Source organism: Miscanthus floridulus, chromosome 5 (assembly GCF_019320115.1).
Source record: "Miscanthus floridulus cultivar M001 chromosome 5, ASM1932011v1, whole genome shotgun sequence".
Taxonomy (NCBI): Eukaryota; Viridiplantae; Streptophyta; class Magnoliopsida; order Poales; family Poaceae; genus Miscanthus; species Miscanthus floridulus.
Window position 1 is genome coordinate 10,950,774 of NC_089584.1, and position 72,089 is coordinate 11,022,862.

General features: G+C 42.9%; 2 protein-coding genes and 1 pseudogene across 2 annotated transcripts; all 3 read right to left on the bottom strand.

Annotated features, from left to right (window-relative positions):
• Positions 1–21,949: 21,949 nt before the first annotated feature.
• On the bottom strand, positions 21,950–43,526 carry LOC136449495 (protein SUBSTANDARD STARCH GRAIN 4, chloroplastic-like). The gene is given in 24 exon segments (XM_066449541.1): positions 21,950–22,393; positions 22,503–22,775; positions 23,438–23,629; positions 23,738–23,976; positions 24,214–24,446; positions 25,223–25,503; positions 25,716–26,537; positions 26,801–26,932; positions 27,059–27,124; positions 27,235–27,510; positions 29,161–29,283; positions 30,095–30,154; positions 30,271–30,441; positions 31,190–31,715; positions 31,779–31,936; positions 32,493–32,576; positions 32,666–32,893; positions 39,801–39,863; positions 39,966–40,106; positions 40,224–40,328; positions 40,544–40,604; positions 40,700–40,924; positions 41,597–42,837; positions 42,839–43,526. Coding segments are annotated over 24 exon segments (6,393 nt in total). The 5' UTR covers positions 43,385–43,526; the 3' UTR covers positions 21,950–22,246.
• A 2,660-nt stretch (positions 43,527–46,186) lies between these two features.
• LOC136451509 (uncharacterized) lies at positions 46,187–48,587 on the bottom strand. The gene is made up of 3 exons (XM_066452206.1): positions 48,121–48,587; positions 46,866–47,115; positions 46,187–46,758 (listed from the first exon to the last, which is right to left on the bottom strand). Exons 1-3 carry the CDS (start codon positions 48,478–48,480, stop codon positions 46,394–46,396), a joined length of 975 nt encoding a protein of 324 aa, XP_066308303.1. The 5' UTR covers positions 48,481–48,587; the 3' UTR covers positions 46,187–46,393.
• Positions 48,588–49,849: 1,262 nt separating this feature from the next.
• Positions 49,850–56,373, bottom strand: LOC136449496 (syntaxin-32-like; annotated as a pseudogene).
• Positions 56,374–72,089: the final 15,716 nt, after the last annotated feature.

Here is a 72,089-nt window from a genome sequence, read left to right on the forward strand (position 1 = left end):
CGATCGCAACGTTCAAACACATCACTCTCTCAATCAGCTCAAAGGCACAGTCCATAGTCAAACAACACAAACACTCAAAGAACCAACAACCCAACAGCACGACATGGAGTAGCACATATCTATAGCATAAGAGATAGACACCATAGCATAAGAGATAGATCGGCACGAAGGCATGGCACATGCATGGATAGATAGATCATGTATATGGCCAAGTATGAATGAGATGTATGAACAAGTATAGGTGATGATAAAAAGGGGTTTTATCGATGTCAGGTATGGCATTATCAAAGGTTGGAGTAGTTTGACCTTGTTGTGAAGACTAGGATGGGCACAGGTGAGCTGTGGGCTGGCTGCTGCCACTCTCGGCTTGCTGATGGCCGGCTATAGCTTGCTGTGACTGGCTGGTGGTGGCGACAGAGCTCCGGTGATGGCACATTAGGTCTGCAACATCCCGACAATGGAGAGGAGCTATTCTAATGAGGCGCTGCTGTCCAGCAAGGATGAGGAGGTGGCATTAGCAAGGGCGAGGGCATGGTGTCTTAGTCGTGGTATAGCTCGGTGAAGAGCTTAGGGTAGAAAAAAGGCAAAGGTGGGCTCCCAGCGGTGATGGGCACAGGTAGACAAGGAGGAGGTGCTCCTAGGTGTCGGTGCCACAGAAGTGTGGCTCGGCCTAGCGAGTAGCACCGCAAAGGTGATGGAGATGGCACCACAGCACTGGCATTCATCTGTGGTGCCACGAGGTGGATGCGGATGAAGCAAAGCTGGCTGATGTTGAGGTAGGTGATGGCGAGGACGGGGTAGAGCATGGCGTCATGGCTCCGCACTTGGCGAAAGGGGCTCAGGGTGGTGCGGCTTGGTATAGGCATGAGTCGAGGACACCATGGTGATGATGGCTCGACGGCGTAGATGGCATGGAGGTGCATGGTGATGGCTTAGAGGTAGAGGAGATCATAGGTCAACGGAGAGCTTGGCGCGGCGAGGAGCAGAGCAGACCGGTGTCGAGGTTGCCAGGCTTGGTCCGGTGGAGATGCTTGGCGAGGTGGAGCATGACATCATAGAGGAGGGCACGCCATCGGGGTTGGCAAGGCAGAGGTGGACTCGAAGGCACAGCCATGGTGGACGTAGGTCATGGCCACCGAGCGAGCTATGTGTCTGGCTACGATGTCATGGTCGTGGCCATGGTGGAAGAGGCATGGCACAACTCTGATGGCGGCCAGCCTATGGTGTGGCAAGGCATGGCCATGGCTGATTACTGTGGCTAGGCAGGGATGCACTACGCCAGGCAGTGAAGCGGTAGGAGCGGTGTGGCTGACGAAGATGATGATAAGAGAGTGGCGGTGGTGCTAGGGAAACAAAGAAGAGAGCGGTGGCTATAGCTTTTATGCGCAAGTGCGGCTAGGGTTCGGATGGCGCCGTGCACTGTGGGTGGTGATCCTTCACATCTGTACCACGGTAGGATGCATGGTGCACATCAGGAGGCAGAGAAGGTGAGGGTGCGGGCAGAGTCATGGCGCTGGGGCATGATCACGGTGGCGGTGCCTAGGAGCGTCTGCACCTGCTCCTAGGGTTTGGAGAGGCAGGGCGATGGGCCTATAGGGGCTTGGCGCTGTGGGCTACTAGGCTGCATGTGCGGGGGCCTGCTATGACTCTAAGTTGTGCCTGCAGCGTGGAGTGGGCCGAAGGTGGGGACTGGTGATGGCGCTGGGCCTGCGGATGGAGAGGGTGAGGCGAGCGAGCCTTGCGCCTGGTGTTGGTCCAGAAGGCCAGCTGGGTCACGTGAAGGGAAAAAAGAGAGGTGGGCTGGTTTTGAAAGGAAAAGGAAAAGGAAAACTGATTTTTTCCTTTTAGGAATTTTGACTTAGGGAATTTGGGGCAAATTCAAAAGGGATTTGGGAGGGAATCAAATGGGGATTCGAGATAGATTTAAGAGAGACTTGAGAGGAATTCAAGGAGATGAGGAGAAAGGATTTTTCTCCAATTCGTTGCTAGGGAAAGATAGGAGGTTTTCCCATTTATGGTTCAAGGAATTTAAGGGATATTCAAAAGAGATTTGAAGGGAATTCAAATGAGATTGAGAGGAACTTTGCTATGGATTTGTGCACTCCAGACTTAAAGCAAGACTCAACTCAAAACCAACTCAAGAACGCAGGCACACTCTTACAATCAAATCTATATGGATGCACTAATTTATTAGTAAGCTCTTCCTAAGTTGACTCAAGTTTGACCTAGCGACTACAAGATTCACACATTGTAGGAAAAAAATTAAAAGTTTGTATTTTTGGTTGCACGAAAACCTAGGTTGTTACAGGTAATAATTATAATAATTTCAATAATCAACCACCCTTGAGAGAATTAATTTCTAGCTAGGCTAAAATTATGGAGGGCTTATCTAGAAAATTAGTTTCCAAAGATAAAATCTTAGTAAATATAAATAATTGAATGATAGTTTCTCCTCTACTATTAAAAACCAGCATAACTTTAATAAAATGATAGAATCACAAATAGCTTAGTTGGCAGTGGCTATTCCTCTGATCGACAAAGGTAAGATTCTGAGACAACCAGAAGATCTTGAAACTACAAGTCTTATCGATATTCACAATGCAGGATACTACTACATAGAGCCATCGATAGGGGCTTGGAAAGATGAGTCTCTGCCTGTCAAGAAAGGTGATACAAGAAGACGTGCCATCCCCATAGCTATTAGACCTCACATATTCCAAGAAGCTGTCTGTGACTTTGGAGCAAGTGTTAACATTATGCCAAAGGTAATTTATGATAAAATTAATAGAGATACTTTGTTGTACACAAACATGCATTTGCAGCTTGCAAATTAGTCACTCTGCTACCCCAAGGGAATTCTTGAAGACATATGTATACGAGTTAGACAATCGTATGTACTCATAGACTTTGTGGTTTTGGAAACAGGTGGAGATGTAAGGGCATCCATTATATTGGACTGACCTTTCCTAAGTATCGCAAAAGTCATCATCTATGCGTATAGTGCTAAGATCTGTTTCACAATCAAGGATAGAAAGGAGAAGTTCACTTTCAAGAATCATATACATCACTCTCCTAGTCATCCATAGATGGCATACCTGCCCATAGAAACAACAGTGACCAAGAAGAAGAAGAACTAGAGAGAAAGAAGAACAGGGTCAGGCAACCACAAGAAGAATCAGTCAAGATGATCAATACACTCTGATCCGAGTACGATCACCTCCTTGCTTCACCATTCCTTACTAAGAAGGAAGGCCCTAGAGTACCAACGATTGAGTGTATGATTGGACAAAGAATCTTACACAACACCTTCTACGACATCGGATCGGGTGTCAACATAATGTCCAAGGTAACATATGACTACTTATTCGGTGATGAACCTTTGTTCCCTACATATATGCAATTATAGATGATGGACCAATTAATCTAATTTCTGAAGGGAATAGCGAAAGATATCATGTTAAGAATACAAGATCACTATGTCCCCACCGACTTCATGGTTCTTGATATGAGAGAAGAAGAAGAAGACGTACCCATCATCCTTGGAAGATCATTCCTCAACACTACCAATGCACTCATCTACGTCGGATCTAGACAAGTCCACTTCTAATTTTTAGGAGAAAAGGTACGATATTATTTTAATAGTTATACCACTTATCAACAGCAAAAGAAGACCCGCTCCAAGAGGAGACGCCAAGCATCCCGACACCGGAAGAATCAACTACCTAAGAATGAAGAAGATGAAGAACATGTGAAGGATGAACCTACTCCACCAAAATCAAGTCCACAGACCAAGCAGATATGGAAGAAAAAGGTGGTGTCATCACCAGAGTCACCGTCATAAGAGGTGCAACCATCAAGGTCTCCATCTCTGGGACCGACTGATACACCCAAAGAATGAACAAGACTGGAGAAGAGTCCTGTTCAGAGGACTTAAAAATCCAAACCCTCATCGGGAGGTAAATCAGTAGTTATCTATATTTACTTCATAGCATTGCATAAACCATTTTTACTTTAGCATATTTACTCTTTCTATATTCTCATTGCATTTAGAAAATAAAATAAAAATTTTATTGTTGCATTATGAAATCCTAAGCCCCATGTGAATAATTCTACGGTGTGTAAACCCCCCCCCCAAGAATATTGACTGTGGCAGTGTAAAAATAAAAACACCATGCATGCATTATACCATAAAATCCAAAAATATATATCATAAAGACATCCAGCTAAAATTGTGCCAAATCAAAAATCTTTCTAAGTCCAAGAATGACTAACCCCTGGACGGTTGACCGTTAACCCTTTTATTCTAATCCGTTCCACGAGTTTGTTGTTCTTGTTGAAGTTTTTGTAGGATGGTCATGAGCAAGTTCACCGAGTTGTTTTCATCTCATTCCACCAAGAGTACATCCTCAATGAGGAACTCAATCTCCTGATGGATGAGAAGGACATCCACTGGTGAAACCGCTCTGAGAAAAACCACGACAACAACTAGCTTGGGAGAAGGGCATCCCCCATGTATCTAGATAATTATTTCTTTCCCTTTTAGTCTTATTTCTAAGTTTGCTTTATAACAAAATGCATAACTAAAAAAACAAAATAAAATTTGTCTTTGTCTTAGATATATATTAGTAAAGAGTGATCTTAAAAATAAAAACAAAATAAAAAGTGTGTGCCTAGTTTTCTTTAAGTTTGATTTTTAAGAGCTGAATAAATAAAATAGACTCTGAAGGTAATCTCTTAAAATAAAAATGATGAATAGTTGCTCTGTTGTAATTCCTTTCAAGTACCTAGTTTTCATCCTTGAATTCTCCCGAGTTTTGGATAAGATTGTTTTGATATAGGAATTTACTCTGAACTTGAAACTCGTGGGTAGCATATGCTTGATCTAAGTCTAGGTAATTAACGAATATGATATGAGAAGGTTTGAGCTACTATTTATCTTGTTCCAAGTAATACTAAAATTCTATAGATTTATCTTTTGAAAACATGAAAATACTACATGATGAGTTCCTTATGACAAAGCTTGAATTCTTGCTAGAGCCATACATGTTATGTAGGCTAGGAAAATTTTCACTCATATATGCTGCTTGTTTTGCATTGAATTTAGTCAAGCTTTGTTGACCCTTATAAGAGGTTTGTCATGCTCTTAAAATCAAGATCACATACACACCACCCACATATGCACTACTCTTACACTGGGGGTAGGCGCAAAAACATGCTTTCCATTTAGATCCACCCAAAAATATTTTACTCTTACATTGGGAGTAAACACCAAAAACATGTCTGATATATTTTACCATCCATCAAATAAATGTTGAGACTTTTCCCTGTGTGCCATTATAAAAGATCGTAATCCCCTGTGTGCCTCTGAAAAAATTCAGCGGTCTTCAGTGCCACTACTTCAACTTTTTCGTGTCCTCCATGCCACTTCCGTCAGTTTGGATGCTAACGCCGTCAAACTGCAGGTGTGAAAAGATGAAAATGCCCTTAAGTTCAAATATGTTATTAATTTTTTTTGAGCATCTTAACGACTTCAAATTAAAAAACTCAAAACTAGAAAGTTGTAGATCTCGTCGAGATCTATAATTTTTATATAAAAATTATTTTCATTTAATTCCGCAAAAAAAATATGATTTGATATGATTAATATATCTTAGAAAAATCATATTATTTTTTTGCGAAATTAAATGAAAAAAAAATTATATGAAAATTATAGATCTCGACGAGATCTACAACTTTCTAGTTTTGAGTTTTTTCATTTGAAGTCGTTAAGATGCTCAAAAAAAATTAATAACATATTTGAACTTAAGGGCATTTTCGTCTTTTCACACCTGCAGTTTGACGGCGTTATAGCCCGAACTGACGGAAGTGGCATGGATGACACGAAAAAGTTGAAGTAGTGGCGTTGAAGACCGCTGAATTTTTTCAGGGGCACACAGGGGATTACGATCTTTTATAATGGCACACAGGGAAAAGTCTCATAAATGTTCCAAGTTCTTGTTGTTATCTCTCAAAAGTTTTATTACATAAAAGAAGCATGGGGCTATGCAAAATTTATTCATGAAAAAAAAGAAAAGAAGAGAGAACAAATGGATAAGTGTCCGAGAGATATCTAAAACAATGGGTACTCAGATACCCGCCTGAAAAAAGAGATGAATAAGATAGCCCATGTTTTCTTGCAAAAGTATTTTCAAGTTTCAAAAGAGAGATATGTTTTCCAGAAGCAAAGTAGAATTATGTTAGCCACCATATATATCTATAAACATGCACATCTTGATTTGATTGTATGACTCAACTCTCTTTAGATCCAAAGTTTGACTTTACAATATATGTATTGCAAGTATACTTTTCCATGCTTTTTTTCACTCCTATGAGCTCCACATAAGCCTTAGTTGTAGGAAGAAAAAATGCATAACATCACTATTTCCTTAGTGAGGATCCACAAATACCACATATGTTGAGATACTTAAGAGTGTCATACAATGGAAGCTCTGAATTTTATTTTGAAAACCTACAAAAACTCCGGAATAATAGTTGAGCAAAGAACTTGAGATATGGTGCTTAACTTAACATTCTATCTTTCAATTGCTCAAAACCCAAGTGAAGGCTGAGAAGCCCCATGGTTGAAGGTAATATAGGTAAGTTTTAAAGTTAGAATAGTTTATTCTAATCCAGGGGGGAAATTTTGGTTAAACACATGTGTACTTTTCAGGAGTGAAACCATTGATGCAACTACTATTCCAATGCTGAGTTTAGCTTTGCTCAGGGATGAGCAAAGGTTAAGCTTGGGGGAGTTTGTTGATGGTAGTTAACAACCATTATAAACCATCAATACAATGCATGAAAGTAATCACCAACATAGGTTTAGGGGTTTAAACTAACAAATTCCATAAGTTTTTGTGAGTCTATATTTTCAGCAGGGTTTATTTAGAAAACCGTCAAGGTGGACCTATATGTCAGAATTAATCATGCTTATCCACAACAAGACTGACACCAGAAGGATCTAGAAGACATTAGAGGACACCACGCCAAGGTAGAGAGGAGGTTAGCCCCACCTATAGGCCGGCCGGCCCCAAGGGCCCACCAGTCAGTTCCCCGTTGTAATGTCGGTTCTCTATCGCCTTAGGGTTTGCATCTACGCTATTCCTTTAGGTCGGTTTGATCCGAGGGCTCAGAATTGATGCTACGGCCTATATATACCAAACCCTACCCCCTCCCTCAGGCAGAATTGCATTCAGTCAAGAAGTCAGAAACCCTAATCATCCTTAGAGCTCCACCAAATTTTAGGGCATAGCTAGCTAGACTAGATCTAGAGGGAGGTAAGCTTCACTTAGATCCTTGATCTTGTCAAGAGCATGGCTTGGTATAGCCCCTTGTATCCTCTTTTGTATCCTACATATTTCATATGTTTGCTATAATTGATTCGACATTGTTCTTAATATTATTCATGTTCCTAGTTATCATGTTCATCATCTACTTTGATTATATCTTAGTATAGTTAGATTATCTTTATGTTCAAGCATAAGTTCGTATAGCGCTCGCTCTAAAGTACATGGGGTGAGTGGTCGACATTATGTAAGAGTGGTGCTTATACGTTGTTTACCTGTGGATGCACCCTATATTCTGGGCCATGTGGTAGATCATTGATGTGACACTCCCATTGAGTCATTTGTAGTCCACTCCCCAAATATAGGACAAGTAGGATCTAGTTACAAAGGAAGACAAGCTTTGTTCTTAATCTTCCTTAGTAATATCCCTTATGTGTTGATCTTAGCCATGACTACTAAGTGTAATTGCACTAATCATAATATGTTTTGACTTGTAATTAAGAATGACTTAGGAATTATTTCTCTAATATCTACTTAGTCATGCTAATGCCATAGAAAGGAGTACTCTGAGTGATCATTTATCATTTATCATTACTTATCATATTTATCTCTTGACTTACCCTTGTTGTGAGTAGAAGTTAGGTTATGGTTTACTTCCCCATCATGTGTATAAGTTATCAATATATTCCAACTGCCCGTCCTTCCCTGTGGTAAAAATATAAATAACGATACCTAGAATACTCTCGGGTGAAATGCTATAATGGTATATTATCTGTACACTTGCAGATCCCTTTATATACATATTTATATTCTTTCTAGTCATAATGAAATACTAAAGTACTTCTTAGTATTATTCTAGTGATGACGCTAGGAAGTATCAACAAGCATTTCTGGCATCATAGCTAGGGATGACAACTTAGCAAAAGTGATGTTACGAAAGGTCAACAATATTAGGTGGCTACTTAAACAAGTGACAAGTTAATAAATACCAACAATGACATGTGGGTTTTGCTGGTTGTCGATGATAGTTGGCGCAAAGTAGCTGTTAGGCCAACCTCACGATTGGACCGCCATGTGTGGTGGTTGGATCGCTAGGTCCTACTAGCCATGGGCAAAAAAGGAAAATGACTAGTCTTGTGTTGAGGCCTGTTTACACCAAAATTTGGTAAGCTTATCCTATAAAGGAAGAGATCGACCGATGATGTCAAAAGCAAGAAAGTTTTCTAATTAAGGGATATTTATGAGCTGGCCAGGAAATATTATTTAATGAATTTGAGAGAGACATGACGTCCAGGTGCATATCAGGATGAAAGAAACAAGGACACGAATCAAAACAAGGAAGCTTTATCAGCAAGGATTCTGCATAAGGGAAATCAGAGTCCACGTATCTTGATATTTCTTTTTGTTATCTAGTCGTGTTCATTTAGGACTCTTATCAGCCCAGGGTATAAATATAAACCCCCGGCTATTATAACAAGGACCACACATCAATCAAAATCAGTCTTTACTTTTTTGGTTTCACGCCAACCCTTAGGAGTAGGAGTAATGTAGATCTTGGCGAGTTCTTCAACAAGCAGGGATGCATCGATCCGGTCGACCTCTGCCTTGTCTGTAAGTACCGTCATGGCTTATACTTCTGTTTGTAAGGCTGCATCAGTTAAGTTCAACCTCCACTATGAACTATAGTATAAGTTAGTTATCAACTCTTATCTAATTTAAGTACGGCTGCATCGGTTAAGTTCTACCTCCACTGCTCGAATTAGATTAAGGTCAACTTATCCGCTCTACCTAAGGGTGGCGTCCGTCGGGTAGATTCATTAAGTTACCGATCTTGCTGATATTCTTATTGTCATTAGTTTCAGCAATATCAACCTACTCGATCGAGATCGATCTAGATCGGCCTCACATTCTTTTTAGTCCATCGTTTATTTTGCTACATTGCGATGGTTCTTACTTTAAATGACCGATTATGTTTCACTGGCTATTCTACTTTGATCTTGATCATGCATAGTACGTAGTTAAGGCATGTTTGATCTTGAGAAGGTTTACTAGCTAGTTGAATTTGGTTTATAGCTCCTTATTATGGATGTATCGATCCGGTTGACCCCCACTGTTAGTACTTTAGATCGGAGGATACTAGCTGGTAGATTTGCTTTCGACTAGGCATGACCCTAGCTGTTTGCTATGCCCGCATCGGCTAAATAGCCGATCACCTACGCTTTACCGCCTACAGTGTGTCTCCATGATTCTATTAAACGTGAATAGATCTGTTTACTTTAAGGGGTTGATTTGTTGTCTTTATCATGGCTGCCATCGATCCGGTCGAACCCTACTATTAAAGACAATAGGTTAGGTCTGATGAGTTTATAGATCTGTCCACGTTAAATAGTCGATTGTTCACATGTTGTAGTCCCTTTTCTACCTGAATCGGCTATTTTAGTTGATTTCGCTTGTGCTTTCACGTATATAGCATGTCTTTTAGAAAACATATCAATGTATAGATGGTTTTATGGATTCTTCGGTTTTAGTTTGTTATTATCATCATAGCTGCCATCGATCCGGTCGAACCTCACTGTTGATAGTAATATATTAGACTCAGAGCATTTGTAGATCCATTCGTACTAGATAGTCGATTTGTTTGCATGTTATATCCTTTCTCGTTAGATTCATCGGCTCAATGCTTTATACTATTAATATCCACCTAGCTGATGATTTTATTTATGTCTGCGTGCATTGTACTTATCATCATAAAATCAATTGCAACACATGAGCTTTACAGTCCTTAATAGCTGATTTTTTCGCGTATTGGTTGTTTAGTCGATTTTCCCATCTGGCTGCTCTCGAAGCGGCACACTTGGAACTGTCTGGGTAAAAACCTGGCATGTTAAACCTTAAATTATTGATAAACTTTCTCTCTTTGTCAATTGCAGGTCAAATTGATTGGCATGCCTTCGGGAATTCACAGGATCGGATATCCGTGTGTTGAAGCTAAGTGGATCTCTAGCCTTACTCCATCAAGCAGATCCTTCCGTCTTACTTTGTGCTAGGCAGCATCGACACGTTTTTGCGCCGACACATGTTTTGGCACGCCCGGTGGGACCACAATTGTTTGATTAGAAGTCAGCCAAAATTGATCATTATGCTGAATCTTCAGGACTATTCTAAGAACATCATCCATATTGCCAAGATTTACCACCGCACGAGGCTTGCAAGCCAATCCTTCTGTACATGTCATCTACATGGGGCCAGTTGTGACATGTGGCAACACATTGACACTCCAAGTGATAAATTAAGAAAGATCAAAAGCTACTGCTCCTGTACTCCACTGCTCAAAGAACTATTTGGCTAGAGCACATATAGAGATATTCACTCGGCCTGGTCAGACTACTAGCTTAAAGAAGACTTATATCATACATTGATTTGGATCAGAGAAGATGGAAAGGGACTATATTGGTCATATATATCAAATCAGATATGGTGTGCTCAAGCACATGTTGGAGAAACTCCTAGATGGAATTTTTCATTGGGCAAGCAGTATAAAAGTGATATTTATGGAAGCTTGCCGATGGAGATCGACTGTCTGAAAGTGGAATCGGCTAGGGTCCAAAGTCTTGCTCGCTAAAGCTGATGCAGCCTCGAAGAGCCGATTTCCATATTGCAATAAATTTCTTGGCGAATGACTTCAAGTTGCTTTATCAGCTTGATAAGGATCCTAGGGCAGGTCTAGAGATTAGATTAATGATTATTATAATTTTTGTACAAGGAATCGGCTGTTCAGGAGAAGAATCAGCTATTGGCTTAATTTAGCAGAAACTAGCAAGGGATTTAGATTTTAGAAGTAGTATTGGCCCGAGCACCGGTGACCACATGAGTATATCATCACCGAAACACACCTCAAAGAACAAGCTAGAGGGTCTCACTATGTAGCAGGCACTGGACGGCAAAAAGCCATCCTGGGCCTCATTCAAAAGTATCGGCTGAGTAGAGAGCGTGTTAGTCGATATAGTGGAGTAATCGGATTCTTCTTAAAAGCCTGAAGAGGGATATCAGGCTTGGAGAATATCGGCAGTACAAGTCCACAATAGTCATCTGGGCAGCCGATACTTCTACAAAGGTGGTCTAAAGAGGTGCCAGCTAATATCAGCACATCGGCTATTTATAGTTTGGCGTATGCACAACCAATTTGATCAATCATTAACCAATGTCTTCTAGAAATATATTGCCAGGGCTGCTATTAATAGAATTCCTAGCAGTAGAAGTTGCAAGATTCTATTTTTGGAAAATTGGTGGTAGTACTTTGAGAAGTCATCATGAGATGACCTTATCGGCTATGAGCATTTATAATTTAAAGTCGGTAGCCCTCAATGAACATCAATGCAGCTTCTGGTTACATCTTGAATTCTTTCATCGGCTATTGTTTCTTGATACGATAAATAGCCGATGGAGGTAATAACAAAGGATAGTCGATGGATGGATTTTTGCTCTGGTTAAGCATATTCTATCGGCTTATTACCTAAGCTTGTTCACGGTGGAATCACAATCATTTGAGAAGTCAGGGATCAGCTCCAATATTGAAAAGTATTCGGCACTATTCTGAGGCAAGCTGGAATTCACGTACGAAGGAAGTTGAAGAAAAATTGACTTTGCCTACCAGTTATGTAGTTGCATGTGAGATTATTTAAAAAGTACAAGAGATAAAGTTAGATGCCACACATGTGCACATGGCCACTGTTGATGCTTGGAGTCTGAAGCTTGGTGCTTGACAGCAGTATCCGATTGAAGCACAGAGCAGAGGCAGGACCTACCTATATTCAAAGGCGTAACATATTGGCTATTTGATCAAGCTGCAGATGTTGTCATCAGCTCAGGAAACAGTTAATTAACCAAAAATCAAGTATTCAGGCCAATGGTGCTAACAAAAGGTGATCAGCAAGGATTGTTCAAAGACTGATGGAATCCAGACAATCATCATTGGAAGTTAGTATATACAATGCTATCTTATGCGTGTGGAAGACGGCTTGCAAGCGTCTTGGAATCTAGTTGGAGATGTATGATAGAAACAAGGAAGCCAAGTCCGTTAAGCGTATACATGTGTGTCATGTATGGGGATGCCAAGAAGGATATGGGTACGTCTGTAGTTGATCGGCTAGATGGAGCCGATAAAGTCCAGTCAATCATTTATGAACCCCTAGTGATCAAATCCATCTTGGGTTCGATACTCCAATTTTATTGGTACTTTTGCATGTCTTGCTAGCCTGGTTGTTTACGAGAGAAAAAACAAAAGGGAAATATTTATATATCATATATGCAAGATAGTCACCAGCCTGAACGGCAAAGCCAGATCATGAAGTCGATAAAAACTGAGAGCCGATGACAATTGTTGACTCAGTTGGAACCAATCAACGAGTATGTGAAGATAGCCGATATCGATGGTTGGAAGTATATTGAAATACTTTATTGCATCAAGTTGATCAGCAAGTCAATTGGACATTGCCTTTTAGAAATATTAATGCATCGGTTATTTTTTATTCAAAGATTGTTGCCTCCAGGTTGCTTATCGGCTTGCATATGTATAGCTCATCAGCTGTAAAAACTAAATAGCCAATGGAGCATGGTCATGTAATGAAGAACAAGTTCAAAAGGAAGACGATGTGGACCCCGAGCAGATCATTAGTTGTGCTAGACGAGCAAGAGTGCCGAGAAAAAGATCCATGCGCTGATCGACAACTATGCCGACTACGACTTTTGCTCTCTAGGCATATTGTACCAATAGGTCCCTAAGAAAAGGAAAGCACTGACAAACCATGGTAGTTCATTGGCCTCTTGTCACTGTTCAATCCACTGTGACACAACAAAATGGAGATCATTCAGTGCACGTTCCCCTAGGTGAGAATGTGAAGGTAATCACCGGTGACTAGCTGGATATCGGCAAGGGGACAGTGCAACGCCTTAGCATGGGCAGCAACATGTACCCGTCCTCTAGTGATGGACGGTCTGATCGACAAGGTGGATGGATCCACCGAGATGTTCCTAAGTACGAGATCATGAATTGGCTAGACACATCTATGGCATGTCGGCGATGGCGTGAACAACACGTCGGCACTAACTAAGATAGACATCGACATCGCGGTGGACGATGCGATGAATATGGCCCTGAGTGCATCGAACATCATATGAAGAATTTGGGTTGAGCATGATCTTGAGTACCATGTTCGCCAACTATGGCGAGGGTGAACGGGAAGCATTGGCGTGGTGCAGAGGATGTTGCACAGCCTCAACTAGGCTACCGCCAATCTCAACTTCTTTGGTGATGACAACCAAGGCTGCTACAAACTGTTAGAGCTCACTAAGAAGGTCACAAAGTACGTCGAGGTAGTTAGGTCTAGGGAGCTGCACACATTCAAGGGGCACATCAAATCCATCGTCAAGCTAAAAACTTCAACTTATGACAACTGCTGGCACACATGTCAGTAAAAGCCGATGAGGGCTCTTTTACTATGAGTAGCCAAGAATCAAGAGTCCAGGTGCATCACGTTGAAATTTATCAGGATATTCACCTCTATTGGCTGCACACCCCCATCGGCTCCAAGTATAGATATACAAAGATCAGCTAGGAGGCTAGTATTGGCTCAAGTTCCACTTTAGCTAATACGTCAGGTGATGGAGCCATCTGGCCTGGTAGATGCAACAAGGTCGGCTCTACCGTAGCAAAGGTACCTCGATAGTAGACAAACCGATAGCGATGTAGGAGAGCCGATAGTTCAAAATCAGTAGTTGACAAATCAGGAAGAGGGACCAAAAAGGCGGGTTAAGCATAAAGCCGATGAGATCAGCCTATCGCTCCTATTAATATGGTTGTCTTTTCCTACATCATACAAAGCTCAATCTGAAGATGGAAGCGATAAGCTCGAAAGGCTTGTTCTAAATGGAGGGCAATATAGTAATATATTCTTCAATAAGAGAAAAAAAACCATCATGAGAGGTTGCGTCAGAAACACAAAAGCTGGCAACCTGACAGCCGATAGGGGACCATCGGCTGAATAATTTTGAAGCAGTAAATATTCTCGGTTCTCAAATTTATGGCGAAGAGGGATTTATCTTGAGCCTAGGAATTATTATTAAATAAGATGAAAGAGTGAACACCTCATATTTGCTACGTGCCTCTGTTGAGCGCTATTCTATGTGTGGCACTATATATTGCTGAGAGAAGATCAAAAGAGTTGTCCACTTGGTTGTTGCAAGCTGCTGGAAGTCAGCCAAGGATGACTTATATTGCCGCATGCCAGAAAGAAAGGCCGAAGGCCTGGCACGGTGGAGAAAAGATCCAGCAACATGAAAAGGGTGTACACAGGAAGCAACCAGGAACCATCATGTATGCAATCGAGGAAAAAGTTAATGTTCATGCTTCCAAATATAGCCAATAGTCCAAGTCATCAAAGATATCGGCTCTGAGTATTGAAGTGTAGTGGAGCTTTTGAGACATCGGCTTCGGATGCAAAAAGAGCCAATGATGAACCTTGTGTATGCAACTCCAGGCCACGTGTTGCTATTATGGCAGTGTAAGACTAATGATAGCCACAACAAGCTATCGTGGGGCAAGGTCAGGGAACTCGTGGCCAACGGCGATGATAAGAAAGTGATGCTAGCAAACAAGGCTTGTGGACCTCCTCCTCTACATCGACTATATTCTCTCATGGAGGCATAGCAATGGATGAGCAAAGAACATGGAAGAGTCTAGGCCATAACACAATAAATGTTGCTCATTGTTGTCCACACGGAGTCTCGTTGATATGGCAAGTGACCTCAGCTACGCCGTGTTCAATGCATCCACATCCTTTTTGGAGCAGTGCAGTAGCGTCGACACTAGCAGACTGTTCGAGCCGACCGCCACAGTGGCCAAGCTCATCGGCCAATCCTCAGCATTTATCGCCATGCCCTTTAGACAGCTTAGCATGAAGCCCCACGCCAACATGATCGACCGCTGCTCCATTGGCGACAAGATAGGAGCCAGCGGAAAATAGGGTCTCTAAGCTCGTGCTTGGCGAGGACATATCCAACAACAACAAAAGCATCTGCCCTACCATGATGCACCTATAGCACGCTCAGCAGCCAACACAGGAAGCCTCTTGGCCAGCCCTAACCTTTGTTATAGTTTGTGGCTTTGGCAAGTGATTTTTTCATAGTGCTCTCTCTCTCTGTTCTCAACTTTATCTGATTGCGGGACTTCTGAAACTGGCAATCACCTTATTAAATTCAGAAGCAGTAAATGAAAGATTGCTTGCAATTGACTCAGAATTAGAAGATCAAGGCATCAAGCCAATAGAGCCCTTTATGTAGTGCATGCAAGTCAGATTTCCATGCATATATACATGATGTACGTAGGCACAAAAAGGATGAATCAGATCTTGGAAGTATGTGCGGTCATGCCATATCATATGTTTGATTGGGAACACAGAGATCATAAGGCTGACGAAGTCTAGCTGATATATGCATACTAGGAGAAAGTCTGAGCAAAGGCATTCATCGGTTCAAAGCGGAGGTACACATATTCTTTATTTCCTACCTTTCTTGTCACTTGTGAACAATCTGTCATAGGGAAAGCATGCTATATAAGTAGTTGATGAATGAGATATGGTATGATGAAAGAAACCTTGCTTCTTTTTGTAAAGTACTTGAGAAATTTTCTTACAAAAATTCAAAATCAATAGCTTGTCTCCTCAATGATGTTGAATTTTCTACCAGAGCCATATATTAGTCTTATTAAAAACATTTCACATAAGTTGCTTGCTCTTTGTTGAGTTTTATCAAGTCTTGTTGACCCTTGTTGAGAGATTTATCATGCTCCCAAGATCAAAATCACGTACACGCCACATATATGTGTTGCTTCTATGCTGGAAGTACGCAAAAATATATTTTTCATCCACCTCAAAATGTTCTGCTCCTACACTAGGAGAAGACAAAAATATGTTTGCTAGGTTTTATTAGAATAAATGCTCCAAGTTCTTGATAATATTTCTCTCAAAAGTTGTTGTAAAAAGAGACATGGGTTATGCAAAATATAAAAGATGGACACAAAAGAGGTCCAAAGTAAAAAGGAGAAAAAGAAAAAGAAATGAGAATAAAGATAACCCATGTTCTCGCAAAAAATATTACACAAGAGAGAAATATATTTCAGAGAGCATGGTAGAATTAGGTTAGCCACTAAATATTCCACACACATGCACATCTTGATCTGAGAGTATGACACTTCTCTCCTTGGATCCAGGGTTTGACTTTACGATATGCAAGGTAAGTATGCTACATACTTTGTCCCTACCCGAACTCCAAATAAACTTTTTAGAAGTAGGGTAAATAGAGGCGAAACAATGGCTTGGTGACAAACTATGCATATTGAGTGATCTAAGAGAATCATTTGGGGAGCAAAGCTATGTTTTAATTTAAAAATCTTTCAAAAAACCCAAGTTTTCTGAGCAGGAGAAGTGAGGATAGCTAGATTCTAATCCGTTCCATTCTTCAACCACCCAAGATGGCGTGATAGACACTTCAAAGTTCACATGTATAAGTGAAGCTTGGAATAAGGTAATATTGCTACCAGTGAATTTTTCAGCTCCTTACCAGTGATTTGATAGCCGATTATAGCTATAAACTCGAGGGTCAGCTCTTAATCGGCTAAAGCAGATGAACAAACACCCCAAGTCATTAAAGCCAAGTATTGCAATCAGATGTCGTTGGCTCAGGAAAGGAGATTATTGGATCAAAATAGTTCGAAGCATGAAAACTCATACTTTGAACTAGGGGGCTGTGTTTACACCAAAAATTGGTAAGCTTATCCTGGAAAGGAAGAGATCGGCCGATGATGTCAAAAGCAAGAAAGTTTCCTAATTAAGGGATATTTATGAGTCGGCTAGGAAATATTATTTAATGAATTTGAGAGAGACATGACGTCTAGGTGCATATGAGGATGAAAGAAACAAGGACACGTATCAAACAAGTAAGCTTCATCAGCAAGGATTCTTCATAGGGGAAATTAGAGTCCATGTATCTTGATATTTCTTTTTGTTATCTAGTCATGTTCATTTAGGACTCTTATCAGCCCAGGGTATAAATATAAACCCCCGGTGTAACAGGGACCACACATCAATCAAAATCAATCTTTACTTTTTCGGCTTCACGTCAACACTTAGGAGTAGGAGTAATGTAGATCTCGGCGAGTTCTTCAACAAGCAGGGTTGCATCAATCCGGACGACCTCTGGCTTATCTGTAAGTACCGTCATGGCTTATACTTCTGTTTGTAAGGCTGCATCGGTTAAGTTTGACCTTCACTGCAAACTCTAGTATAAGCTAGTTATCGACTCTTATCTAGTTCAAATACGGCTGCATCGGTTAAGTTTGACCTCCACTGCTCGAATTAGATTAAGGTCAAGTTATTGGCTCTACCTAAGGATGGTGTCCTTTAGATAGATTCATTAAGTTACCGATCTTGCTGATGTTCTTATTGTCATTAGTTTCAGCAATATCAACCTGCTCGATCAAGATCGATCTAGATCGGCCTCACATCCTTTTTAGTCCATCGTTTATTTTGCTACATTACGACGGTTCTTACTTTAAACGATGGATTATGTTTTACTGGTTGTTCTACTTCGATATTGATTGTGCATATTACGTAGTTAAGGCATGTCTGATCTTGAGAAGGTTTACTAGCTAGTTGAATCTGGTTTATAGCTCGCTATTATGGATGTATCGATCCGATTGACCCCCACTGTTAGTACTTTAGATCGGAGGATACTAGCTGGTAGATTTGCTTTCGACAAGGCATGACCCTGGCTGTTTGCTATGCCTGCATCGGCTAAATAGCCGATCGCCTACGCTTTAACGCCTACAGTGTGTCTCTGTGATTCTGTTAAACGTGAATAGATATGCTTACTTTAAGGGGTTGGTTTGTTGTCTTTATCATGGCTGCCATCGATCTGGTCGAACCCTACTATTAAAGATAATAGGTTAGGTCTGATGAGTTCATAGATCTGTCCACGTTAAATAGTCGATTGTTCACATATTGTAGTCCCTTTTCTACCTGAATCGGCTATTTTAGTTGATTTTGCTTGTGCTTTCACGTATATAGCATGTCTTTCAGAAAACCTGTTAATGTATAGACGGTTTTATGGATTCTTCGGTTTTAGTTTGTTATTATCATCATAGCTGCCATCGATCTGGTCGAACCTCACTGTTGATAGTAATATATTAGACTCAGAGCATTTGTAGATCCATTTGTACTGGATAGTCGATTTGTTTGCATGTTATATCCTTTCTCGTTAGATTCATCGGCTCAATGCTTTACACTGATAATATCCACCTAGCTGATGATTTTATTTATATTTGCGTGCATTGTACTTGTCATCATAAAGTCAATCGCAACCCACGAGCTTTACAGTCCTTAATAGCCGGGTTTTTTTTGCGTATCGGCTGTTTAGTCGATTTTCTTGTCTGGCTGCTCCCGAAGCGGCACACTTGGAACTATCTGGGTAAAAACTGGCATGTTCCACCTTAAATTACTGATAAACTTTCTCTCCTTATCAATTGCAGATCAAATTGACTGGCATGCCTTCAGAAATTTGGAGGATCGAAAAGCCCTACGTTGAAGCCAAGCGGATTTCCAGCCTTGCTCCATCAAGCAGATTCTTCCGGCTTATTGTGTACCAGGCGTGTCGACACATTTTTGCGCCGACAAGGCCTATATGTACCTTCCCAAACCTGCCATTTGGTGTAGGTAGGAGTTGGAAAACATATCTAGGAAGTTGAGTCTCCATTTTAGTGCTCTTGCTATCCATAGTGCTCAAGGTTTCACTTGGCGATTAGTGTGAAGTGCTTAGGCTAGTTAGACCACCACTAAAAGTGCATGCTTTAGGTTTAGACCTAGTGTTAGTGAGGTTTGCATACCTCTTACTTACTCGGTGTTTGCGGGCACCATTGCTGTACATCGGAGAGGCTTGCAGTCTTATAGGACCACACCAATTGTGCTTGTGGTGTGGTTGCCATAGTGTACCAGAGAGAACAAGGCTTAAGATGTTTCGATTGGAAGCTTGACAATGAAGATGGTCAGGAGCAATGCCGGAGAGATCGTCTTAGAGGCCCACTTACGCGGGAGAAGACCTAGGCGCTATCCCTCGAGTTACCCGACCGGGAGCTTGGGCCTCACATGTTTGACCATAGTTTAGAGTAGAATTTTAGTAAAAACTTGGTTGCACATCTAGATATATTATTTTTTTCATAAGTTTTGATAAGTGGAAACTAGAGGCCATAGTTTACAGTAGAATTTTAGAATGCCTAATTCAACCCTCTCTCCCCTCTTAGGCGTCACGGTCTTTTCAGTGTAGCCATAGACCATCCCAGTCATAGCAATGCAATGCAAAAGGTGAGAAGGGATGGTGGCGGAGAAGCTATTTGATATATTCATTTCAACATGCATGCTTTACTTTTGTTATAATTGCCCATGCTCTATGGGTGATTTATTTGATAGGTGTGCTATGCATGTTCTATGATGTTTTATTTGATAGATGTGTTGAACTATGTTGTGTGATAATGCCCTTAAATTCAAACCAAAATTTTATTTTAATTAAAATTCATATTTACATTCATAAAATTAAACATGGTTCTTAATGTGAAATTGTAAATAATTTATTACATATTGTTTTGTTATCAAATACACATGCATAGTGTGTGTGAATAAATGGTGAAAATGAGTAGGAGTCCTATTTTGCGAGCTACCATTGAAGTACATCCAAGAAACAGGACCCTTAAAAATTGAAAGAACCTTCAAATAAAAAAGAGTAAAATTTACTACCAGTCCTCAAAGTTGTCTGGAAGTATCATCTAGGTCTCAAAAGTCCCAAAATGCAATTTTGCCTTTCTAAAGTTGTACCAGGTCTCGTTCAGGTCCCAACGGGCATTTACCCGACTCGCTATCCTATGTGGCATGGATCTGACAAATGGGATCCACATGTCAGCGAGATATACAACTTTTTAGTTTTGTTTTTATTAGAGAACATTAAGATGCTAAAAAATAATATAAAGTTTCATCAATATATTAATCAAGCTCGAGGTTTGTTGCCCTCGAAGAATCATATCTTTCTTGGATGGTGTCGGATAAAGATATTTGTTTATAAAAATTATAGCTCTCGGCGAGATTTATAACTTTTTAATTTTGATTTTTTGTCATTTGATGTTGTTAAGATGTACAAAAAAAATAATATAAACTTTCATCATCATATTAATCGCGTAACATAGCTTGTCGCTTTAGAAAAAAATCGTATCTTTTTCTTTGGTATTGGATAAATATACTTTGTATATTAAATTTGTATTTTCAAAGAGATATACAACTTTTTACTTTTGCGTTTTGTCATTTGAGGTCGGAGATTTGAAAAGGATATTAAAAGGAAACAATTGCTTAATTCTAATTATAGTATGGATTTCGGAGTTTGTATATTTTGTGGGATGCTCAAAAATAATATAAAGTTCCAACAGCATATTAATCATGTACTAGGGGCTTGTCATCTTAGAAAAGCCATATCTTTCTTGTATAGTGTCGGATAAAGATACTTTGTATAAGAAATTGTAGCTCTCATAGAGATATACAACTTTGCATTTTTGTTTTGTTATTTGTGGTCGTTAAGACGCTTAAAAAATAATATAAAGTTTAGCAGCATATTTTTTTTACCAAAGTGTATCATCTTAAAAAATAATATTTTTTTATGGTGTCGAAGAAAGATACTTTGTAAATAGAAATTTGTAGTTCTTGATGATATCTATAAAATACTAGTTTTGTGTTTTGTTATTTGATGACGTTAAGATGCTCAAAAGTATAATATAAAGTTTAAGAAACCTATTAGTCGCGTTTTGTATCAAATTTTTAAGAAAAATCTAAACAACTTTAAATAAAAAAAACTCAAAACTAAAATGTTGTAGATCTCATCGAGTGCTACAACTTTCAATACAAAGTATCTCTATTCAACACCATACAAGAAATGCTTGATTTTTTCTCAGACGACAAGCTATGATACGTGATTAATATGCTGCTGCTAAAATTTTAGATTAATTTTTAGAGCATCTTAACAACATCAAATGACAAAACACAAAATGAAAATTTGTAGATTTAATCGAGAGCTATAATTTTCATATATAAAGTATCTTTACCCAACACCATACAGAAAAGAGATGATTTTTTTTTAAAGCGAAGAGCCCTGGTACACGATTAGTATGCTATTGAAACTTTATATTATTATTTTAGCATCTTAACAGTCTCAAATAAAAAAAAAACACTCAAAACTAAAAAGTTGTAAAAATCATCTTCATCCACGATTGTATGAAAAAAAAATTACGATTTTTCTAAGGTGAAGTCTTATCACTGACATATGGTCCCATCTATCAGAACCATGCTACTAAAACCATGCCACTTAGGTAGCAGGTCAGCTAAACGTCTGTTGGAACCTAAATGAGACCTATTACAATTTCAGAAAATATATTTTGATACCTTGAGGAACTAGATGACACGTGGAGACAATTGTAAGGACCGTTGGTAAATTTTACTCGATAAAATATAGGGATCCTGATTTAAAGGCTCTTGGTGAAGTTGCTCTAACTGGCTCCATAACAAAAGCCAATACCACATGAACAGCAACGCAATATAGCGGAAACGTTCATTCATTTATACATTTCTCTCTACACCCGACGCTAAGATCGCTACCTATTATTTACAGGCTCAGAAACTTCGTTTCCGAGAAAGAATGCATCTACAACTGAGCGAATGTACACGTACAACTCCTTTTCAAAACTTGCATATCTACAAAACCAATTCATCAGGCCACCTAATCTTTGTATAACACAGCTGCTACGCCCAGTTCTTGCTGTGTGCGATAACAAAAACGAATCAATCCTGCGATGTTGCTGAGTACTCGAAGAGAAGCCTATTGGATGGGGTAGACTGGAAGAGAACACGGAGCCTACTAGTTAGCTGATATATCAGCGTCCACTGCATCGCCATTTCTGAATCTTTCATTTGCCTGACGACAGAGGCCTGCACATTGACGACAGCAATTTAGGTCAATTTCTATTCAGTACAACACATTGCACCTTATCAGGCTGAAAGGTTTAACTTGTTTCCTTTTTGGAAAAAGAGTATATACCTGAAGGCGTTTTCCGAGCTGCACTTCAACCTCCGTGGCAAAAGAGATATTGTTTGCCAGAGATTTTAGTGGATCAACTGTTGGATCCACAGAGAGTAAACTTGGGATCTGCGGAGCATAAACCAGTCGCCACCGTGCCTGTCCAAACTCGCCCTTGCCTTCAATCCTTGGCATCAAAGTTTCCAGCGTTGAAGTTGCAAGCTTCTTGAATGCAAGCTGTCCGTCACCTTCTAATAATGATTCTGCAAGCTGTGATTCGAAAACCTTTGCAGCCTAAAAGACAAGGAAAGCAGGTCTAAGAACTACATATTAATATATGATAGAAAAAGAATGCAGCAAACCAATTCTTTAATGATTCAAAACTTCGTGCACTGTTGGAAATAATCCTTTGTGCCTACGTGCATAAGAGTGTCCAGGTTCCTAGCCTACTTTAGCTAAATTTCAGCATGGAGTAATAGGCTGATTAGTTTGGTAATATTCTGCATTAATTAGGAGGCTATCACAGCCACAATTGTAGCTCTCAGCACTGTATAAAGCTAGAAGGAAAATCAGAATAAGTCATTCCAGACAGAAAACCAATGTGTTCGTGTATTGTGCGAGTTCCTGGTGATCTGTAAGAGGCTATTTGCCTGTCATGCGCTTGTCTAAAATGGATAGAGCAAACACCCAGCAAGAGGTACATAAATGGCAGACCGACTGCCGGAGGCTCCCACATGAGTGGGGTCTGGGGAAGGGAAAAACCGAGGCAAGCCTTCCCCCCGCAAAATCTGCGGAGAGGCTACTTCGAACCCGCGACCTGGTGACTCAGCAAGAGGTACATAAAACGTAAGAAAATTCACCTGATTATATAATAGTTGAAGATTTGAAACTAAAGCAAGGTGTTATCGATCCTACAGTAAAGTGACTCGGTTTATAACTCACTGCAGTAGTCTTACCTCACTAGGTGACAGAACATCCTGGTCCACAGAACGTGTTGAGGTTACCACCAGATTGTCTTGCCACATGCTTGCTCGACTTTGGATTTTGAATTGCCATTCAGATCCAACAAGAACGAGATCAAGAACAGGATCCAAACCAAGATCAGGTTCAAATTTTGCTGCATTTAAATGATCATTTTTAAGTCTAACCTGCAATTGAGTACAGAGAGTAAGAACCATCATAACCATATCAACTTGAATGTATACTTTGATAAAATGAAGATATTCTAAGCAAGGGCTTAGGGAAGTAAGGCTTACTTGTGTTGCTACCAGGTTGACCTCACCATTTTCAAATTTTAAGATGCCCTTAGGTCTTATATACTTTGGATGAACCATCCCATTAAGCTCTAGGTCACCACTAACGGCAAAATTCAGAATTAAAGGATAAACAATCCTTAGTTCTGGTCCCAAGGTGAGCTTCAGATCATTTAGCCGTGCATCAATGTTTGGCTTAAAACTTCCATGCTCAAGAGTCTTTTCTGTGTCTGATTGATCTCCTAGTATATAGAGATGGAAAGCTTTAGTTGGCTCATTAAGGAAACAGCAGAAGTGCTGGAGAAAAATGGCATATAAAAAGTAAAGAATATGCCACTTATTTCATGCCAAAACTGGATTTTTCTGGCTCGGCATACTGATGTGCAAGTGCAACAACATAAGTAGTTAAGCAAAACATGTTGGCCAAGAGTATTTGGTGGAAAAATATGAGTGAAGCTCAAATTTAACTGAATACATACTGTCTGCAGATGTTGACAGTGACCCCAGAATTCGTGAGACATCCTGCGAAGTGGTTGATTGGTCAAAACCAGAAAGAAGATAACTCGACTTGTTTGAAGTCAATCTAGTGACAGCAGCACCATTGCCTTTATCATGAGGCAAATATGCTTCACCATGACTCAACCGGATCATTCCAGAAAGATCTGGTCGCAACATTGAGCCTGTAACTTGCAGCTGGCTGTCTACTTGGCCACTGCATAAGTCAGCACAAAAACAACAAAACAGATGTTAAGGCTCATAACACCACAGCGTTGCGTGTTACATATTACTCCATCTAGTCACAAATGTTAAGGGCATATTCTACAGTCGGCATTGATTGACCTATCAATTTATGAGATGCATGTAAGGTCAGCAGATTATTGTAAATGCATTAAATTAATCTTGAAGGCAGTACCAATTACACTATTACAATGCCCAACCCAGGATTCTGAAAACCTCATAGGCTAAAAAGCTCCAATATGGAAATAAGTAACTAGTAATGTATACCCCTCTTTAATGCCACTGCCAGTAAGCAATATGTAGGAGCATTCAGAGGAAACACTTACCCTAAAATGATGCTATGTTAATCTTCTTGGATATTCTCTAAACTAAAATCATCCTAGTACTCCTAGGTACTTTTTTTAATTCTATTTTCTTCCTTCATTGCCCTTGCTTGCTTCTGTTGGGTTTCAACTCTAGCCTACCCCAACTTGTTTGGGACTTAAAGGCTTTGTTGTTGTTGTTGTTATTGCCCTTGCTTAACAAATGGCACCACTCTCCTAATAAATAAGCCACGTTTTCCAATTAGTACAAATGAACGGCAAAAAGACTATTGGACCTACTTTCTTAATCCTTGTGCACAGGTCTAAAATGATCTAAATTTTGCAATCAGAGGGAGTATCTATTTTAGACTTGAGCATATACCCTATAACTTAGAAACAATGCAATTATTTATTTTGATAAACAAAAGGATAAAGAAACAACAATGACCTCAAAATATTTTTTGCGAGTATGTCCAGAACTTCACATTTCAAATCAATCTTATCGTTGGCAGATGGCTCACTATTTTTAAGAGGTAGGGTCCCTTTCATTGACAGTCTCCCTTTCCTCCCAACCCTGCTTTCCATTGAACTGATGCATAGCCTATTGGATATAACTTGAATTGTACCCGCAAAATTCGTCAATGGTGTCCGAAGAAAGGGAGAATTCACAATTGCTCGGTTAAACGTTGCTGACCCATCAACAACAGGCTGATCCACAGTGCCTTTAACCTTGGTAAATAAAAGACAAGGGCAAAATATCAACAACACAGTTTCATGTTAGATCCATGGGGGGGAAATTTTCTAAAGATTTCACAAGGACAACAAAAGAACCCGTATATAACCACAATACAATAGTTTGAGTTCACACTATATTACTGAAAAGGATTTGGCCAACTAGTCTAGATGTCACTAATAGAACAATAGGAATTAAAAAAGAATACCTGGAGGAGAACATCAGCATAGCCTTGAAGCCAGTTTGCATAAGGACTCAATGCAGTTATCAACATCATACCCCCATCCTTTATATCTGCATCTATCCTCACTTCACCTGGTTCTAGCATGTTATAACTTAAACCTTTAAGTTTTTCAGCTAATTGAAATTCCCAGCCCTCGTCCGTCTTGTCTCTCACAATTCTTGCTTCACTGATCTCATTCGATGATCCTCTGTCTCTTGCCCAAACAGGGATTCTTATGATACCTTGTTTCCCATCTGCCTCTTCTGGACTTTCCTCTATCGAGCTGTTGTCTACATAAGTGACTGGGATACTACCTTGAATGTTTACATGTCCACTTTGTATTATCGGCTCGAAATTTGCATCAAATACAAAACGGCTCGTATGGGTAACAGAAGCTAATACTTCTGCTCTTCCAAGATCGATGCCTCCAATAGTGCCATCAAGCAGCCTTATTTGAACATCACATTCTGGTTTTGCCAGAGTACCTCTCAAGTCTCCCTCCATGTGCAAAATACCTTTGATGGGAGTCAACCATTGCCTCAGAAAATGAATTGAGTCTGTGGTTGATGATTCTATAGCCTGAACTAAAGCTGGTATAAGGCCAACTGGGAAGTTAAGAACAGCAAAGTGAAGATTTGTAAGCGGCCCAAGAATCGACCCATCAGCATGAAGGGTGGCATTATCTTTCTGAATAAATAATTTATCTAGTCGCAGACCATCATTATTGCTGAATGAACCAGATGCGAGAACACGCTGTGTCTTGTAAGTTCCCCATTCCCAATCTTCACCATTGAAATCAAAATCTGCCTGTGGTACATAAGTGTGTTATGATCATGCATATGTACATGCAGAACATAGTCAACCATAACAGTAGGATAATTATCTTGTTGAAGGGATAAAAAAGAATGTAAAGGAAGCAAGTCACACGCAGATAAAAACAAATACGGAAAGAAACAAATGGAAAATAAAATTGAACAACAAAACACATGTTCACTCGTGCTTCTTCTCAATTGTTTTAGAAATCCTAAGTAAAAGCCAACTACAAAGGACCAGTTTCAGAACATGCTCACCATGGTATCCCCATTACCACCTCCACTAGCATCAAGAGAGCCACGCCAATAGCCTCTTAGTTCAGCTAAGCCAGGAAGTGTTATATCTTCCATTGTGTCATCATCCAACCAATCATGATACATTTCTAATGCCTGGAGCAAGTAACAAGGTAAAGTTTAATATAAAGAATCATTTCATCATGAGACCATAAACCATAGCATTAGACAACCCTATGCCAGTGGATCTACTTGACTACAACACTAGCTTTAGTACAATACCTTCAGCTGATCATGAAGACTTTCAGCATTGAACCCAACAGAATGCAGACATTGCATAAAAAGTTCCTGAAAACAAAAGGAGGGTTATATGGTGCTCTGCCCTCTAATAGACATAAATACCAATAAGTATTTTATCCAACCATAGAAAAAGCAGATTTGAAGGACCAAATGTGTACCTTTGATCTCGAACGAATAACTGGGTCTGTACTCCGTGAAAGAAGCCTTGCTAAAGGAAGCATTTCAGCTACTTCAGCACCAGGAACCTCTAGTCGCATCCTCCACCTGCCCATCGAGGACATTATGCTACCAAGATGCCCTCCCATTGCTTTCTCTATGAACCCATTGCTCTGACTTTCCACAGGAAATCTATCACGTGTTCCAGGAAAAACATACTCCCCTTGAACCTCATACTTGCTATTAGCTTGCTCCAGGATAGATTTTTCCATAGTAATCTGTGTTTGAATATATTAAAGAACAAGGCTAGTGAGAGAGAAAGAGAGGGTTCCAAAATAGTAACTAAAAGTAAGACACAAACCTTGCTAGAAATGGACAAATAATGACAGGAAAAAACTATGGATGCATGATGCATTCACACAATACACCAATTAGTCTGTGCTAACAACTGCAGATTACTATCACTCCTAGAGATCAAAAGCAGAGTAAAACTGATGATTGCTGAGGGTATATACGTCTAAAGATGAGTATGGTCAGAGATTGAGAGCATTAATAAGTGACTTGTTTCTACAGTGTCAGCGTGTCCTTGATTCTTTGGCTCAGTGAAGGTGATGCCAACACAGAACTCTTCCATCTACATGTCAAACACCGAAGAAGAAAGAACTTCATAACCAAGCTCATCACTGAGGGAGAGGTGTTCACAAGCCATGAAGATAAGAAAAAAATCGTTCTTGATTTTTATAGTCAGCTGCTTGGGGAAAGTGTTGATTGAGATGTCATGGAAGACTACCGGTCTCTTGCCGGCAAACAAAGCACCAGGACTGACGGTTTTACAGGGAAATTTCTATCAATGCTGTTGGCCAATCATTAAAGACAATGTGATGGCAGTGGTTTCAGCTATATGGAGCAGAAAGTTTATGAACTTTGAGCAGCTTAAGTCGGCATATATCACCCTCTTGATGAAAAAGGATGAGGCTACAAGCATCAGGGATTTCAGACCTGTAAGTTTGGTGCATTCCTTCATTAAAATCGGAATCGCTGTGTGCCTGTGTGTTTGATGGTGTTCCCCCAAAAATGGTGGGTGCCTTACTGCTTGCAGAAAACGAGACGCAGCTTTGGGGCATGGATGCGAGGGCTCTCCATGTTCCATGCCCTTGCACCTAGTGATTAGGTCATGTCGTGGTCAGTTTATCTTTTTTCATGGGCACCAATGTATATTGAGAACCAAAATGGTGTGAGTGTTTGAACTTTGGGGTTTCTATCCTTCTCTCTTCATACAACGATATGAGCTCTCCTACGTGTTCCAGAAAATTTGTTTCTACAGTGTGCATATCAGTATACAGTTTTCCAAGGATGTGTTACTAATTATTAGTTATTTTGTATTCCAGAATTCAACTGTACAGATCAGTCTGAGTTCCTAGCAGAAACATCATCGCTTACTATAAAACGGCATGCCTCAAAAGAGATGATTTGGGGGGAGCGCGTGGCCTGCGCACGCTAGGTCTAGGTCACGGTGTTGGGCTAGGATAGATTACATTGGTTTAATTGGTTGGTGTTCTTTGTGGTCAGGTCTCACCTCTTTCTCAGTTCTTTTAGTTTAAGTGATTCGATGTAAAGAAACAACCCCTCACAGCCCGGCCAGGAGTGAGGTGGTGGTGCTTGTAAGGGGCCGATCCTTCTCTCTATAATGCAATGATACGCAGATCTCCTGCGTATTCGAGAAAAAATAAAAAAGAGATGATTTGCCAATCCTGGTTTCAGAACTGAAAAAAAGAACCTATCCCGCATGGCCTCATTCTATATACGTGTGAAGACTCAGGGCAGCAACAGGCGGCTGAGATGGGTCCGCGACGAGCGGACAAGGCAGATGGGCCCACGGGACCAAGGTGGCTCAGGAAACAAGGAAAATTTTGAAAAGAAAAACTTACAACATCACCGCTCCATCGAGCAGCTATATCAAGTGCTTCACCAAGCACGCCACTAAATTTGGGGCGGATTATTGACAGCAAACCATGACCTCTTCTTTTCTGAAAATTAAGCTGAAGTTCTGCCTGCAATAAAAAAAAATGTCGCGTCATACAATAGGGGATTACTCCACTAACAAAAGTTAGTGATTTTGAATCTTCCGGATTCAACCTGTATGGCCACAAGATCCCAATAAAAGTAAAAGTAAGGAAAAAAACTAGAACAATAGGCAAAAGTAACAAAAAAATGCTATGGTAGTAGAAGACAAAACATTGCAAAAGTAATAAAACAAATACATACACGGTGAACAATAGACAACCTAAAATAGCAGTAAACCAGAAAGTTACATCACTACAAATAATCATGCCACATTTTCAACTCAACATGTAAATTTGAACTTTGTTCACATGGTCATAGTATAACATTATTAGTGTACTGCAACATGTAAATTTAAAATTTGTTGACATAATCATAGTATAACATTATTAGTCTACTGCATATTGTTGATGATTTGTGTGGCTCTCTAGCCTGTCTACAACAGCTTGCTTGGGATTAAAAGCACTGTTGTCGTCATCGTTGCATATTGTCAATGGCTACACTAATATAACATATCCTTTTTTTTTCGAAAACACAGGAGAGCTGCGCTTCTTTATATTAGAATATAACATATCCTAAGAGGCTAAGACAATATCTCTTAGAAAATTTAAAATGTGGCAATCTCAAGAGAAGATATATCCAAACTTAGATAGGTGAGTAATTTAGTTATAGGTATATTGCACAGCAGCGCAACCAAAGAGATCTAATAAACAGATAAAACTCATATACACAACCTGCCCATTGTCCTACACCAAACAGAAAAAAAAAATGTCACATTATTATTATCTAAACTATCATTACCTTCTGAACAAATCCGCGCAATGAAGCAAACTCCAGCTCATCGAGTGTCAAATTCCGAACCTTTAAAACCAGGAAACAAGGCTCAAGAACATGTAGTATTAAAAGTTTGAATAGACTCCTAAAATCTATAGTGATCCATAATAACCACTGGCAAATAAAATACAACAGTGGTGTACCTCTAGACTGGTCAAATTCTGAGGATGATAACAGATATTAGATCTCAGCTGGCCCTTTTGGAGAAAAATTGACAGAAGCCTTACATCTTGAATATCCTCGTTTGAAGTGAAAAGCAATGGTCCATTCACTTCTATGGAAAAATTTTCATCAGGCCTGCCAGTAGCATTCAACTGCTTGACCAGGGAATAGAGATTGTAAGAGGAGAATGAACAGGAACTGCAGTGAAGTCCATACTGATACAATACTAAAATCAACATAGAACAAACATATTGCACACTCTATCCATCTTTTTAGAGCAAAACTCATGTGGAACAAATCATATGCATTCAAGAAAACAAGTTTATTTTTTGTGTAGAACCAATGGGTGCACATGGAAATAAAGATCCTTTAAAATCTCAAAATTATGATATGCTGTTATTTCAATGAAGCCACTTTTGCAAAGTTTCTGCAGTACCATGTTAAGATTACTATTTTCTGAAATGTAATCTGTTAAAGTAGTATAAATACAGTATAATTATCAGAAAGAGAAGTGTATTAACTTGGGAAAAAATGAACTTGAATGCATATGGACCCCGAAAGTTTGATAAAATAAACAAATGGAGGACATGTTTTATTCAGAACTTCTATCCTTGTATTTGAAATTTGCCTTTGATTTGTATTGCAAAGTAAATAGGAGATATGTCGCATTTGAAAAGGTCAAATATAGGAAGTAATTAAACATTAGTTAAGATTATGGCGGATCTATTTGTGCACATAATACCATCATTGCTTTCAGCCATGGCTTCAAGTACACAAAACTAATACACGTGCAAACAGAAAAGGAAAAAAACTGAATTGACTATAGTAAATAATCTAGAATCAAAAGAAGCTGGATATGGGGGATGACCACAAGAAACAAACAATTTGATAAGAAATTACCATCATAGAATCCCGTGATATGGAAAGGAAACCAGTAGATTGTGGCGCTAGCATGAGCTGGTTGAGTTTAATTCCAGAAAGAGATATGTCGCCTACAAGCTTTGAAACATTGGTCTCAAGCTTATTTTGGTCAATGTTACTTTGAAGAACACCATTGATATTGCCATCAGCTATATTGCTAGATTTCATGATTTTTCCTTGCAATTTGACCCTTCCAGATGCTTTCAAATGTAATGGTCGTGGTGAATCCAAAGGTATAGAGGAGGCTATATGAGCAAACTCAAAGCCTCTCATACGTAAATCCAAATCAACACCCTCCACAATTAGTGGCATGATTTTTTTCATTTGATAAGTCTCCTTGTTCAACAAGTAGTCATCAATATATGATGTTTGAACTCGAGTATTTAAATCGAAGGAGACTGATGAAGAGTTGACCATAATGTAATCATGTGCAATAACAATATTGCCACGTGCATCTGAAAAAGAATCTTCAGCATTTGGTGCAGCCCATTTGATATCAAACTTCCTGTAAGAGATTTGTTGTTAAAAGATTAACAAAAACTAGGACAGTTGACATTAAATTACTCACGGTCTAATAAGGGAACCAGAAAGTCTAGTCTCTCCATTGAGCTCTCCAATCTTGAGTGGAATCAGCTGGATTCCTCCAGGAATGTAACGATGCAATACTTTATCAAGTAGAATGGTCCCAGACAAATTAATATCCATAGCAGAATCATCACCTTCCCCCTGTAAAGATTGAAATCTATAACTATATTTTAAATAATGTGACTACTTGTACTGATGAGAAACTGTAGGTTAATTATAATGGATTAAAGTAGCAATACTGCAAATTTATGCTTGCCTTCTTAGGAGCACACTGCTGTTATTTTACTTGTTATTAGGAACTTCAACAGCAAGAAATATAGGCTGTTTGTAGTTGTTTGCTACGCTCTCAACAATGAACATTCACTGCAACCCCAGGGAAATGAGCAATAGAATGACTTTGATGACCAGCAAATATATTTTTTATAGCAAGTCAGAAATTGTGGAAACCTATGGTCCTATGAATGCCCTTTGAGAATTGTACTGAATTAAATCATTCCATACAAATTTTCATTTTTGAGTTGTTATTATATCTCATCTATTCATCATAATTCAAAATCTTTCACTTAGTCCTCATTAGAAATGGCCATTTGGCGCAAACTGAAGCCACTATAGTAGAAGTAGAAAGAAGTTAGTCTGACTCAATCAAGCACAGAGGGGTGACTGAATGGAAGTGTAAGACACTACATAACAACAATACCTCTGGGCAAATCCATGCATTACCAGCCCCTCGAATTTCTCCGCCATCCAATAGGCATGCTCTAATACCATATAAATCAGCAACCTGCATACAGGGATGAGAACTAAGAGAGAAATAGTTGCTAAACTCTAAACTTCCGAAGTAGAAGAATTATGACTTATATTTGTACTCACGGAGTTGTCAAGGTTGAACGTGAAATTGGCCGATACATGAGAGAATGGAATATGGTCAAATGCAGCAACTGCACCAGCCTCTTTGTTTTGCATCACAGCTTCAGAAGCTGCAGATGGAAGCATACCAGATACTGAAAAAGACTTCCTTGAGACAATCCCACTTCCAACAAAAACAGGAGCATCAAGGGGTCCTTGACAGTTAAATACAGCAGTAACAGAACCGGCCAACTGAACAGATAAGTTGTGGTATCAGAGGTCAAGTCATAAAAGGGCGAACAGAAGCATGGGGCATAGAGGTGTTGAAACACATTACATCATAACTAGGGCCATTCCAAATCATCGTGTACAGAAAAAGAAGAAGCAAGATCCATAACCCACAATGATAATTTAAACTATCATTTTGCTTCATCCAAAGGCTAATTGTTTTCATGCTAAGAACCAAAGCAATATGCTGCCCCCCCCCCCCCCCCCCCCCCCCTCCTCCTCACTCTCTTTTTGAGGTGGAGAATAGCAACTGTAGCCGTACAAATAAGTGAATTCAACCATCAATATCAACCCAAATGGGTTAGCCAGTTAACTATTTGTCCATAGGATGATGACCATACAAATAGAGAATATATCAACATCTTATCTTTACTCGCTCTACTAGACATGTTGGGTGTTCAATTTAGCTAACTGCACATATGACTTTTTAAAAAGTAAATTGTCACACTGAATAAGGTAGTGCAAACTAATTCGCAATATGATATTCCTTACTTACAAAACTAATCAACAATATCCTTGCCTTTTGTTTCTTAATTGAAACTAATGTATTCAAATTTTATTTCTACCATACTATAGTTGAACCATCTATGACATTTCCATATATTAACAAGAAATTGAGTCAAAAGAGATCAATCCAGATGCATGCAGAACTGGAATATGATATTACTCCTTTCGTTTTACTATGTTCGTCCATAGCATTTGAGAGAAAATATTCCTTATTGTATGTCATAGAAGATATCATTATTAGAATACTTCCACATGGTTTATCTATGGTATGGTGTGCTATGGACAGATATAGTGAACATAGGGAGTCCCAGAGATAGAGGGAGTACCAGAGGGCACTCGCAATGGTATAAGCCAGTTACTAGCTCTAAGCCAACCTCTCTAATAGTGCTAACTTTTAGCAATGGCTCATAGTATGATTAGGCCCACATGACACTCTCACATGATCTTGGAATGTGTATACGAGTCTAGCTCTTGATCAAGAACTAGCTTTTCTCATCTTAGTTAAACTTGTCATTAGTGATATGGTCTTAAACGTAATTAGTGTGTACGCCCCCAAGTAGGCTATGATGAGAGTGCTAAGCGGCTTTTCTGGGAAGACTTAGATCGCTTGGTTAGAGTTGTCCCTAGTAGCGAGAAGCTCTTTATAGGAGGTGATCTTAATGGCCATGTAGGTACATCAAGTGCAGGTTTCGAGGCGGTTTATGGGGGTTTCGGATATGGTAGTAGGAACCAAGAGAGAGAGGAAGTCTTAGACTTCGCCATAGCTTTTGATCTGATGATAGCTACACGTTCTTCCGTAAGAGACAGTCCCATTTAGTGACCTTTAGTAGCGGCCAGTACTCTAGTCAAATCGACTTTGTCCTTACAAGGAGGGATAAACGAACATGCGTGGACTGTAAGGTGATACCTGGAGAATGTGTGGTCGCTCAACACAAGCTGGTGGTGGCTAATTTCCGCTTTCTGGTGCAAGCTCATGGGAACAAACAAGCTAGGGTTGCTAAAACGAAGTGGTGGAAATTAGAAGGGGAGGCCTCAAAGGTCTTTAAGGAAAAGGTCATTGAAGAGGGCCCTTGAAATGATAAAGACGATGCAAACAGCATGTGGGAGAAGATGGCAACATGTGTTCGGAAGGTTGCTTCAAAGATCCTTGGAGTGACCAAAGGAAGCGAATGCGACTCGAAAGATACTTGGTGGTGGAATGAAGATGTGCAAAAGGCTATTAAGGAAAAGGAGTGCTATAAGCGCTTATATCATGACAGGTGTGCAAACAACATAGAGAAGTAAAAGGTGGCAAAGAAGACCGTAAAACGAGCGGTGAGTGAGGCAAAGGGGCGGGCCTATGAGAACCTTTACCGACGTTTGAGTACGAAGGAAGTAGAGAAGGACATTTATAGGATGACTAGGGCTTGCGATAGGAAGACAAGGGACTTCAACCAAGTCAAGTGCATAAAGGATGAGAGGGAGCAGCTCTTGATGAAGGAGGATGAGATCAGACATAGATGGCAAGAGTATTTTGATAAATTATTCAATGGTGAGAATGAGAACACCATTCAGCAAGACGACTCGTTTGATGACACTAATAGACGCTTTGTGCAGAGGATTCAAGAATCGGAGGTCAGAGAAGCCTTGAAAAGGATGAAAGGGAGCAAAGCGATGGGCCCTTATGGTATCCCAATCAAGGTGTGAAGATGTCTCGGAGATATAGCTATAGTATGGCTAACCAAGATGTTCAACAATATCTTTCGATCGAACAAGATGTCTGAGTGGAAAAGCATATTGGTACCAATCTACAAGAACAAAGGAGATATCCAAAGTTATACTAATTATCGGGGAATTAAGTTGATAAGCCACACTATGAAGTTATGGGAGAGAGTCATCAAGCAGCGCCTGCGAGGAACGGCGCAGATATCAACAAACCAATTTGGTTTCATGCCTGGAAGGTCAACCACAGAAGCAATTTTCTTAATAAGACAAGTTATGGAGAGGTTTAGAGAGCAAAAGAAGGACCTCCACTTGGTTTTCATTGACTTAGAGAAGGCTTATGACAAGATACCAAGAAATATTATGCGGTGGTCTTTAGACAAACATAAAGTCCCATCAAAGTACGTGACCCTCATCAAGGACATGTACAACAATGTTATGACTAGTGTTCGAACAAACGATGGTAACACAGATTACTTCCCGATTAAAATTGGACTTCATCAAGAGGGGGTCAGCCTTAAGCCCGTATCTCTTTGCTTTGGTAATGGATGAGGCCATCAGGAACATATAAGCCCTTGGTGTATGTCGTTCGCTGATAATGTAGTGTTAGTGGACGAAAGTCAGGCAGGAGTAAATAGGAAACTAGAGTTATGGCGGTAGACCCTTGAGTCTAAAGGTTTTAGATTGAGCAGAACTAAAATCGAATACATGAGATGCGACTTTGGCAGAGTTGTAAAGGAGGAGGGAGATATGAGTTTGGAAGGTCAAGTAGTGCCTAAGGATACCTTTCGGTATCTAGGATCGATGCTACAGAGGGATGGAGATATTGATGCGGACGTTAGCCATATAATCAAAGCAGGGTGGATCAAGTGACGATAAGCTTCAGGCATTCTCTATGACAAGAGGGTACCACAAAACCTAAAAGGCAAGTTCTATAGAACGACGATTATACCGGTTATATTGTATGGAGCAGAATATTAGCCTACAAAAATTCAACATGTTCAACAACTGAGTGTTGCAGAAATACGTATGTTGCAATGGATTTGCGGTCACACAAGAATGAACCGAGTTCGGAACGATGATATACGTGATCGCCTAGAAGTAGCACCAATTGAAGAAAAATTTGTCCAACATCGGTTGAGGTGGTTTGGCCATGTCCAAAGGAGACCTCCAGAGACACCAGTGCATTATGGAGTCCTAAGCCAAGCTAATAATATGAGGAGAGGTAGAGGAAGACCGAAATTGATATGGGAGTAGGCAATAAAAAGATATTTGAAAGCTTGGGATATACCTAAAGATATATGTTTAAATAGGAGTACTTGAAAAGCAGCTATTGAAGTGCCTGAACCATGACTTGGGGCTCTTGGTGGGTTTCAACTCTAGCCTACCCTAATTTTCTTGGGACTGAAAGGCTATGTTATTGTTGTTGTTGCTGCTATTAAAATATGAGAAAAAAAATGCTTAGAGCTAGCTCATGAGTCAGCCATTGCCGGTACTGTGGGGGGTACGACCCCGAATACCCATGACAGACTATAGGCTGCGACGCCAGGGGTGGTCCTACCCACAAGACGAAGACTTACGGTGCACGGTACTGCTCAGCGTGTACCGCAAGACATCAAGGACGATCTGAAGATGCTACGAGATCTGTTAGGATATGCTCGATCCCGTGATTCATGTAATCTGTTATTATTTACCGATTATCTCCTAGATTTAACCGACTTGTAACCCTATCCCCAGCTATATAAGGCAGGTAGGGGACCCCCTCAAAACACATGCAATATTATACGATAGCCAATACAAACCAACAGACCACAGGAGTAGGGTATTACGTCGTGCAGACGGTCCGAACCTGTCTAACTCTTGTGTCTCTGTTGCCTTCTTGTTCTTGATTACGCGCACCCCTATCGAGCAATCTACCTTCGTGGGATACCCCTCAGAGGACTGCCGACGATATTCTATCGACAGTTGGCGCGCCAGGTAGAGGCGTGTGTGCTGTTTCCATGACGAACAAGATCGTACATGAACAAGATCGTACACTTTTCAGGCACTTCGTCCTGTCCAAAGCCCGGCCAGATCTTTACGGTCGGATCGATCTCATGGGTCATCAATGCTGACGAAGACGGAGAGATCATCAAGCCGGTGCAGATCGATTCTGCGCCAACCACACCAACACCTGCAACGGCAGATCCGATCTCGGAACCGCCTCCGAGGTCGTTTTCACCAACAACTCGCTACTCGAGGAAGGTCGACAGCGACGATCTGATCGCATCCATCGATCAAGTCGGCCAGAAGCTCACCGACTGTCTCTCCCTCACAGAATCGGCTCTGACCACTCCGGTTCGGCACCGACCACCCTCCGGTTCCGATCTATCAGGAGGCTGATCGGGAAACACCAGGGGTTGCGACCACCATCCATCGGGATGCCCTAAGGGACAAATTCACCAACCAGATTGGAGACATATATCCTCTCGCCGAGCCGCTAAGCGAGCCGTCCGAGCCGACGAACGAGCCGCTAAGCGAGCCGCCCGGACTACTTTCTACGACCACCTGCCGCGTCGCAATGATGATCGCCGCGAAGAACGACGCCTTGACAGCCACGACCGCCGCCATGACGACAGTTCGGAAAGCTCGAGGGCCGGGCAGTTTCGTCAACGCCGACCAGATAACGCCATACGTCACCGACCAGACGTTCTGTCTAAAGCTAAGTCACGCTTTAATATTCTTCTAAATATTCTCCAACCTTCATATATCGCCGCAATGTTTCTCCGAACTGTTTTCTCCATAATTATTCTGCAAACGGCTTTTTTTCTCCGCGTATACCACCTTAAAGATGACATACAACTAAGCATAAGGTAAATCCCCGAACAATCATGTTGACGCTCGGATGTCCCTAGAGACGGCCCGGTCTCCGGCTTCTTTCTACACGTGCACGAGCGTCTGCCCTCTGCATTACGGGTGGTCGGTAGCGGCTCCTTGGCGACGCTTTGTTCTTCCTACATGCACACGTGCTCCGCGCTTCGCGCTCCGCGTTATGGTTACCGGGCTAGCCAAGGCTGGAGACTCAGCTACAAACTAACTGTTCGGAAGGTTTATATTAAATATAAACACTTCATCCAAAAAAGAACATAATGTTCATCTACAACTGATCGCCGAGCTGCATACGCTATTTCATCACTTGCTGATTTTTCTCCGGGTTTTATATATTTTATTTTTACATCATATGCTACATATTCTACACATTTGTTTCGTAGGGGCACGGCTCGGTCAACGAGCTTACGCTCAGGGACTGGACAAGATGATCATCGTCTGGGTGGTCGGACCACCTATCGGACGGACTTCACCGCCAACCAACTGGTCGGACTGCTCGGCACTCACTCCTACTTGGCGTTCACTTCACTGCCGACCAGTTGGTTGGACTGCTCATCGCATGTGCTTCATCGTCAGCTACGCTGGGGACTCCTCGGTGTTCGAATTCTTCGTGCAAGCGTCGCCAGCTAAGCTGGGGGCTCCTTTGGTGGTCGGCAGTCCTCCAGCGAAACAAATGTGTCTAACTCTTGTGTCTCCTGAAGACTATTACTTTGGACCCTGGCACCACGTAATTACTTCACCTACTGTCAGGCTCGGGGACTAAATGGGCACACTTCACCTTGCGGCTGAATGTGCGCTTCTCATTTCAGGGCTCAGCCTGTGGACTGGTTGCCTGTTCGGCTGGTTTTCTGTCTTTCTTCTACTTTCTGGACCCTGGCACCACGTGACCACGTCACCTACTGTCAGACTCGGGGACTAAGTGGGCACACTTCACCTTGCGATGTGTTTTCTTTAATCTGTTCATTGGAAGACTACGTGCCTCTTGAAGTTGAAGAAGATTATCTCTCTTTTCTCGTGGTCGGACTCTAAATGGGCACACTTTGTTCATAGCGAGGAAATTTTCGATTTTGAACTTGAGCTCCTTACATCCTTCTGGCAAGCCTTACTTGGATAAGCCCGGGCTCGGCCGGACAGTTAAGCTAGTCGGTTATGGTCCACAACTGCTCGACGACTCATTAGGGTGGTCGGACTATGAGTCTGACTGCTCGGCTTTGTTTACACCTACTCAGATAAGCTCAAGACGGCGTTGCACAGCGGATACAAGGCGCTCGGAGACTAGCTGTGGGAGGTACGACCCCGGATACCCATGGCAGACTACATGGGCTGCGCCGCCAGGGGTGGTCCAGCCCACAAGACGAAGACTTACGGTGCACGGTATTGCTCGGCGTGTACCGCAAGACATCAAGTACGATATCCTGAAGATGCTACGAGATCTATTAGGATATGCTCGATCCCGTGATTCCTGTAATCTGTTATTACTTACCGGTTATCTCCTAGATCTAACCAACTTGTAACCCTACCTTCGACTATATAAGGCGGGTAGGGGACCCCCTCAAAACACATGCAATATCATACTGATAGTCAATACAAACCAACAGACCACAGAAGTAGGGTATTACGTCGTGCAGACGGTCCGAACCTGTCTAACTCTTGTGTCTCTGTTGCCTTCTTGTTCTTGATTACGCGCAACTTTATTGATCAATCTATCTTCGTGTGATACCCCTCGGAGGACTGCCGACTGTAATACCCAGAGAAAGAGAGGGGGAGGGAGAGGGAGAGGGAGAGAATGTCATACCGGGAACATAAGAGGTTTCATTTTCATTGTCCTCATAAGTGCATTAACTTCAACGGATGGAACCTTAAAATAGAATAAAAGTTACCAAAAGATGTAAGCATTGCTGTTTAGGAAACTCTGTATATGAGATGACACCGTGTATGCAATTAGAAAAGTTTATGGTACCTGGCACATTAGATGAAACTCTCCATCCTCAGGATTTAGTCCCAAATCTCCAGAAGCTTCAGCTGGAGCGTCACCAAACCACCCACTTGCATTGTGCAGAAATACTCTTTGACCACGAAATGATAATTTTGCCACTATATCCTGAATATATTCAGGCTTATTATTAAAGGGTGGTAATTACACACTTGCAATGTTTCCAGCACTAACATTTCCAAAGACTTTATTCCATCGAATATATGGGTTTAAATGTAAACGTACAGAAAATGATGATGGGGCATCCAATATCTGAAAAGCTAGACCTTTTACATCAAGCTGACCATGAATGCTTGGAAAACTGTCACCCTTTGACATACAAATATGCACCTGTAATAAGCATACCAAATGGTCAAGCATGGTATTAGAAAGCTTCATGAGAGATTGGTGTCTTGGCGTGGCTAACAGTAAACCCTATTAAGTTCAGCCACTCATCTAGAGCATGTGAGAAGTCACATCTCCACTTGTTTTAAAAAAAATAAGAACATGTAACAATGCAAGCAGTGGAAAAAGGGACATGTAAGAGATCATGTTTAGCAAAGTACCTCACCGGTAGCTCTTCCTTTGTGCCAAACAATAGGTATTTCTAAAATTCTTTCGAAACAGCTGCACATGAAAACTCCTTTTCAACACAGAAACTAAACTTTCAACATCATTTGCTGTTAAGCAGAGATAATTCGATAATAAAACTATGGTAAAACAGAAATCATAAAAGCAGGATCATTACCGGAGCAAATGCATCGACTACATTGAGATTAGCATGCCATGTTTCCTCAGCTATGTCAACAAATACATCTGTAGAAAGATAACCCCCTCCTTGAGAAGATCGGTCTTGCCTCCACTCCATGCAATTCCCAGTTATATGCACGTGTACACGATTATAATTGTTTTTGAACTTGGCATGTCCACTAGCATGCTTCATTTCTCTACAATACACACGCAGTCAGTGCAAACAAAGTAGTGGGCTCATTCAAAAATGACAATATTACATACTCCCTCTGTTCATAATATAGTGCATTCTATAGATTTTAGGACAAATTATGAGAGAACACAATAGACGTATGTGCCCTCACTTTATTTCCTCATCAGACACTATCATCAACATGATTAATGGTGATTGGTTGATAAATGGCAACTTAGCAAGTAACAATATAATACTTACCAAATTTATGCTACTATTTAATGCAGTGTTTTCTGCCCCCTAGAATCCCTTATATTTGAGTACAAATTTAGAATGCTTGTATGCGCTATATTACAGGATGGAGGGACTATGATCAAACTTCGAGCTGAAATTAGTTTCAAACCTACAGCATAACTTACATTTCAAAAGATTACAGAATTGTGCTGGCAGACAAGGGTAAGAAACATTACAGTGCATTCAGCATACCCAGACTGTGAGTGTGATGCTTTAGCAACTTTATTGTGAAGTGGTAATTTATAAGATCGGTTATAGGTTAATACAAATATGAAAGCCTAAGTTGAAAATATTTATCGTTCACAATGTCGCAAGTTGATTGGAGATAATGTGCTAGAAAGATTATAAAAAACTACAGAAGACCACATATCTGAAACAAAGATGTTAAATGAAGACGTCACACCTGGGTTCTTGATCACCATATCCCAGAAGCATCAAGTTACCTCCATTGAAATAGACAGAATCAAGGGTGATCGGAAGTGCATTCTGAGCGCCACCAGGATGGATCTGACTAGCCCCTTCTGTAAGTTCAGCAGAGAAATCTCCAGGACCAATAGCAAATTGTGACTTCAATTTCTCAATTTTAAGATCCAGAGATGCACAAGGTGCATTAAAACTGACAGGAAAACTCTTTAATTGGAACGGCCAAAATGGCACCCAGTTGTGAGCATGCGTGCATGAACCGAAATCCCCAAAAATAATCTCTTGCTGTGGAACAAGTTTATTTTCAGAAGGATTCTTGGCCTGACCGATCTGCAGATCTTCCAAATTGTGCCACAGTAACAAGTTGTTGTCCAAATTACTTGAACTGCACTGACTAGATAGTTGATTATGCGATGGGGATTCAGCCAAACTGGCTGATGCAGTCTTAGAGTTGCTGACAGTTTCATCATTTGAAGTGATTCCGCTGCCACCAACATTCGCATGACCACCATCCGATGAGCCTTTTCCTGGTCCAGGGGATGAATTATCATTAATGCAACCTTTGTTCTGAAAATATGCTACAGCAGCATCTGCACTGCGTCTAAGAATCCTTTGCTGAGAAGAATTATCAACATCTGGAATAACCTTACTGAGAGCCTTCCTCCTGTACCTGAGCCTACTAGAGCTTGAAATCACCCTAGACCAGAGGTTAATCCCAGGAATGCGCGATTTGAAGCCAAAAGACTTCTCCAAATCTGCATGCTTTGAACCAGAGTCGATGCCTGTTGCCAAGTGATGATCCTTCTTATGCATTTCATCGGCGCACACGGGTGGACTGGACTTCCCAATCTCGGTAGTCCCATCAACCTCCAGAATCTCATTAGTGGGCAGAGAAACCGATTGGACACTCGGAATGGTGTATCCCTTTTCAGCGGCTTCCCTTGCGGCTTGATCCCTCTCCTCGTTCCATTGCTCTGCGGCCTTCTCCCTGGCAAGCCTCCTCGTCTTGGTGCGGTAGTCTATGCCCTCCTCCATTGAGTGCCTCTTGACCGTGCCCTCGGAGGGCGCGGGAATCCCGAGCCACGAGAAATCCTTCTTCTGTGCCACCAGCGCGGAGGGCTTGGACAGCACGGCGTCCACGACGACCCTTCCCCTCCTGATGCTGGCGAAGGGGCGTACCCTAATCTTCATGACGGGCACCTCGGCGCAGGAGAACTCCTCAGGCGTGCGGGCCAATGGAGCAGGTCTGCAGCGTGATCCCGAGCGGCGATACGCTGCGCACCTTGCCGAGGCAGACCTCCCGCTGGAGGTACTCGCTGAGCGCGGCGCAGGCCGCGGGCAGGAGGCGGGCCTCGACGAAGGAGCGGGCCCGGAGCTGCGCGACCCAGGAGAGCGCGGCGGCGACGGAGACCACGGCCGCGAAGACGGAGCAGCGCACGAGGAAGAGCCCCTCCCTCCATACCGGGGCGAGCGAGCCGATCAGGGCCCGCGGCCCCGGGAACAGCGACGGCGCGGGCCTGTGGTGGGCGTGGGCGCGGTGGTTGCTGTGGTGGGCGTGGGCGGCCTCGGCGGGGGTGTCGCTGGAGTCGGAGACCTTGAGGCGGAACAGCGGCGGCGGGTCGAAGCGGGCGAGGGTGAGGAGGGGGCGCGAGGTCAGGTGGAGGTTGCGACCGCGCGGGCGCCGTCGCCGGCGCGGAGATGGGCAGTGGGAGAAGAGGAATGGCGACGGCGGCGCGAGGAAGAGTGAAGCGCGGAGGCAGTGCGACATTGGGTGGGGAGGGAGCGAGCGGCGCGTCGGTCTCGCGCGCCTAGGTGACCATTTGCGTGCGGCGAGAGGAAGGGGAGGGGAGAGTAGTGGTCTGGGCGCGGGGCGAGGCGACAGGTGATGCGAGGGAGATGCTTGGCTTTCGCTGAGATGCTTGGCTTTCGCTGGGACCGTTTCGTCCTCGCGCTGCTGGGCGCTGCTTCCACTTTGCCTGGCCCGGCCCTCTGGGTGGGCACTGAGCAGTGTCTTTTTTTTTTTTTTTCCAGTGTGGATGACCGCACAGGCAAACACTCAACAACAACAGCCAACATTCCTATAGGTGAAACTGAGAAACTTTTTTTTTGTGTCTTTCTTTCTCTTCTTTTTGTCACCGAAGAATGAGAAAGACTGATCTGAAAATTATTCTCCATAGTCCTTTCTCGTGGCTAAATCTAACCACGACAAAACGGAGAAGAGACCGGAGAAAATTATTCCATGATGGTGGCATCATCTCCGCCTTGATGCCGCCGTCCGAAAACAAAAATCTCCATGTCGTCGTGTCGATGAAGATGCTGACGCCGAAGTTGTCGTCCACATCTTCAACAGAGCCACCATGGACAAGACGATTCCACATTTCTCTTTCACCGTCGCCGGAGAAGAGGAGTAGGAGGAAATAAAACTTCAATAACAAAAAAAAAAATAGCGTGGAGAGACACTAACCTCGCCGAGTCTGCCCTCGTCAAACTTGTTTTGAGCAGTGTCTTCTCGTTCTGGAGTTCGAGTATTCATTCTAGCGAAAGCTTAGCCCAGCTTTCGCTTCCACGCTCCACTCGGAAAAAAAAAAAAGCTTTCGCTTCCACGCCTCGCCTCAGTTTTCTTGTATCCCTTTTTCTTTGTCTCTGGGTAGGGTAATGGTTTCTGAGAATTTGGCCTCTATTATTTTTATTAGTTGTCGTATCTAATCAACCGATCCACAGTATGCAATGCGAGTGATCGTTTGTCCAATTGGAAAAAGGTTGCACCAGCTTGTACAAGGCAGTAAAATGTTACGGTCAATTTATCAGGGGAAAATGGGTTGGGTAACATCGAAAGATCACGATCTTCATAAAATACCATCAAAAGTTTGTGTTCTTGTAAAATACTACCAAAAATTAAACCGTGAATTGAAAATAGCATTCCGTTAAAATAAAATGACGGAAGTGACGGAACTAAAAGTAGACTCTGTCACGGCATCACGTGCGTACGGGTTGTTCTCGTAGACGCTCGTCGTGAACAGGAACGGCTCCTGCGGCACCATCGGCACCACGTGCTGCAGCGCCCGTGCTTGCGTACGTCCTTGCCGTCCCGGCTCTCGCCCACCCGGTCCTGCCCCGCGCCGACGCCTCTCCCCGATCCCGATCTGTGTGCCTGTAACCTGCGTGGGATGGAGGACCCCTGCAGCGGGACGTCCTCAACCGCATCGGCGACATCAAGGCGCTCGGCAGCTGTGCCCTCGTCTCGCGCCGCTTCCATGCGCTCGTGCTGCTCGTCGACTCCGTCTTCGTCCGCGTCGACTACGTCATCCCGACGACCCGCCGCCCTCCTCCTCCTCCGCTGTACCTGGCTCTCCGCCACACCAGGGGCTAGCTGCGGGCGCGACGCGTTCGTGCACATCGTGCGCGTTCTAGTCGGCGGCATTGCCACGCGCTCGGGCAGATCATGTCCCCCGCCGCAGCGGGCGTCTCCTGGCGCTCCGAGCCACTGCCCGCGCCCCGTCGCGGACGTCTCCCACCAGTCCACCACTCACGCTCCGAGGTGCTCCGCTCAGCTGCGGCGCCTCCACATCTGGCACTGACGATGGCGTGCTTGTAAAGTGGAAGGCATACTTTGGCTCCACCCTTGGCAGCTGCGTCTTCTTCGGTGCCTCGTCGGACTCGTCCAAGCCACCGACAGAGCCATGGTCCGGCGGTGGCGGTGGCGATGCGCTGCTTCTGGTCACCGGAACCTGCCGCTGGACGTGTGCTTCTTCAACTCGGCAAGGACGCATGCTTCTGACCGCTGGAACCTGCTAGCGCTGGTGCAGCGGTTCTACGAGCCCACGTCCTGGCGTGTGCTCCTATAGTCCTATCTGGCAAGGACGTGCACAAGCACATCCTTCGGGCACTGCACCTGGTGGCGGGGTGCCGCAGGAGCCATTCCTGTTCGCGGCGAGCATCCGCGACAACATCGCGTACGGGCGCGACAGATGCTTCCGTCACTTCCGTGACTTCATTTTAACAAAATGTTACTCTTAGTTTATGGTTCAATCTTTTAGTGGTATTTTACGAAGCGCCAAACTTTTGGTAGTATTTTACAAAGATCGCAATCTTTGAATGCTACACAACCAATTTCCCCTTTTATCAGTGGGCTGACATGAATCCCAACGAAATTGCCAAATTGGTAGCATATTTCAGCAAAAACGAAACGGGATACATCACAGGTATAGTTACTATGATGAGTAGTGCCGATACGCCATCAAATCAAATCTAACAAATCATCAGACTACAATATGTTATTCCATAGAATTGTAGAGTGATGAGGGCAACATTGAGGACCTGTTTAGAACACAACCCAGAAATCATACAGGAAAATTTCACAAAAACCAGTTCAATTTTGTAGTGAATACGTATGGGGGGATCTCATGTTCCAAACAGGCCTCAAAGGTACTAGTCTATAGGAATAGAAAAGGTATATATAAGATAAAAGAAATGAGGCTGAGGATAATTTTGGCAAGTGTAGTCACCGCAGTAATGCAAGAATTGGGACATGCGACTACAGGAGGTACCGGAGTAGCCCTGATTGGCCATGTTGTCCATGAAGTTTTCATTGGATAAACAATTTAAAACACAATTACACCACCTTTTTGCAACCACAGAGGCCTTTCATGGGAATTCTGAAATAAAACTCAGAAAGGCACTTCCCAGTCATAAATACCACAACTCAAAAAAGTTTTATTGTGAGTCCAAAACGAACAAGGGGATATCAAACTCAGAGCACCCAAAACTTTATGCCCATTTACCGCACGGGCTGCTGGTTGTAATGACTCTTCTCTTTCTTCTTGGCCGCCGCAAGCCTCGCGCTCCTCGCTGCGGCCTCGGCAGCGGCAATTTTGGCAGCTGTATCCATCTCCTTGCTCGATTTCTTCTTCTTCATTGAAGCCATCTTCTTTAAGCGCTCCTTCACGTCCACAGCAGTGGTATCTTCATCAGGTCCTGCACTGGCAGTCTCCTCTGACCCATCAGCCGCTTCTTGTGTTTCTTTTCCCTCCTTTGAACTCTTGTCCTTCTTTTTCTTCTTCTTGGAGGTCTTGCTCTCCGAAGGGGCAGGAGCATCTTCCTTTTTCTCTGCATCACCAGTTTGGTTGGCACCTTTCTTCTCGGCTGCAAGAAAATATAGCATGAGAAAATTGAGTCCATACAAACAACAAAACCACACAAGAGAGCTATTGAGATCAGGCAGTTTTAATGGCAGCATGTATGATTCTTACCATCCTGTGCAGCGCTGCTCAAATTCTCAGAAAGTCCCAGCTCAGCCAATACAGCATCAAGTTCTGCTAATTCTTTCTTTTTCAACTCCTTTTTAGACAGCTGCCTTTCTGTATCTTTGGGTGGCGCAGCCGGGGCTGCAGCTGTCTTGATAGCAGGCTCGGCTTGGGCATCTTCCGCTTCATGCTCAGGTTCATCCTCAGCTCCATCATCAACCTCATCATCAATGTCCTCATCATCACTCTCAATGTCCTGCAGCATATACAGAAGCAAATACATATAAGAATACTATCAGAGGCTAACTATAAGGACAATCAGCCAAACATGTTCCATCTCCCTCAACATGAGTAAATTATACTTCCACTTAACAAAGTTCAATTTCAAAGCAAAAATTCTGACAGAAAACAACTAGAACAATAACCAGAGTTTGCTATGACAGACAAGCAGCACCTGTCATGTATAACCATTTCCAAATCACTTGCTTAGCCAAGATATAGAAAAAATTGGAACAAGTCCCTATCCGAGGTGCTTCTTTTCTTTTTCTTTAGCAGGTGGTTTATCTCCAACGGTGTTAGTACAAACACATCTTGTAAAGAGCATCACTGTAGCTCTCAATTGCATTATGCTCCTTTAGACAACAGCTAATTAGAACTGAAATCCTCAAGGCAGTGAAGAAAATGTCCATACACACGACAAGCCTCTTTAATTCCTTACTGTCAATATGCGATATTATACAGTTACCCAGCATTCTCGCACCCGTTGCTGAATCCCTTAATTGCCAAAAAGGATAGCATGGACTATATACCGATATGGGCATTAATGCACCAATTTGCCAATTCTGCTTATGCAACGCAACTACGCCGTGCCAGTTTGTCAGCTAAGCAGATGTTGTACAACAAGACAATCCTTCTATCACCAAATCAAAGGACAAAGCTATTCACGTGGTACGCCTACAGCACTTTGCAGCTGAAATATAGCATTTCAATACCTACACCAACAATTGATTGCCATATTGCGCACACGACACACGGCCAAGGGAAATAATTGCATCCGTTACCGACACCAATAAAACGGCACAATGCACACGTAAACCTAGAAAAATTTGCATGCCCCTACTCCAAAGATTCCGCGCCAACTGTCAACTAACCAGTACGCATAGATTAAACAGCAACGAACAGTCTGAAGGTATAAGAACATTTCATAGGCGCATTCCACAACCAAATCACATGGCATATAAAGAAGGTAGGGGAAATAGACCTCCTGAAGGGCGGCGCGCACAGCATCCTCGACGTCCTCCTCCTCCTTGATGGGCTCGTCGGCGGTGCCCCAGACGGGGCGCGGCGGCGCGGTGGTGGCGAAGTAGTCGTCGTCGTCGTCGTCCTCGACGTCCGCCCAGGACTTGGCGGTGAGCGGCGCGGGCGCCCAGAAGAGCTCCTTCTGCGGCGGCTCCTGCTGCTGCGCGGCCCCCTCGCCGTGCTTCTTCCTGGAGGACGACCCAGCCGCCTTGCCCTTGTCGCCCTTCTTCTTCTTCTTGAGAGACTCGAGCGCCGCGAACACGTTGCCGGTATTGAGCTTCACCTCCTCCGCCGCTCCGCCCCGCCTCCCCCCGCCCACCATGCTCCCCCCCACCGCCGCGGTGGACCCCGGCGAGGCGACCCGAGCGAACCGCGAACCCGAATCTGAATCTGCCCCGCCCGCCGATCTGCGTGGACGAATCGGCGCGGGGGGGGGGGGGGGGGGGGGGGGGGGGGGGGGGGGGGTGTCCTCCGACTTGGATTGGGATTCGGGTAGGGACGGAGGCGCGGTTGCTAGGGTTTTGAGATGGGTGGAGGCTGGAGACGGAGGGGGACGCGTGCCGCAGCCTTCTCCTGGCGTTTGTTTAAGCAGCGGCGCAACGCAAAGACGACAGAGAGGCACGGTGGTTTGCTTTGCTGCCGTGCTTTGCTACCTATCGCTAGCTACAATTCTATCCACCCACACCAGCATCACGCATTGCCAGACGGCACACGCCACGCGCTGTGGTGCGGGTGCCGTGCCACGGCTGCCTCGTCCTCCCGTTCATGACGTCGAGTTGTTGTGGACGTTGCTGACCCTGAACCTGAACTATACGGGTTTTTTTTTACTCCCCGTTCGCTTTGCTGAAAAAACAAACCGAAACACTGTTCCGGTTGGTTTATTGTGAAAGAAAAACACTGTTTCGACTGAAAAAACAAGCTGAAAAGTATAGATTATAGGGTAAGCAAAGAGGGCCTATACGTTTTTTTGTAGAATCAACCCAGAGTTTGCACAACGCATGGACCTTGTAGAAATGTCGCCGAGCAGTGGTATAGTATCGTGGTATCAGGGTCGTGTCATGTGTTTTTTTCCCCTTATATAACAGTGCTAAAAGCGCGGGAAAAGTCATAATAAAAAACAGAAACAAGAATCTAAGCGCAAAGGATGCATCATCCATGATGCCAGGATTCAACTATGTTTTGTTTTTTACAACAAGATTCACCTATGGGCCTGTTTGGTTGGCAAAATTTTTGGCGAAGTGCTACTGTAGCATTTTCGTTGTTATTTGATAATTAGTGTCCAATCATAATCTAATTAGGCTTAAAAGATTCGTCTCGTGAATTTCGTCTAAACTGTGTAATTAGTTTTATTTTTTATTTATATTTAATGATTCATGCATGCGTTCAAAGATTCGATGTGACGGGGAATCTTTGAAAATTTTGGCAAAATGAAGGAAACTAAACTGGCTCTATGTTTATCGTAGACAGGACAGATATCCTACCTCAAAATTAGTGAAGACAGGACAGATATCCTACCTCAAAATTAGCGAGACAAACTGCAGTACCAGGAACAATGTGTGCCGAAAATAGGGGGCACACTCCCGTATCCGTATAGCGATCTGACAATGACGAGCTGCGGCTTTGTACGCTACCAACTACCTATTACTGTTTGGCGAAATGATACATCAAATATAGTGGAGACATTGCCAATCAAGAGTAACGTATCAGTACTGGAACTCCTCCCAATTTACATGACCACAAAAGGGTGAACGATTGCTTATCATCCAGGGTGAAAATTGTGTACACGGTGTAGTATGATATAAGTAAAAATAAAAGAATACTACGCATAGCAGCCAGAGCATCTCAAGCGACGAAGAATATGAAGATCGTGAGGAACACCATCAGCACAAAGAATATCTTTCATCATCAGCCACCTGTTGGATGAAATGCTGTTGAGGTACTTCAGGAGCTGGCCCTGTGCTCCCTCCACGTTAGTCAATGTGTCATCCATGTTCTCGTCAATTCTGCCATGGCAACCCGTCAATTAATACAATATAGCCAATAGGGCACATCAATTCCACACCAATGCAACAATAGGGGCAGTGAGGACTGATAATACAGGAGATGTTTGGGGATAAGATCCAGGATGATATATGCTCCTACCAATGCCAAACTTATCATGGATGCCACGAGATTCTAATCAGCCAGGTACAAAAGTTGGTTCGTTTTTCCCCTGATCATAATTTGGCACATAGTGTACCATTTAAGGTCCCTTGACCATGATTGTGCCACAGTGCCGTGGTACTGTTCACGTGCCCAAGGACTGTCTTGAGTCTTGACCCTTAACAACAGTCTCCACCTTCCTAATGGACCATACCTTACTTTTTCTAACTAAATAGATAGAAGTCCAAGAATAATAGATAGGATACTAGTTAACCTTATCCTCATAATCTAATTACTTATTAAGAAAAATAGAAATTCCAAACCCTATCTAACCCTAATGCTTCCATTAGGTACTGTTCAAGTGCCAGAATCAGTGCCTGCTTACAAGCCCAAACAACCAAGCAGCCAGCAAATTCTCAAATTCATTGTAAACATTTCAGACAATGTTCCTCTTTGATGCGGCCATAAGATACTCTAGGTGAGGTCATGATATATTAACACTATTACACTAATGCTCACCTTGAACATATTAACACTATAAAATTAAGATACGGATTTAAGTTCAAGTGAGTTTTTATTTCATGGACAATAGATGGAATAGAATTTGGATGAGGAAGTTCACCTGATTGCTAGCTCTCCCTGTTGATTAACCATGGTTGCTAACTGTGTAAATATGTTGCTCAGTTCATGGATTGTTGATTCCACATTTTGAAGAGCCTCAGCTCTGCTCTGCATATAACTGTCTTGCTGTACTGCCAATTGCTGCTGCTGTGCAAAAGGCTGAGATGACGATGATGATGCCCCATGGTCTCCATTAGTCTTCTTCCTGGTGAATGGGAGCACAAATTTAAGAACAGAACTCTAAAAGCACACAAACAATGGTTTGCATAGCCAAGCAATAGATGCATTCAGCGAAAAAGTGTTGTTCTAGCCAATTTATATAAAATAACTTCAGGGCGGTCATAGAGAACAAATAAAAAATATTAGCTTATGTCAAGGGCGTAGCGATCTAGGGTAGCTGGCCCTCGACTACGTAGTTCGTAGTCTCGTGCCGTGTCTTCCAGAGTGGAGGTTATACCCCTCGCAACGCCTGGGCTTGAGAGTGCGCAAGGAGGAAGAAAGAGATTGGAGTAATTGATCTTGCTTAATTGTTAACACGCTGATACCGAGAGTTTATAGCCTTACGGCTTTAACTAACCGGGAGCCACGCTCCTACAATCAAGGCCGGCCCATGCAAAACAAAACAGAAAGCTATGCCAAAGAAAGGAAACTCCGATCGCCTTCCAGTCAGCCACTGCTCGCGGTGATCGCGCGTGGCTGCTCCTCGCGTGCGCGCTGCATGCGCTCGGCGCGTTCCGCGTCGCGCCGGATGTCACGGGCCCGGCGTCTACGTGTATACGTGCGCCCGACCATGACATCTCTCCCCCCGTCGAGAGGCAGCTCGTCCTCGAGCTGGAACTCCGGGTACTTTGCGATGAACGGCTCGACGTCCTCCCATGTCGCCGATGCAGGAGATTGGCCCTTCCAGTGGATCAATACCTGGCGGACGCCCCTCGCCAGGCGGAAGCGGACGGCGCGCTCGGGCTCAGCAGCCACGGCACCATGCAGCAGCGGAGGTAGACGTGGTGGCGCATCCGGAGCCGGGCCGTGGTACTTCTTCAGCACGCCGACGTGGAAGACGTCGTGTATGCGGGCACGGGGAGGAAGTGCCAAACGAACCGCCACCTCATTGATGAGCTCGGTGACCTGGTACGGCCCAAAGAACTTGGCCTTGAGCTTGCCGGAGGTGGGTTGGTGTAGAGAGGATGCCGCGCGCTGGCGAAGCCGCAGAAGTACCCAATCGCCCACCCGAAACGCCACATGACGATGTACCTTGTCGTAGTGTAGCTTCTGTGTGGCCTGCGCTTGCTCCAGCCGATAGCGGACGTCGGCCAAAAACTCTTGGCGCTCCGTCATACTCTTGGCCACAGCCGCGACGCGTGTCTCCCCTGGCTCATATGACCGGATGGACGGGGGATCACGACCGTACACTATGCGGAACGGAGTCTCTTTCAGCGATGTCTGGTATGCCGTGTTGAACATGAACTCGGCCCAAGGAAGCCAGCGCAGCCAGTCGCGTGGCCTGTCACCCGTGAGGCACCTGAGGTACATGATGATCACCCGATTGGCAGCCTCTGACTGGCCATCGGATTGCGGGTGGAACGCCGACGTCAGGCGCATCTTCGTGCCCAGCATGCGCATGAGCTCCCTCCAGAATGTGGACGTGAAGACCGGATCTCGGTCCGACACCATGGACACTGGGATGCCATGGAGACGAACAATGTCGGTGTAGAACGCCTGCGCGACAGACTCGGCGGAGTACGGGTGAGCCAGTGGAATGAAATGGCAATACTTACTGAACCTGTCCACGACCGTGAGGATCACTGATTTCCCACGCACGCGCGGTAGAGCTTCCACAAAATCCAGGGCTATGTCGAACATCGGAGCAGAACGTAGAGGAGGTCCGAACCGCACGTGCAGGAGCTCCTTGAAGTGCGCCCAGTTGGGGGTGCCGTCGTCCTCCTGGACCTGGGTGAACCAGAGTTGCGCGACGTCGTCCAGGTGGTACGCCGCGATGCGCACCTTCTCATCTGGCGTAGTGCGGTGCTGCAGGAAGTATGCGTCGCACTTGTTGAGGAAGAGCATCGGATCGGTCGTTCCATCGTAGCGGGGAAAATCCCACTTCTTGTGCTTGGGGTGGAACTCTTGGCCGCGCCCACCTTCGTGGCGGCGGTCGTCGCCCGCGCCGGAGGACGACTCCGTTTTGTCCTTCATGGCGGCCAAGTCGGACTCCACGGTGGTGATCTTGGAGTTCATGTGCGTGAGCATATCCATGATCTCCGCTAGGGTTGGCTCGGCCATGGTGCGCGAGGTGGGGGTGGCGGCTGCGGGTGCTGTGGTGGATGAGGCGGACGGTGCGGTGGTGGAAGACGGCGGCGGCGGTGGTGAGGTAGGGTTTGGGGTGGTCGGGGATGGCGGCGCGGCGGCGGATGATGACGAGGATCGAGTGGATCGCGATACCAAGTTGTCAAGGGCGTAGCGATCTAGGGTAGCTGGCCCTCGACTACGTAGTTCGTAGTCTCGTGCCGTGTCTTCCAGAGTGGAGGTTATACCCCTCGCAACGCCTGGGCTTGAGAGTGCGCAAGGAGGAAGAAAGAGATTGGAGTAATTGATCTTGCTTAATTGTTAACACGCTGATACCGAGAGTTTATAGCCTTACGGCTTTAACTAACCGGGAGCCACGCTCCTACAATCAAGGCCGGCCCATGCAAAACAAAACAGAAAGCTATGCCAAAGAAAGGAAACTCCGATCGCCTTCCAGTCAGCCACTGCTCGCGGTGATCGCGCGTGGCTGCTCCTCGCGTGCGCGCTGCATGCGCTCGGCGCGTTCCGCGTCGCGCCGGATGTCACGGGCCCGGCGTCTACGTGTATACGTGCGCCCGACCATGACAGCTTATTACAATATGTACATGTGTGCCAACATTCATGACGTCAACTAGCAATACAGACAGAAATGTGAACCCAAATGAACCAACCTGTGTCCGCATGGTAAATAAAAAATTTCATGAGTAAGCATTGAGTTCAAGTTGTTCCATCAAACTAGTAACCTACAAAATACTCAAATAAGAAGTGCAACAAACAATACATACCCCATTGAACTATTGAAACCATGATTAGTGTGAATGTTGATGTACTTGGTCAGACATGAGGAATTTTATGGAACAGTTTCTCTTTTGTACCACATTACCTACATGATAGCAGACAACTAAGGTGATTTTGAATAGACTAAAGCAAGTGAGACGTTAGCAGCCCAATGCCCAATATACAGCTAACATAGCATGTGAAAGGACAAAGGACAAAACTAAGGTGATTTTGAACGGCCGCTGACAGGTGAAAGTTCAAATTCATCAAGTTTTGTATGTGTAACTGTACCTCTGGAATAATGGGGTAGATGCAGAGTCACTGGCCCATGGTGCTGGGAGCACAGAGGACTCTGATGGATCTCTAGCAACAAGGGGTCGTTGACGGATGAATGGATTTGATGCGTCCTTTGCAGCTGATGAGGAGAACATTTGCCTTCTATTTTCATGAACCTTCAAATTCTGCACATCAAGGAAAGAAAGGTTTTAAGCAACCATCTGTTCTAAAGACTTTACAAGGGAGGAAAGGAGCACTATAATTGAGGAAAAAAACGATTTTATCTGACCTCTGTTCGCATGGTAAGAACTTCTTTAAATTCTTTCATTGCACTCATCAGACGATTTTTAAGGATGTCCACGATTGTAGTGGAATGATTTGTTGTGTCCTTGGAGAGACTGCCACTCTCATTTTGTGAATTGCAGATAGCTTGTAGGTCTACAACAGCAGTATTCAAAACCGTGATATCCTTCTTGATAACTGCAGTCAACTCTTGAATGTCCACTGTGGGGTCATCAAAAACAGATGTTCTCTTTGCCACCGCAAACATTCATTTTATAATATCAGTCCCATAGAATAGCACAATCTTTATAAGTGCATAATATTTGAGTGTTCACGATAAGAGATTCACAGAGTCATGTGATCATATCATTGATGAGGCTTTGTCATAATACATCGCAAATGCCACTGGAACTAATGAACAAAATTAGATCTTATGTCAGAATGCCGTAGACTATATGATTAAGGACTTAGTAAAAAGCTAATGCATAATGTCAGGTTCAACTGGCACATCAAGGAACATAAATCCATAAGCAAAAAGTGGCAACAAGCAAATACACATTTTGTCAAGGAAAATTGCAAAGTTGAAGATTTTGCAGCCTACCCTACTTCTTTGCATTACAAGTGGAAGGCCAGAGTAGCTAAATCATTTAGAATGGACTCCCATTTAGACATTGCCTGGGCAAGTAGGAAGTCCAGCCATGTAAGCTATTGGCAAATCAAGCTAATGCTCATTGATATGATATGGTGCAGATAAATAACATTCATCTTTGGTTTGAATTTGAAAAGAAAAAAAAAAAGTGGCCCAAATCTCCATATTTCCTCAAACATGCTCTTCAACACCATTAAGCACAAGGTTTGATACATGAAAGCATTAAAACACAGCGGAATAAAGCGCTAGTAACAAAACAGCATCAAATCAGATCTGACGCTATCAGAGCAGCACCAACCATCAAGTAACAAAAAAAGTAATTGAGAAGATATGATGTCAATCCGTGCCTTGCCCAGACTATGGTTCATGTTTGATACACTTACAGCCACATTACAAGCATGCAAAAATCACTGAAGCATCTAAAGTAGCAAGCTGACAGACAGAATAGTTATCTTAGCTCGTTTTGGCCGATTAAGGTGCTAATGAACTGCTAATGGCATCACTGAAACCATCAAAACAGAAGCATACCACACTGTAGTCTCAATCTGAATATAGCAGAAAATATCCGGTTAAACATAATGCAAATAGTACGGAACAAGAGTGCCATGATATTCCCAAGTTAACCACAAGCACAAACACCTAGCAATCACTGCCTACAGAGTAAATCTCTAGCCAAGCATCCTATACACGACGCGCGTCCAGAGATCTCGCCGCCAATCCGATGACTAGCAGTTCAGCTAATCCGAAGCAACGCGCAAGAGACGAATCCAGAAGCACGGGAAGGAATGGGACGAAGGCCATACATTTGGCAAGGCGGCTTAGCTTCTGGGAGGTCTGGTGGATCCCGAGCCCGATCTTGGACGCGCGGTTGTTGAACTCCGAGCGAGCCGACGTGGCCGCGATCACCCATCGAGGGGCCCGGTAGAGCTGCTGCTCGCCGCGGCGGGGGCCGACGACTGGCGGCGCGTGCTCTCGACGGCGGCGCCGAACTCGTAGGTGCGGTCGCGGAACGACGCCTGCGCGGGCCGCGTCGGGTTCATGGCGGCCCCTGGCGATGGATCTGCACGCGGATGCACGCGGATCTGGATCTCGCTCTCGCTCTCGGACACGGTGGGTGCGAGGGATGGGGGAGGAGCACGCGAACGAGGGAGACGGACGAGCGCACGGGCAGTTGAGTGAGCTGGACTAGAAATTGGGGGGACATTAAGCCTGTTCGGCTGAAACGATCTGCATTATTACCGCTCGCTGTTTTGGTGGTTGAGAAAAATATTATTTTGATTTATAATTCATTAGTCCATGTTTTATCGGATGTTTGATACATGTATGAAGTATTAAATATAAACAAAAAAAATAACTAATTGCACAGATTGTGGCTAATTTACGAGACGAATTTTTTAAGCCTAATTAGTCCATGATTTGACAATGTGGTGCTACAGTAAATATATGCTAATGATGGATTAATTAGTCTCGATAAATTCGTCTCGTAAATTAGTCTCCATCTATGTAATTAGTTTTATAATTAACTCATATTTAGTTCTCCTAAATAGCATCCGAACGTCCGATGTGACATGGACTAAAATTTAGTCCATGGAACCAAACACCCCCTTAGTGGTTCATGTTTTATCAGGTTTCTCGTAGATTATATTTATATTTATGTTTTCAAATTATTTTTTTTATAAAAATACAATTCATAATTAATCTAATAATATTTATTTGACATCATAAATATTTATACTTTATATATATATATATATCTATATCTATATCTATATTTATAGTCCTAATAATAATAATAATAATAATAATAATAATAATAATATATCTATACCTCATAATAAAAAGACAAAATTTCAGTCTATTTTTTTCATCCGTCTCCCTCTAACTAGAGAATAACATGAAAATTCTTTCGTCCAGACTTATATATATAACCCGTGCCTATACGTATATCCTAATCCAAATAGAGTCATTTACGTGAGCAGTGAATACGAATCCTAATCCAAATAAGAAAGAATATCTCTATTTCTCCTCTTCTATCTTTATTCTCTTTCTTGTTTCTTTCAAAAACGTTCGGACTTTTCTGTTTTATTGCCTTAGAGACTATCCGTCATGTACAAGACGTGAGGGTTTTCCTGTTTCCATATATTTCATGGATTTTTTTTTGTTCCAGTTAGAGTCTTTTTCCTGTTTTGATCTATTTTTTATTTCTATTTTTCCAAATTACGTCTTTTTCAGCTTGGTTTAGAGTCTTTTGTTTTTATGTCTTTTTTTATTTATGTTTTCTTTTCAGTTTCGGTTGGAGTCCATGGGCCATGAAATTTGTTCCGTTTAAAGTTTTTTTTTCTGTTTTGATATCTTTTTGTTTCTATTTTTCCCAAGTCCGATTAGAGTCCATCAGCGATGAACTTTTTTTAACATTAAAGTGCCAAAACTTCGCCGACCAAAAATTTTTGTTTTGCCTCCCACTTTAATCCTCTGCTCCGTTCCGCAGTCGTGATGATATACGGCCTCGTCTCTAACATGGACTCCCATATACGTAGGATCTCTGGTAAGTCTACACGAGGTGAATAGGTCTGTAAAAAAATAACTTAAACCGAAATTAAATTCTCACGCGACACTGTCGCTCTGTGAGCGCGGCACTGTCGCACCTGCAAGGGAGATTAGTTCACAGTTCAAAATCTACCCAACAAAATTTAGATAGGGTAAAAATGTTAACTTTCTACATGGTGGTACATCACAGATCGACAGCTAAAAGTGGTGGGAACACCACACACAAGTAGATCGGCCACAATACTAGAAAATCACCTCAACAACAACAAGAACACAAGTGTAGCAACACAAGCACCTGATGACACAAAGATTTATCCTGTGATTCAGCTTGCCACCAAGACTTGCCTAAGTTCGCGTTGTTTAGGTATACCACTAAGGCTTAGGGATTTACAATCCTAACTCGTTCTCAAGTTAAGAAAGTGAACTCTTGGGATGAGGGGTGATCTTACTTGCTGTAAGAGGTGATTACAAACCTTTCGAAACTGCCACACAAGTTGGCAAGCTCCGCGGGCAACACTCTAGCCGGCTAGGACCCAAGCTCCAAGAGTAACAAACACAACCGTCGGCTAAAACATGAACCAAGTGCTCTTTAGAGTTTAGGAATCAATGGAGTTGCTCTCTAATCAAGTTGTGGACTCTTTTCCTTAAAGAATTGATGGAAAAATCAATAAATTTGCTTGGGGCTTTAAGTGAACAATGGAGTAAGAGAGAGAGAGAGCTCCTGCTCTGTCTTGGACGTGCTGAAGTAAGAAAGAAGAGAGCAGGTTGGTTCATTTTATTATCGTTGGGGAGGAAGGGGAAAGATATATATACCAACAGCCCTCAACGGTCACTATAAATCGCAGATAGCCGTTGGCGAGGAAAAAAAAATGTATATATACCCTCAGCCCTCAACAGACACTACACCCAAGAGGTCGGGCAAGATGAGACCGCGACCAAAGGGTCGGACGAGGTGGAGCCCGTGACCTTGGGATCGGGTGATCTGGATCCCGTTACCTTACTGTCGAGCGAGCTCGAGCCCGTGACCTTGGGGTCAGGCGAGACGGATCCCGTGACCAAAGGGTCAGGCGAGATGAAGCCCGTGACCTTAGAGTCGGGTGAGATAGAGGTCACGACCAAAGGGTCGGGTGAACCGAAGCCCACGCCCAAGTGAGTCGGAGCTCGCACCATGCAAGACAGCAAGGGTAAAAATGAAGTGTAGACTGTCTTAGCTGTGAATCTGAGGATGCTTATGGTTGTTTAAGCCCTTGGTAGCACATATTAGCTTAAGCATTGTGTCCCTCTTCATATGGCTTTTTCCTATACTCAAATTTAAGATATAAAAGAATCTTAAATCTCTTTTGAGTTTGAAACCATTTATATTTATAATTGGAGGCTCCTCCGTTTCATGTAGCATCCTCGAATATAAATTCCCTACTTGTTGTAACACCCTCGGTGTTACACTATACAGTATTTTGCTAAAACACTGCATGAGCATCATATTTATGTGTAAATATGTGCAATATAGGGTGTAAAGCAATGTACGTAACTTGGATTGATCATCGAAAACACGAAACGAAAGATACATTCAATATCGCGTTATATCACTTAGGGTTTTAAACAAATTTTTATTGAACGAAAACACTATAGAATGCATATACGACACTTTAATAAAGTTTATAGTATAAGCTTCGTAGGTGACAATGAAATACTTGAGGTCGGGAAAGGAATTCACTAGCTAGCATATTGAATAACTTGGAAATCAAATTGGACGCGAATCCGATCGAGACTTAATCGAATTTCCTAAGTCGGAAAACGGTTTGACAAGGCCAAGTTTGGCAATTTTTGTAGGCGAATTGGATTAAGAAGTTGTGAAATTTCATGGCTGGTTTTAGTAGCTTGATATGCCTTCTTGAGTATAGAATAGGTGGTTTAGCAATGGGATCATTGAGTTGGATTTTTGGGACGCTTTAAAAAGTGTGCAAGCCACATTCTCGGCCGGCTTCAGCATCTGGACGCGGTCACCATGCCTTGGTTCAGCTCAGCACCGCAGCACTGGCTTGCCCAAGCGCGCGCACCCGCACCACCATTGTCGTGCCCTGGCACGCGACTCGCACCGCAGTTTGTTCTTCTTCATGTTGGGATAGTTGGAGGCGCCCTCGCCGATGTCCTCGTTTCGCTTCGCCTTGCCTTTGAGGACGCATTGGCCAAAGGCCTGAGGTCTTGGGAAGCTAGGGCTCGGGCTTCGGTCCTCACTGCTATCGTAGCATCTGCCATGATATGGGTGGTAGCCATGGCTGGCCCCCTCCCTTGCCTTACTGCAGGCACGCCTGTGGGCGCTGAGAACATCACATGCATCGTGGTGAGGGCCGAGACGCTCATGCATTGGAACCACACTGCGTGACCCGCACGGGGGTGTGATCGGGGAGCTCCAGATGAGGTGTTCTAGAGAGAGCGGCTCTCCTCCGGCAAGCCGTGTCATGATGTTGGTGAGCGAAAAGTGAGGTGGGCACGTCCTCCCGAGATGGTCGGGGTCCTAGGAAGGTGCTGAGCTAGTGCTCTAGCTTTTTGTAGTCAAAGTTGAGGAGCTGGTCGCTTCCGGCGATGCGAACCTCTAGTTCGTGCAGCTACAGTTCCTCTAGCGCCTCGGCGATTACGTTGAGACCGATGGAGCGGAGAGGTTGGGCGACGATGGTAGCCTGCGCCAACTCTCCTTCCACCATGGTAATGAAGTTTAGGTCTCCGAAGCGCATGTGCATGCCTGGGACCCAGCTATCATAGTGATTAGCCATCCGAGGCCTGGTGTTAACGTCGGAACATGCAAAGGTCCTCTACTTGGCGTGCTAACTATCGGTGTTTCGAGTAAACACCAACTAGTAAATTTATATTATTGCGCATTTAGCCTGGATGGTGTGCTAAAAGACACAAGGTTTATACTGGTTTGGGCAAAATGTCTCTACGTCCAGTTGCTGCTGCTCGTGTTATTAGCACTGAAAGGTTCATAGTAGGGGGTACAAACGGTCGAGAGAGAGACATGTCCCAAGTCTTTGATGGAAAGGGTGAAAGGACATTGAGAGCTTGGTTGCTGCCCAGCTATATGTTGTGTGCTGCGTGGTGTGTTGAATTGATCCATCCCCTTAGTGGGGTGCTCTACCCTCCCTTTTATGGATCAAGGGGGAGCAGGGATTACAGATGGGAGAAAGAAGAAAAACCAGATGCAAAGAAGGTCCTTCGAAGGTGCTGGGTCTTCCTTTTCCTTTGAGCCTACCCTGCTGACACAACAGATGGTGCTAGGGATAGCATGTTCGGTGATCCTGATAGGGTCGTGCCCTGGCTTTGTTCAGCAAGTGGTCACATCCCATCCTGCCTCGGTGGGCGACACGACATGCTAGGGTGCTGAGCCGTGACCCTACGGGGAGCAGATGGCGTAGAGGCCCCACGCTCGTACTATAGATGACATGAGTTTTCTCCTAGACCATAGTGGTTGTCATATGTTTCCATTAGGATTCATGTCCGAGGGCAAATGTCGATGCCCATAACACTATAGGACAAATGTCGGTGCCCACAATACTTTTGGGCTCTGACATGCCTAGTAGGGCTTAAAGCGTCCATCTAGTCATATCCTGATAGTACTTTCCTGTAGACGTGCAGGGTATGGTCCTCGGTATTATGGTTGACTGGAGTGCCCCACCTTATCTGCATGCGTAGTTATGAAGGAGTAACGCATAGACGTCGGGCAAGGCGAAGTCTGCCCTCAGACATCGGGCGAGGCGGAGTCTGCCCCTAGATGTCGAGCGAGGCAGAGTCTGCCCCCAGACATCAGGTGAGATAGAGCCAGCCCTCGGACATTGGGCGAGATGGAGCTAGCCCTCAGACGTCAGGTGAGGTAGAGTCTACCCTCGGATGTCGGGTAAGGCGGAGCCAGCCCTCAGACATCAGGCAAGGCGGAGCCTACCCCTAGACATCGGGCGAGGCGGAACCAGCCCTTGGACGTCGGGCGAGGTGGAGCCTATCCCCAGACGTTAGGTGAGACGGAGTCTGTCCCCAGACGTTGGGCAAGGCGGAGCTAACCTTCGGTCGTTTCAGCAAGAAGTGTAGTTGTGTTCTTGTCTATTAGTAAGCATCAACATTTGATGGTTATTAGCTTCTTCACTTTGGGTACCCCAGTATTCAATCCCCGACAAATGCTGCTATCACCATGGAGGGCTTGCTGCGTGACTCTTAGGTAGAATGGAAGTGCAAGCGGGTGGCTACTGGGTCTTCTAATCACCCCCAGGCATAGAAAGTATAGGTTGTCAAGCGGGTGCCCTATCAATCTTCGGGTGGGCATTCGTTTCGACAACCTCAGCAGACTTTTTAAGCACCTTCCACTCAGTATCATGCACCTACTCAGCAGGTGCAACATCAGTAGCCCTAGGGACAGCTGGTCCCACCTCATCAAGGACTAGGGAACAAGCCTGGTGCTTATTTCAAATGTGGCAAGGAAGGCCACTATGCCTTGGAGTGTCCATAAAACCAGCCGGCCTAGTTTGAGCCTTCAGCTAACTCCAGGCTAATCAAGCGAATAGTTATCAAGAAGAAAGTGCTAATGAGCTGATCTAGACAGGTTAATTTCATGGAGGTTGAGGAAATATTACAAAATGGACCAGTGATGGCTGGTATGTTCACCATTGATTCCCATCCAACTTATGTGTTGTTTGATTCTGATGCATCACATTCATTCATGAGCATGGGATTTGCACACCGGCACAATATACCTCTTATGGCTATACCTTTTCCTTATAGAATTAGTACTCTGGGTGTGCAGATGTGTGTTAATACTTGGATGAACACAGTGAGCTTAGTATTAGCCACTCACACTTACCGTCTCTAGTTCATGATGCTGCCTAGGCATGGCATTGATGTAATTCTTGGAATGAACTGGTTGCGGGTATATGGGGTAGTCTTGGATCTAAAGCAAAGAGTTATAGAGTTATGACTTCCTTCTTCTAAGGATAGGATGTCTCTTCTTGTACCCTCAGATTCAGCCTTACCTATTGCTACTCGTGCTGAAGCCTCTCCTAATCTTACCTCTATTCCTGTGATATGTGAGTTCGTGGATGTTTTTTCCTGAAGATCTACCTAGGTTGCCATCGGACAGAGATGTAGAATTCTCCATTGAGTTAGAGCCTATCACTGCTACTATGTCCCGACATTCATATCGCATGGCCCTAAAGGAATTGGCTGAAATGAAGAAGCAGTTGGAAGAAGTATTGGAAAAGAGATTCATCCATCCTAGCTCTTCACCATAGGGTTGTCCAGCCATTTTTGTGAAGAAGAAGGATGGCACTTTGCGGATGTGTGTGGATTACCACCCTCTTAATGCGGTAACTATTAAGAACAAGTATCCTTTACCTCGTATTAATACTTTGTTCGATCAGCTAGCTAGTGCCAAGGTGTTCGCCAAAATTGATCTCCATTAAGGCTATCATCAAATCAAAATTAGACAACAAGATATATCAAAGACAACTTTTTCTACTAGGTATGGGCTGTATGAATACCTAGTCATGTCTTTTGGTCTCACCAGCGGTCCTGCATTCTTCATGTACCTAATGAGTTCAGTCTTTATACCAGAGTTGGACATGTTTTTAGTGATATTCTTTGATGATATCCTGATATATTCCAAGAACAAGGAAGAGCATGCCCAACACCTTCAAATAGTACCAACTTGATTGAGGGAACACAAGCTATATGTTAAATTCAGCAAGTGTGAGTTTTGGTTGGATCGAGTGCAGTTTTTAGGACATGTTCTGACACCAAAAGGTATATCTGTAGACCTCAGCAAGGTGCAAGATGTGCTAAATTAGAAGTCTCCCAAGTCAGTACACCAGATTCATTAGTTCCTTGTTCTAGCTGGATACTATCTGTGTTTCATTCCTAACTTCTCCAAGATAGCTCAGCCAATGACCAAGCTGCTCCAAAAAGAAGCCAAGTTTGATTGGAGCCCGGCCTATGAAGAAGCCTTCTAAGATTTGAAGAACTTTCTTACCACTACTCCTCTTTTGGCCTAACTAGACATTAACAGACCTTTTGATATATATTGTGATGCCTCAGAGACGGGGTTGGGATGTGTGCTTATGCAGGATGGGCGTGTGATAGCTTATGCTCCACTCCAATTGAAAAGGCACAAAGTGAATTACCCCACCCATGATTTAGAGCTGACTGTTGTGGTCCATGCACTAAAATTTTGGAGGCATTATTTGTTAGGCAACAAAGTACACATTTTTACTGATCATAAGAGCCTCAAATATATTTTTACTCAAACTGAGTTAAATATGAGACAAAGAAGATGATTGGAATTGATCAAGGATTATAACTTGGAGGTACATTATCACCCCGGAAAGGCCAATGTGGTAGCTGACTCCTTGAGCCTGAAGTCAAATTAGGTTGACGAAACACCTTTGTCTCTCAACCATGCTAAGTGAAAGGTCCTAATGGCTAGAGGGGGGTGAATAGCCTATTAAAATTTTCTACAACAACACTTAACAAACCGGTTAGACAATTATGAGGCGAAGCAAGTGTTGCGCTAGTCTACTAAAAAGTAAGCCACCTACCACAATTCTAGTTTATATAGTTTCTATCCACACAATAGCTATAACACTACACTAAGTTAGTGTGCTCTCAAACGCTAACTAAAGAGCCACACTAACCAAACTAACAAGCTCTCACAACTAGCTACACTAAAGAGCTTGACAACTAGTTTGCGATAAAGTAAAGAGAGTGAGCAAGAAGGTTATACCGTCGTGTCAAGGAAGGAGCCAATAAATCACAAGAATTAATAACAATGAAGACCAATCATGTCAGAATCAAATGATGACATAATGATTTTTTACCGAGGTTCACTTGCTTGCCGGCAAGCTAGTCCTCGTTGTGGTGATTCACTCACTTGGAGGTTCACGTGCTAATTGGCACACACACCAAACCCTCAATAGGGTGCCACATAACTAACATAAGATGAGGATCACACAAGCCACGAGCAATCCACTAGAGTACCTTTTGGCTCTCTACTGGGGAAAGGTCAAGAACCCCTCACAATTACCATGATCAGAGCCGAAGACAATCAACAACCTCCGCTCGATGATCCTCGCTGCTCCAAGCCATCTAGGTGGCGGCAACCACCAAGAGTAACAAGCGAATCCCGCATCAAAACATGAACACCAAGTGCCTTTAGATGCAAATACTCAAGCAATGCACTTGGATTCTCTCCCAATCTCACAAAGATGATGAATCAATGATGAAGATAGCTGGGAGGACTTTGGCTAAGCTCACAAGGTTGCTATGTCAATGAAAATGGCCAAGAGAGTGAGCTAGAGCTAGCCATGTGGCTTAAATAAAAAGCCCCCATGAGTAGAGCCGTTGTACCCCTTCACTGGGCACAACTCGGGGTGACTGGACGCTCCGGTCATATCGATAGGACGTAGGACCCCAGCGTCCGGTCGCCCGATGCTTGCCACATGTCATCGACTTCAAACGCTGATCACCCGATTTCAACGGTCATCTGTATATTTAAGTAGTGACCGAACGCGCTGCTCAAAGTGACCGGATGCTGGACCTCAGTGTTCGGTCATTTCTAGAAATCATGACCGGACGCGTTCGGTCATGCTCGACCGGACTCACCCAGCGTCCGGTCACTCGGTGTCTCCTCTATGTGCTGCCATGTCAGCAGGACCAGACGCAACCCTCAAGCGTTAGGTCACTAAGTGACCCAGCGTCTGGTCAGAGACCGACGCCAACATCTTCGCTACTTCTACTGACTGGACGCGCCGGTCCTACCGAGACTAGCGTCTGGTCACTTACAGTGACCTCCGTCTTTTCTGTATAGGGCGCTGGTGGCACCGTCGGACTGTCCGCACTCTATGGGCGGACACTCCGTCGGTAAAGTTTCTAACCCTTACTCAAATGTGCCAACCACCAAGTGTACCACCTTGTGCACATGTGTTAGCATATTTTCACAAATGTTTTCAATGGTGTTAGCACTCCACTAGATCCTAAATGCATATGCAATGAGTTAGAGCATCTAGTGGCACTTTGATAACCGCATTTCGATATGAGTTTCACCCCTCTTAATAGTACGACTATCGATCCTAAATGTGATCAAACTCACTAAGTGTCTCGATCACTAGAACCAAATGGCTCTTATCATTTATACCTTTGCCTTGATCCTTTTGTTTTTCTCTTTCTTCTTTTCAAGTCGAAGCACTTGATCATCACCATGGCATCACCATCATCATGTCATGGTCTTCATTTGCTCCATCACTTAGAATGTGCTACCTATCTCATGATCACTTGATAAACTAGGTTAGCACTTAGGGTTTCATCAATTCACCAAAACCAAACTAGAGCTTTCAATCTCGCCCTTTTTGGTAATTGATGACAACCCTTTCACAAAGATATGAATTAAAATTCAATTAAATCCATGTTGCTTGCCCAAGCATATTTACTATGTGTAAAAGGATATGGACAAGTTTTATGAACCCCAAATAGTAGCAATTGCTCCCCCTACATATGTGCTAAGAGTTTGGATTGAAGCTTGCACATATGCTTAAATAGGAAATATAGAAGACAATGTCTACCAAATGATGCTAAGGTATAAAAGATGGACCTTTGAAGCGTGATACCAATCGGAGTGCATCATTATACCATCCTTAGCACCATGGTTAGCTTGATACCACTTGGAAACACTTGGAAATGAAATCACTAGATAAACTTATGCATGCTAGATTTTCATTTCATCATTCAAACCTACAACTAGCATACACCACACAAGCATGGATATTGAAATTTAAAACTTATGCCATGCAAGCAAACATATGAAATGCACATTCAAATGCACCATACAAGTTCATGAGCTTGCTCCCCCCTACTTGTGTGCTCAAAATTTTAATTGATTCCTTTCCTTTGTCATATTTCTCCCCCTATCACTTATATCTTTATTTCTCTCCCCTTTGTTATCTTTTCACTATCTTTGTGCACTATTTCTCCCCCTTTGTCATCAATGACCACAAAGGTTTAAAAAGTAGATAGGTTGAGATTATAAATGTCAATCAATGTGGTGAGGATCATATTCCCAAATTTAGTTCAATCTAGAGTACTTGCCAAAGATATTTAACTCATTTTGATCCAAGGATAAGCTTCTTCACACCTCTAAATAAGGGTTATCTTGTACCATGTTGAGTTAAATACTTAGAGCTCATTTTCTAGATCAAACACTAAGTTTGCAAGCCCACAAACATGTCATATGCTACCACTAGATCGAGTCAAGCATAGAAGCAATAGTGGTACCATATAATCATCAAATTCATTTGATTTTCATGAATGAGCCTATCAAATATGAAAGATGTCTAGATGCACTAAACATGTTCTTAGTAAGGATGTATGCCATGCCAATCAACTTTTACCTTAGATTGCTCAAAGGAGAGACATGTCATATAAGTGGGGGGGGGGGTACATCAACACATATTTGAGAAATCCAATATATTCAACTCATTCCTTAGCTTGCAAAACCTTTTCGCATCCAATGGCTTGGTGAATATATCGGCAAGTTGATCTTCGGTGCCTACACTCTCAATGCAAATGTCCCCTTTTTGTTGGTGATCTCTTATGAAATGGTGGCGGACATCAATGTGCTTTGTTCTTGCATGTTGAACCAGATTATTGGTCAACTTGATTCCAAAATCACTCAAAGTGGCCTTCATCTAAAGTATTTGTGCACAACAACTACCGGTGAATATGTATTCAGCTTCGGCGGTTGATAATGCAACATAATTTTGCTTCTTTGATGACCATGAAACAAATGATCTTCCCAACAATTGACATATGCACGAGATGCTCTTTCTTTCAACCTTGTATCCCGCATAATCCGAGTCAGAGTAACCAGCTTGCTCAAAATTTGCTCCTTTGGGATACCACAAACCTACATTTTGTGTATGCTTCAAGTACCTCAATATTCTTTTTATAGCCTTCAAATGACTTTCTTTTGGTGAGGAAATCTTGCACACATGCATACTCTAAACATGACATCCAGCCTTGATGTGGTCATATAGAGTAAGCTTCCAATCATAGACCGATACAATTTTTGATCGGCCATATTGCCACTTGCATCACTACCCAAGTTGCTATTTGTTCCTATTGATGTGCTAATGACTTTACTATCACTCATACCAAACTTCTTGATCATATCGTTGATATACTTGCCTTAACTCACAAATATACCATTCTTCAATTACTTGATTTAAAGACCAAGGAAGTAACTTAACTCTCTAATTGTGGACATCTCAAACTCATTAGCCATCATCTTTCCAAACTCATCACAAAAGTCTTGATTGGTTGATCCAAATATGATGTCATCAACATAGATTTGCAACACAAACAAGTCTTTACCAATCTTTTTGATGAAAAGAGTGGTGTCAACCTTGCCCATCGTGAACCATTTAGAGAGTAGGAAGTCCCTCAATCTCTCATACCATGCTCTAGGTGCTTGTTTCAAGCCATACAATGCCTTCTTCAACTTGTACACATGGTCGGGCTTCTTGTCATCTTCAAAATCGGGAGGTTGCTCAACGTATACTTCTTCATTGATGTAACCATTGAGAAATGCACTCTTAACATCCATATGATAGAGCTTGATATTATGGGCACAAGCATAGGCTAGCAAGATTCTAATTGCTTCTAATCTAGCAACCGGGGCATATGTTTCTCCAAAGTCAAGACCTTCAACTTGTGTATATCCTTGTACTATCAATCTTGCTTTGTTCCTTACTACTATCCCATCTTGATATTGCTTATTTCTAAAGACCCATTTGGTTCCAATCATATTATGTCCTTTTGGTCTCTCTACTAATTCCCATACTTGATTTCTTGTGAAGTTATTCAATTCTTCATGTATAGCATTCATCCAATCAACATCCTTCAATGCTTCATCTATCTTCTTTGGTTCAATGGATGACACAAATGAGAAATACTCACAAAATGAAGCCAATCTTGATCTAGTTTGCACACCTCTCGAAATATCACCAATGATAGTGTCCAATGGATGATCCCTTATAATATTTGTTGGTTGGAGTATTGGAACTTGATTGCTTGCACTTGCTTGATCATTGGGTTGAGATGATGTACTAGCCACTTGATCTTGTTCATTGTCATGAGAGCCACTTGTACTGGCTTGATTTGTATTATCTTGTACATTTAAGTTGGAGAGCACTTGCACTTGATCATCTTCATCATCATTCACTTGCCTAGGCCTCAATTCACCAACATCCATATTCTTTATGGCATTTGAAAGTTAAATGCCTCTAACATCTTCTAAGTTCTCATTATCTACTTGTGAACCCTTGGTTTCATCAAATTCAATATCATGAACTTCCTCAAGAGTACCACTATCCAAATTCCAAACTCTATGCTTTGCTTATAGTGGAATAACCAAGTAGGAATCCTTTATCATATTTCTTGTCAAACTTTCCCAATCTAGTGCCTTTCTTCAAGATATAGCATTTGCAACCAAAGACCCAAAAATATGCAATGTTGGGCTTTCTACCATTCAAGAGCTCATATGGTGTCTTCTCTTTCAATGGGTGATAATAGAGGCGGTTGCTACAATAGGAAGCCGTGTTGATAGCTTTGGCCCAAAAGGATTGACTCACATTGTACTCACTAAGCATAGACCTTGCCATATCAATGAGTGTTCTATTCTTCCTCTCAATAAGGTCATTTGATTGTGGAGTGTATTTAGCTAATAATTGATGTTTAATTCCAAATTCATCACACAACTCATCAATTCTAGTGTTCTTGAACTCACTACCATTGTCACTTCTAACTCTCTTGATAGTTGTTTCAAACTCATTGTGAATGCCCTTGATAAATGATTTGATTGTTGCAAGCACATCACTCTTGTCCACTAGAAAGAATACCCATGTGTATCTAGAGTAATCATCTACTATCACAAAGCCATATTTGTTATCACTAATGCTAGTATATTGAGTTGGCCTAAACAAGTCCATGTGTAATAACTGAAATGCTTTACTAGTGCTCATCATGCTTTTCTTAGGATGGGTGTTTCCAACTTGTTTTCTGGCTTGACAAGAGCTACAAAGCTTATCCTTTTCAAACACAACATCTTTCAAGACTCTAACCAAGTCATGCTTAACCAATCTATTCAATTATTTCATTCCAACATGACCAAGCCTTCTATGTCATAACTAACCCATGCTAGACTCAGTGAATAAGCATGTAGATAATCTAGCTTCACTAGCATTGAAATCAACCAAGTATAGATTATCATATCTAAAGCCTTTGAAGATCAAGTTAGAGCCATCTACACTTATGATCTCTACATCATCTACCCCAAATATGCATTTGAATCCAAGATCACACAATTGAGCCACGGATAGCAAATTAAAGTTCAAGCTCTCTACTAGCAATACATTGGATATGCTCATGTCATTGGATATTGCAATCTTACCAAGCTCTTTGACCTTGCCTTTGCCATTGTGACCAAATGTGATACTATCATAACCATCATTGCCATTGGTGTTGATTGAGTTGAACATTCTTGCATCACCAGGTCATGTGTTGAGTGCACCCACTATTAAGAACCCAATGCCTTCCTCTGGCTTTGTAATTTACCTACAAAAGAAGATCAATTCTTTTTAGGTACCCAAACTTGCTTAGGTCTTTGTAGGTTAGTCACTAAGCTCTTTGGTACTCAAATGGCTTTCTTCTTTGAGCCCATCCATAGTTTACCAATGAACTTAGCATGCACACCATTTGTACCCTTAGTAAGCATATAGAAAGAAATAATCTTAATTGAGGATACATTAGCATTTTTGCTTTTGTTCTTGCATTCATACTCTATATGACCAACTTGCTTGCAACTAGTGCAAAACCAACCATTGTTCTTCACAAAACTAGTCTTGTGAGGAGCAAAGGCCGCCTTACCTTTCTTGGGAGTATAGCCCAATCCCTCTTTGTAGAGAGAAACTCTTTGGCTACCTAAGCACATAAGCAAGCGGTCCTTACCACCATAGGCCTTAGCCAAGGGGTGAGTGAGCTTATTGACCTCCTTCTTGAGCTTCTCATTCTCAACCATTAGTGAGGTATCACAAGTGAGACCATCACTACTAGATGAGATGAAAGTAGAAGTACTACAAGAAAGGTTAGCGAGAGGAACAATGATAGGGATAGATAATGATTCATCAATTATATCATAAGTTAATCCTACATTGCAAGTTTCAACATGCTTCTTTTTATTTTGCTTATCAAGCAAAGAGGAATGAGCCTTTTCAAGCTTTTGTGAGCCTTGCCAAGCTTCTCATGGGCTTCCTCTAGCCTCTCATGAGATACATTGAGCTCATCAAAGGCTTGCTTAAGGGCTTTTAGTTCCTTACGTAAGCTTTTGCATTCCCTTCTCTTGATGTCAAAGTGTTCTTTAGCATTTTCTAGCATGTCAAATAGTTCATCCTTAGTAGGTTCATCATCATCACTATCACTTTCATTTTCATTTTCATTATCATGTTCCTCATCACTTCCATCATCACAAATTTGTACCTTAGTGGCCTTAGCCATGAAGCATGATGGAGTGTCGAAGAGAGAAGGCTTCTCATTGATAGCAATGCTTGCAAGTGCCTTCTTCTTAGTGGTCTTGTCATCATCACTATCATCATCATCACTTGAGGAAGCATCACTGTCGGTGTTTGAACAAACACCGCCTAGTAAATTTATGATTGTTGCGCTTTAGGCCCGGATGGTGCACTAAAGGACACAAGGTTTATACTAGTTTGGGCTAAACATCCCTACGTCCAGTCTGCTGCTGCTCATGTTATTTGTACCAAAAATGGTTTATAGTAGGGGGTACAAACGGTCGAGAGAGGGACAAGTCTCAAGTCTCTGATGGAATGATCGAAAAGGTCGCCGAGAGCTTGGTCACTGCTCAGCCGTGTGTGAAGTATCATGTGTGTGTGTTGAACTTATCTGTCCAACATCGGTCCCTCCCTTTGGTGGGGGGCCCTACCCTCCCTTTTATAGACCAAGGGGGGAGCAGGGGTTATAGATTAAAGAAAAAGGAAAATACTAAAGGTATAGAAGGTCCTTTGAGGGAGCCGGGTCTTCATTTCTCCCTGTGTCTGCCCTGCTTAACACGGCAGGCCATGTCAGAGGTGGTGTGTTCACTTATCTTCATAGGCCATACCCTGGCCTCTTTTAGCAAGTGGGTGCGTCCCATCCTACACCAGCAGACGGTGCGCCGTGTTGGAGAGTCGAGCTGTGACCCCTTAAGGAGTAACAAGGGAAGTGACCATATGTCTATCACTGTAGATGATGTGATTTCTGTCTTGAACCGTAGT

What these genes read in the sequence shown, in the direction of transcription:
- LOC136451509 (XM_066452206.1), bottom strand. Translation starts at nt 48,480, where the DNA reads ATGGTGGGCGGGGGGAGGCGGGGCGGAGCGGCGGAGGAGGTGAAGCTC. An exon ending in TGCGCGCCGCCCTTCAGGAG is followed by an intron (nt 47,116 to 48,120) that starts GTCTATTTCCCC and finishes TATATGCTGCAG; the next exon opens with GACATTGAGAGTGATGATGA. An exon ending in GAGCAGCGCTGCACAGGATG is followed by an intron (nt 46,759 to 46,865) that starts GTAAGAATCATA and finishes ATTTTCTTGCAG; the next exon opens with CCGAGAAGAAAGGTGCCAAC.